The sequence below is a fragment of the Emydura macquarii genome, unplaced genomic scaffold, assembly GCF_026122565.2.
Source record: "Emydura macquarii macquarii isolate MOO-44397 ecotype Brisbane River unplaced genomic scaffold, CSIRO-AGI_Emac_v2 contig_2890, whole genome shotgun sequence".
NCBI classification, from domain to species: Eukaryota; Metazoa; Chordata; order Testudines; family Chelidae; genus Emydura; species Emydura macquarii.
This window is the reverse complement of record NW_027133027.1, coordinates 762,510-834,598: the sequence shown is the minus strand read 5'-3', so window position 1 is coordinate 834,598 and position 72,089 is coordinate 762,510. Positions and strand designations below refer to the sequence as shown.

The window sequence follows — 72,089 nt, the reverse complement described above, 5'->3', positions numbered from 1 at the left end:
TCCAACCCTAATTTTCTGTGATTCTATGACAGCTCCAAGTGTGGCAGTACTACAAAGGCAGAGGGGCAGTGTCTCATTAGGTCTTGAGCCATCTAGAGCTGTATGGACCTGAAGAGGTAGTCAGATTGTGGAGCACTGGCCTCAAATGCTGTCTGCAGGAGACACTACTTAAAAAAAACCATCCACCACTTTTTGCACTAATTTCAATAACCAAATCATCTCAGGGTATAGCTCCATGAAATGCTCATTACAATAATGTAATCTCTAGTATTTATATGCTCAATATATCAAAATCTCATAGGGATCAGACCCACTTAGAGTCTTAACTAAAACTAGCCATTTTATTTAATTAATGTTTAGAATTCATCTGGCTTTGCAGTTCTCAAATTGGGCTCTGGTGCAGCTTGCTAGAGCCTTGGTTAATAATTATACCCTAGAGTTTACCAGCAGTGCTGTTCCACCAGATTCTGCAGTTGGTATGCAAGGGAAGTGAGAGTAAAACTGACAAGATCAGTTTCATAGTCTCTTCCCATCAGCTACACCTATACTGCTGTGCTGTTTGCACATACAGAAGCGTGAAGCTTGGGGAGAGAAGAAGGGGACAGGAGATGAAGGTCCTCATGGTGACAGATGCCAATGCAGTTATACCTTTCTATACCAATGGGTGAGTTTAGCTCATGAATTTCAAACCCATTGCAGTTGTGTCTTTATGAAATATATATATAATATAGATAAGCCCCAATTATTTGAAGGTCTTGGGGAGCATGTGAAGTCTTTAGATGATATGGGGTTGTTGTAAGTGGGAGCTCTGCAACTGTGATGCTTAAAAGCTCCATAGGAGCTTAGATTCAAGCCTTGTAGATTTCCTAAACTTTGCAGTAGTTGAGCTTTATGCTTAGGACACAAGGATGCTAGAAGGAGGGCTGCAGTTTATGGAGATGGCTGTTTCAGCTGGCTCTGGGAGACGATCTGCACAGCTCTCTCATGGATTTCACCTCCCTCCCTGTATTACACCCTCCATTCTTATTACCCTACTTATCATCCTTCTTTCTTGGCTTCTAAATAGTTCCTAAAGAGTTTAGTAACATCAGGTAACCCCAGGTGGCATAATAGACCTTTGATTGACCCAGAATTTGGGGGCTTGGGTAATTAGAGTTTATTATATGTAATGCTTTATTTCTCAGAATCATATGAAAGTGTAAAATGAATAAATAAACTATATTCACCGAGCAATAACATGAGAACAAAGACATTTAAGGTGTGCAAAAACAGCCAAATTGGGAAAAGGAAAATGTCATTGTAACAGATTGGGGTAATTTCTCGGCATTTGCCTCAGAGGGAGGCCACACCTCTTCATAATCCACAGTATGGAAAGTCCTCAGAGAAAAAGGCGGGGGGAGGGGCTCACATCAATCTAGGTGCCTGGCCCTTCAGGAAGGGTGGGACAACCAACAATTAAAGGGCTGGTGTGTAACCAAGCAGCCCCTCTGAAGTCTATAAAGTCCAGGCACTTCGGTAGAGTGGGTCAGCAAACAGTCTATAGCCCAGGCCCTCAGGCAGGGTGGAACAGGCAAGCAGCACAGTCCAGGGATCGCAGGCAAAGGGGTTGAGTACCAGTGAGGCTTCACAGACCAGGGTGAGGCTGCCATCCCACGGGTGGGGTGGCAAGAGGAGAGGAGGCCAAAGGCCCTCCCAACTCCACCATATCCCAACCCAGGACCCTAAAAGTGACAGAGTGCTCTACCAGTGGGTCAGTGGGGCTCCAGTCGAAACTTGCTGACTGCAAGCAAGAGCACAGCTGTACTGTGGTTGGCTACCCCTGGGCTACTTCCTCCACCCCCTTTACAATGTACCTACCTTCAAGGGTTATCATCTGCCTCCTTGGGGTACGTTGCCAATGGCAGTCCCAGTAGCTCCAGCATCAGGGTTGTCAAGCAGCTCCGGCGGGTCAGATGAGTCCTCGGTGCTGCCAGAGTCCTCGCCAGGCCCCCAGCAATGAGCAAGAGCTGTCCTTCTCCTCTAGCGGCTCTCTTCCACTGAGCTACAGGGCCTAGCTTTTATATTTCCACTTCCTGTCCTGTCCCGCACTTCCAGAAGGTGGGTTGTGCCATACTCGGGTCTGTCCATCAGGTGGCATGGGTCGGCTCCTTGGCAGCGGCCTCAGAGGGAGGCCACAGTGTTTCATTACAGTCATCTATATAAACTTAAGCGAAACAAAGTCGGTGAAGTAATATCTTTTATTGGATCAATTTCTGTTGGAGAGATAGACAAGCTTTTGAGTTTACAGAGATGAAGAAGAGCTTACACAGACCCGAAGTTGGTTCAATAAAAGGTATTACATCACCCACCTTATCTTTCTAATATCCTAGCTACAAGAACACTTCATATAGCCATATAAATATGCTTTATTGAAACACGACGTACAATTTAAAGATAAATTCCAAATGTTTGACGTCCATTTCTTCCACAATATAAATTTTAATTTTCCTAAAGCTTTGAAAACTTTCTTAAACCTCTGCATTCTCCATTCTTCAGGGAGTTAATTTATTTTTCCTTGTTGTTTTTAGGGAAGGAGGGATATAAGTACTGGGGCGTCCACTACAGTCAATACACAACCAAAACCAGGATATTCTTCTCACTATATTCTATCTGATGCAGAAAAAAATACTTGCGCACTGCAAGGTAAAAAATATTAAGCTCAGGGAGAGGTGTTTCCTTAGAGAATACTAATTTCTCAAGGGACAAGCAACATAGAATCATAGAAATGTTGGTCTGGAAAGGACGTTGAGAGGTCGTATTTGGTGGCAGAGGAAATTTGACAACTCTCTCTATCAAGCCAAGCAAGTCTACATTAGGGCTAAGCATTTCTGAACTGTCAAACTAAAACATGGACTTACAAATAATAAATTTTACTCTACTCTGAACTATCTGCCAGAAAGTACAAAAAAAAGAGGACTTCCAAACCATAAATAATATTTTTCAGTCATGCTTGCATCCTTATTCCTGAAACCAATTTAGAAAACAATTGGACAAGGCACCCTGGGAATAAAGAATCATTTGCCATTAGACTTTAATGTGTGATTACTTAGTAACATAATTGAAAGCATGATTGCAGCACATTGCCAGTTTTCTATTGCCAGGAGATTACATCATAAATGATACAGAGTATTTCAAATCATATTTTTTTAATTTCATATTTGTTGTTACAAGAAGTTTTACTTAATATTTGCATTAATTTTTCATTTTCAAATGCTGTACAACTGTGGGGAAACTCTCAATGTCAGATTTTCTGGTGACAATCATAAAACAAGTAATCACAATGATTCTCATATGAGGAATGCACTGGAGGCTGGTGACATCTGAATGTGGGTAGATGGAATTGACACAAAGGTGCACTCAGAGCCAATTTATAACAGTGGGTAAAGCTTGTAATGAATTTGATTCAAAACAGAGTGCTAGATCCTCAGTTGGTGTAACGGAGTGGCTCCTACGAGTCATAAAATCATGGATTAGAAGGAACCACCAGGGTCATTTAGTCTAGCCCCTACTCCCTCACCAAGATGCAGGATTTGTTGTGTCTAACCCACCCAAGACAGCTGGCTATCCAGCCTCTTTTGGAAAACCTCCAGTGAAGGTGTTTCCATGCCCTCCCTTGGCAGTTTAATCCATTGTCCTACTGTTCTTATATTTAGGAAGTTTTCCCTGAGATTTAATCTAAATCTGCTATGCTGTAGTTTGAACCCATTGCCTCTTGTCCTGCCCTCTGTGGCAAGAGAGAACAATTTTTCTCCATCTCTTTTATGGCAGTCTTTCAAGAATTTGAAGGCCACTATCATGTCCCCCCTTAACCTCCTCTTTTCCAAACTAAACAGACCCAATTCCTTCAGCCTTTGTTCATCTGCGTTGCATTCCATCCTTTTGATCATCTTTGTCCCTCACCTCAGGATCCTTTCCAGTTTCTCTACATCCAGTTTCTACACAGCGATGACCAAAATTAGACACAGTACTCCAGCTGAGACCTAACCAGTGCTGAGTAGAGCAGTACTATCATCTCCTGTTACTTGCACGCGATGACTCTGTTAATGCAACTCAAAATTGCATTTGCTTTTTTTGCAACAGCATCACATTGTTGACTTATGATCCACCAAAACTCTCAGATCTTTCTCAGCAGTGCTGCTGTCAAGCCAGTTATTCTCCATTCTGCATTTGGTTTTTCTTCCCTAAGGGTAGCATGTTATACTTGTCTTTGTTGAATTTCGTTTGGTTGTCTATAATCTAGTTCTTCAATTTATCAAGATCCCTTTGAATTTTAGCTCTATCCTTCGAAGTGTTTGCAACCCTCTGCCCCAGTTTTGTGTCATCTGCAAATTTGATTAGTATGCTCCCTATTCGTCCATCCAGGTCATTAATAAAGATGTTCAATAACACCGGACCCAGAACAGATCTGCCGTGGAATCCCACTTGATATCTCCTTCCAACCTGACATTATTCCATTAATAGTTACTCTTTGTTTGAGGTTGTTCACCCAATTATATATCCACATATTATATCCACTGCATTCCCCTTATCCAGCAAACCAGTTACCTTGTCAAAGAAGAAAATCAAGCTTGTTTGGCATGATTTGTTCTCAGTAAATCTATGCTTGCTGCTAGAGATCACCCCTTCATCATCATATCGAATGTTTTATACATTGCTCTAGTTGCTTCCCAAGTATCAAGAATAAGCTAAGTAGTCTATAGTTTCCTGGTTCCACTTTTTCCCCCTTTAAAAGATGGGCACTACGTTAGCCTTTCTCCAGTCTTCCAGGAACTCTCCTGCCATCCATGAGTTTGCAAATATTAGTGCCAGTGGCTCTGAGAGTTCTTCAGCTAATTCCTTCAGCACCATGGGGTGAATAGCATCAGGCCCTGCTAACTTGAATTCATTCAATTTAACAAGATCTCTGATGTGTTCTTTACTTATCCTGATCTGCATCCCTTCCTCTTTATTGTCTATGATAACATCGCTAGTCATCTGGTCACGTTATTTTTTGTGTGAAGACTGAAGCAAAGTAGGTATTGAGCAGCTCTGCCTTCCTATCTTCTTCCATTACCACCTGCTTCATTGAACAGCGGTCCCACACCAACCCTGAGCTTTCTTTTTTGTCTGATATATTTGTATAACTCCTTCTTCTTGTCACTAACATTTCATGGCAGCTGTAACTCATTCTTTGCCTTGGCTTTCCTGATTTTGTTCCTACGCCCTCATGCTATTCCCATGTGTACTTCCTCGGTGACATGCCCCTTTTTCCATTTCCTGTATGTAACCCTTTTGGTTTTTAGAGAACTAAAAAGCTTCTTGTGCAACCATATTGGTTTCCTGTGGCTCTTTTTATCTTTCATCTGTATCAGAATAGCTTCATGTTGAGCCTCTAGTATTACAATTTTAGGAACTGCCAGCCCCCTTCACCTGCTTTGCTTCCTAGTTGGTCTTTCCATGGTACCTTGCCTACTATTTCTCTGAGCGGGTTGAAATCTGTCAATGGAGCTATGCTGATTTACATCATCAAAGGATGTGGGCCAGGGAGTATAGTAGTTTTTCGCGTAGCTTGCGTAACTCCGGTCGGCTGCCGCTGAATCTCGGAGGTAAGTGTAGACAAAGCCCATAGTTTCCTAAGCTGTTTCACAGTATAGAATGATTGGAACAAACCAGATTACCTCCTTCTAATTTGTCATGGTGACCTACTGTGTACATGAATAAAGGAATACTTTCTGCCTTTAGCTCTGTTTTCACTGTAGAAAACTATGTCAGGCTCATTAAAATACCTTTAACCTGCTTGGTTCATGATAGTGGAAGTACCTGAGCCTTCTGGGCTTTGTAATATAATAGCACCCCTTTATCACATTGAATGGTTTATTGGAACCAGCTTGCACAGACTATTTAGTTTACCATAGTGAGGACGCTACTGCAGGGCTATCATCTCTGCTTGGGGACCCTTCCGTCATTTCTAATATTTGGGAGTTTGGAGTAATGGGACTGGAGTTGTTTGTTTGTTTTTGCTTGCTTTTTTCTAAATGAGCTGTCCTTTGATTTCACCAGTGTTTGCATTATTTATTATTTTTATATAGCTTTGAGAGCAGAGCTGGGGGCAGAGATGCAGAAAGGCAGAATGCACTGTATTTGTGAATGGTTGTTGTTCAGTCATTTCTTTGGCATGAATAATAGGACACAATGCAGGCTGGTCCTTTTGCTGACACCCTCATAAATAGGAAACATTTACATATCACTTTACATGGTTATCATCTTCTTAACAAAATACTAATATGCCCAGAGGAATTTCACTGTTAGAGTCACTTTCTATAAAAAAATTAAAAAAGATCAGTCGGGTACTGGGCAAGTAAATTCACACAGCCCCAGTTCACCCACAGAACACTATGGCTTTGGAGGAACAGAGCAGCTCCTCTGTAGTGGTTCATGGGATTTTATCATGTGATCATCTACTGCCAGTGTCATCATGGGATTCTGCACTCAGCCACATGTTCAGCAATTTAGACAAAATTGTCTCTCTTTGCGAGTGCCTCATACTAGGTGCGCTATTTGCAATTTTATCATGACCATGTTTAAAATACGTTAAAATTATATTATGTTTATTGAGACTCACAATACCTACATAAAAGAGCACCCAGCCCAGGCTCTGAGTGATCATAACAGACTCTTAAAAAATAGAATTCATACACAACATACTCTAACAATCGAGCCACTGAGCATGCGACCCCAGCATCAAGATGAATCAACTGGAATTTAATAATCAGCTCCACCAAAAGAACCCCCATGAGATACCACACTTTCATCCTTCTCCCATCTCCCTGCAGAGTAAGGAGAAAAGATAACCCATGCAACATGCTCTGAAAGGTGACAAAAAGAGTTGTGTGAAACTTTCATAATGAAACTTCAATTCAGGCATTATTCACCTAAGTTCAATTTCTTTATAAAAGTCAAAGTCCTCTCAATGACTTTCATGAATTTTGGCAGGAGATTTGTATGGCCTCTAAGAGGACTCCAGCCCCAGATTCCCTCTTCTTCCTCCAACACGTGGAAGCTTTCTCCTTTACCTTGAGTTGTCTTGCAGTTATGGTGTTTTCGGAAACCTTATCTTCCTCCAACATCTTCTGAGAACAGCTGACCAGCTCACTCCCGTCTTTCTGAAAATTTTTGGTGAGCAGGAGGTACAACACAGAGTCATTCACTGGGTCATTTTTTTTTATCTAAAGACATCCAATTTTACTGCAGTCATAATCTGTTACCTCTCTTTCAGGCATATTCTGAGGCAAAAAAATTTGGGAGTAGCTAAGTCTCAAGGCAAAGCTAAAGAATCAGAAAAGGATAGCAGTACTCGGAGGTGCTAAGCACCTTTCAGGATTGGATCCCAAAGGAATTATATCAATATTGGAGCTAGGCAAATAATTAATAATGAATCATTTATTAATTTAATTTTGCCTTTTCCCTCTGATTGTGAACTGTCCATGTAATCATTTTTTAAAAATTATTCACCTAATAATTTCTGCCAATAAGTATGGCTTGCAGGTTGTCTGTGAGGAGCGCGTGGCAGCGATGCAAGATATTTTGAATATATACATATGAATTAACTACATAAATTTAACATTTAGAATCACGTTTCTGGTGTGAATGCTCATGTTTATATGTTCAAAATCCGCTTTCTGTGAATACTTTCCAGTATTCTCTTAAAAATGAACTAACAAAATTCCTGCTGGCAAACTTATTCTCAAAAAATAGTCAATGGCAAGCAAATAAAAAAGGGTGTGAACACAGTCAAAGTGAATTCATTTAAAAATTCAAACAGATATTTCCTGATTTTTTTTCAATTTCCACCCCTTTCTCTTTGACACTTCGTGTGTTTTGTGTTTTTAATCATCTGTTGTAAAATAAACATGTCATTCCACAAAACAAAATGAGAAGTGGAGTTTACCTCTTACACATAGGACAATGTTGACTATGGCAGTTCTGTTATCTGTAAAATGAGGATAATCTTACTTCCTTTTCCCCAGCTTGTGTGTGTCATGTCGATTTAGATTGTCAGCTCTTCAGGGCAGCAACTGTCTTTTATTATGTGTATGTAGAGCACTTAGCACAATGGGACCTTTATCTTGTCTGAGGCCTGTAAGGTGCCACTGGAATCATCATCATCATATTTGGAACAGAGGAGCGACTGAGAGGAAAGTTAGTTGTGTCTGTGCAGACACAACTAATGAAACAATTAATTAAAAGGAAAAGATTACAGTGTTCTAGTCTTGAGCTTTCTTGGACTGGTTGAACTTTCTAGTGATGGTGTCAAAATTCTGATATTGTCTTTTCCACTCCTCAAAAGTTCTGATCTTGTTCATCCTATTCACTCTTAGGCAATGATTCAAGGGACACATGCTCGATTGTCACATGGCAAAATGAAGAAAATCAGTCTCAGTGGCCAAATGAAAGACTTTCAATCTCCGACAGTCAGTCACTTCTACTAGTTGCTGTATTGCTTTGATATCTTGAAGCGGTCACCAGAAAAACCTACACTGGCCTGGAACAGGATACTGCTGTGTAAATGCCTTAAAAACCCATATAAAAGCGGCAGCAGCAGTAGCAGAGATGGATTGCTCATGAACCTAAAAGATTAAAAAGAACCCACATGTCATTTATATTCAAGTAAAGCATTTCAACAACTGTTCATTCTTATGAAAATATTAGCCTTGCAGTGCTGCCAAGGTCAATAAGAGCTTACGTTGTCTGTCATATAAATACTAGTTGTGAACATTATATGCCTGGGGGCTGGGCTGGGCTGGTTTGAACATATGACCTTTCCGAATATTTTCTTCCAGTATTTGATCTCTCCTCATCTGAGGTTGCAAATTGGCCTGGACTTTGTCAAAATTAAGTCGTTGGTGTAATGTGGACAAATTTCTACTGGTGACATTCTGGTAACTGAGACCATCAAATACATTATAGTAGTGAACTCCAACCACATGTGAATCCAGGTTCACAGAGGTAAAAGGCAAGGACATAATTCCACTTGACCATGTTGCCTCCAGTATGTAAATTTGATTTGGATAATCTTGCACAACAGAGCTATTGGATGAACTGCTGAAACATACCCTAAGAAACCAGATACAAGAGTCTGAAGTAGATTACAGTTAGCTTGCCAAACTTTATAAGCAGAGTTCTGTTGATGTCAAAAAAATTATCCTTGCAAGTTAATCCAATTTTGGCGAATTACAGAATTTCCCAAAATTGTGAGCTAACTTGTGGCTCACATAAGAAATGGATACAGTTTTGTCACAATTACAGCATATGGAACATATTAAATAAATATTCCAAAATACTTGTGGGGTTGTTTTTTGTACTACAAACCACAACAGGTTTTATATTTTTCTTCCTTATATCTCTTCTGTTTGTTACCATCCACGTCATGTATCAGTGCAGCAACAGGTAGGGGCAATCATAGCCCTTTCCTCTAATCCATAATCCCAAGAAAAGCATATATTTTTCCAGTAAAAAAACCTGTATAACCCAGCAAAACCTGCAGCTATACCACCTTTGTGCTGTGATCCCACCAGATCTCAGTACTTGTGTGAATCAGTACTTAGACAGGAGCCATCTAAGGACCATCCACCTGCTGCAGAAAGTGCTGGCAATTCAGTAAGAAATACTCACCATTACCTTTGAATAATTACTGAAGCTATTCTCCTTCATGGTGTTAGACAGGCAGATGCTGTTCTGTTGGATGTGGTGGGCCAAATCCTCAGCTGGTGTAAATCAACATAGCTCCATTGACTTCAAGAGCATCTAATGACTTCAGTGTTATTTGAGGATATGCCCCAGTGACTTCTGGATTAAATCAAGATCCTGGCTATTTACAATCATCAATGATCCCATGGCATTTTTTTAAATAAAAGTACTTGTGTTCATTTCAGCACCCTTGCCAAGTTCCAGAATGGGCAATTACATTCCATGCACCTAAAATTCCCTCTGCAGTTTCAAAAGTGTTGGCATTTCTATCCAGGGCTATTGTGCAGCGTTGCTGTGCGCTGTTGAACAGCTGCTGAATTTTGCCCCAAAGACAGGATGCATTTCAGTCATGTATGAAGTAATCCCTGCGTATAGCATGTAGTTAAGTTTGCAAATCTCTCTGGAATCCTTCAAGATGAAATAGTGACATATAAATGAAATCTATGACATTAGAAAAGCTTCTTTTTCTTTACTATTCACCAGGGCTCAGCTTTACAAGTGTGGAAAAGCTTTCTCTACACAAGGCTATTTTGGATAAATCTCCCACCATTTTACCACCCCAGTGCAGCTCTAGCAGCGGTAGAAATAGCTGAAGTGCTAGTATAGACATGGCTTCAATATTCACCAGTGTTTTATCCTCCTATTCTGAATACTGTTAGACTGTGGTAATAAATAAATAACTAAAAAGCCGCTGTCCTGTCTACATTAGCATTCCCATCATTATACTGATAAGACCACAGAGGAAGATTTCCCAAAAGAGGCTAGTGTAACTACAAGGCTAAGGAAGAAACTGCTCCAAAGCACTGGTGAGCCTGCAAAATGTTGCAGAAAGAAACTAGTAACAATTCATAATTTTTCTAGCATTTGGTTTAGTTGTATTAACCACAGTAAGGCCCCTTGATCACCTCTCCGAATTTACTTTCCTGGGTGGCATAGTCTGAGTAATAGCTGGAGGAGCCTTTTCGGATGCTAATTAACTTCTATTGTAGGTATGGGGGTGTCACCATGTCTGGAGTGGGTCGTGACTATGAGTGCCAATCTTAGGGCAGACTGTCAAGAAGCAGGGCAAAACCTCCAAACTGACGATGTTCTCTAAATAGATTTCCCCAGCCCAGTAACAAGTGTGAAGTCCTAAAGCATTATAACAGTCTTACCATGGAATCACAGACAGTCCCCTTGAGTACTGCAATCTATCTTGCCACACAGGCAAGCTGGACATTGTGATAGATGATCCCTTATGCCAAAAATCACAACCGTATTCAGATTTCTCTCAGTCCCAAAGGACCAGTTACTTACCCCAGGTCAATTGTACTCTGATCTGAAGCCAAAGACAATGATTGTAGCCAATCCTGTAACAAACTAACTAAATATTTATTAACTAGAAAAAAGAAATAAAATAATTATTTACAAGGTAAACACACACACACACACAAATGAGGTAGAATCTGAAGTTCAAATGGTAATAAAAGCTTCTATAATAAGCAAGCTTATGTCCTTTATGGCTAACCCAAGCCAAGCAGCTTGGGGATCTTTTGTTTGTGTTTAAGAATTTTTGCCCCTGAGAGTCCAGATAGCATAAAGAGACCACTTTCTCCTTAACAGGCATTTTTATTCCCCTCCCCCGGCATTCAAACTGTGATGGGTTGCAGGCTTGTACACATACCCTCTTCAGAGGCGTGGGGTAACGATTAACAGAGGTCTGCTTGGCACTGATGCTGGCGGTCGATGGAAGATACACAAGCTACATATAGTAACTTGCATATCTCCCGTCAACGTACTTATGTTGTGTCATAAGTGACTCCGCTGCGTCAATGGGAGACACCCTCTAGTCAATGCAGCTTTATTCTTTTTGGAGGGGAGGGGATGGATTAATGGCATTGACCGGAGAGCACTTCCAGGATCAAGTAAGCGGGTCACCACAGTCCGCTCAGTCGATCCCCTTGCATCAATCCGTGTGCAGGCCGGGAAGTGTAAACATACCCAGAGACTTTTGTACACAATGACTTGTCTGATGTCTGTAGACCTTGTTTTCTTAGTGAGTAGATAACACCTCTTGTGGTAAAGTAGCATTTCACACTTAGTAATGCTTCTCCCCTGACTGTGGGAAATTTACAGCCTTAGCAAGCATTTTTATAGTTACAGAGCAAACATTTAAAAATTACCTTATAACATGGGACACAGATGTTATAAGTAAGATTAATACATGCAGCATTCTACAAATATTTCTAAACACTAAAGACATTCCTATAGCTCCAATATCCACTTTAATAAAACTAACACACAGGTGAGCCAGACTTGTTTCCAGCTAAGCATTTGTCAGTGTTCAGTGAGCCCAGTGTTACCCAAATAACAAATATTACAGGATCTTATTAGGGGATAAGGCAACAAGCCGCATTTATTGTGAACACAGAAACTTCTGTAGATAGTATCCAAGAAAAGAAAAGTATCAACACTGTAATAACATTAATATTGTGCTCTCCTTAGTGAAATAGCATTAATAATAATGTAAACACTAGGAAAACAGTATTAACATTATATCAATACTACAAATTACAGAGACACATGTTTCAATTGATGCTTTCATTCACATTCACACACACTGACAGGCACACACAGATAGAGACAGATATACATACATAGGGATCTTCCAGATGTCATAGTTACCAGCTTCTTGGTGCTCATGATAGTCACTGGCCAGATGACTAGAGCATGAGGATGAGGAGCAAGGTTCTGCCGATGCGCATCGGTACTCCTGGCTGATGTGATGTTGTAGACCCGAACCTCCAGCCTTCATCTTCTTGTCCCATTTTATAGGGAAAGGACCCCATGTAAGTCTATGGGTTTTGCATTGTCATGCTGCAACTGCATTCTTGGTGTGATCCTCAATCACCCACATTGTTGCAAGCCTGATCAGATTTTGTCCTTTGAAATGGGCTGGCTCCAAAGTTATCAGGGTGGCTCCTCTTCGGCCATTTGATCATCTTTGCTTCTTTCTTCTTCCCTCAAGCGTTTCAGGTGAGGCTGGTGTTTTCTTCATGTCTGTTTCGATATCCCTTACTCAGACCAATTGTTCAATCACTCTTTTTGTCTACACCCAACTCAATTGCTCGGCCATTCACACTTCAATCACTCAGGGCCAACTCCTAGCTGAAGAACTTACATATTATTTTTAGAGCAAACCTTATTTCATTTTTGACAGTGTCTTTCACAATTAGATAGATACATTACATTGCACAGTGCGGCTTTTGTACTTAGAATAGGATTTTTACAAATATATTGGAAGCAGGTAAAATTAACAGATAAACTGGCCAGTGGACATAGTACAGACATTTACAAACAATCTTAAAATTATACAAAGTGCAGACAAACTTGAATTAACATGGAAAAGGGTAGAACAGCAAGAGTCAGTTTGAGGTTTTAGCTTTTGATTCAGACTGATGTGCCTTTTGGTAGGAAGGGGGGTGTTTGTGGCTCTGTCAAAAACAAGATTTTGGCCAACACCAGGACCTTGGCATGAGCTGACCCCTGGTCTGCCAGCATCATAGGGGGTCTCTAAGTAAACTCCATTTATAAGCCTTGAAGTCGAATCTCAGGGCTTGTCTACTTGGGAAAGTTATACTGGTATAAAACAGGGGCGTGAATTTAAACCAATATAGTTATGCCAATATATCCTCCTGTGTGGCCACACTTACTCCAGCATAAGAGTGCCTTTTTTCAGTTTTGCTGATACCACTTGAGAAGAGGTTCAAGCTAAACAGGAAAAAAAAAACTGAACCCAAAACTTTTATACCAGAATAAAAGTGTTGACACAGGTGGTTATTTTGGTATAAATATACTAGTATAACTTTCCCATCTAGACAAGGCATTACCCACAGGTGCTTCTGAAGTGCTGATTATGATGCTTTGGGCGTTCACACAGACCAGTAAAGGATTGTGACACTGCCTGCCCCGAAATCTTAAATGATTTTGCGCTGTGCAGCTTTGGCTCAGAGCCCTGATACCAGCAGCCTGCTTACAGCTCACATTAACCTCACCCTGGCTTCACCATCCTGGTTATTCCTTACAAGTGACACCAACAGACCCTCCAAGCCCCAAGTCTCCCCAAAACCATCTCCCCTGCAGTGTCCAGTCCCTCTCACCAGGCCCTCACAGAAGTTATCAAGTTCACTGCCCGCAAAGAGACAGAGCACACACCAGCCTGTTGGGTTAGCTGAGGATTTTACCCATCAGAGTGATACACAGCACTGAGGTGGATCTGTAATAAAACAAAGAATGAATTTATTAACAAAGAACGGAGATGGAAGTGTTAATAAATAAGAATAGAAGAAACAGGTATGGATACAAATAAAACAAAACCAAACAAAGCACATTTTCTAGTGACTACAACTTAATTTCATCAAGTTACACTCTTTGTCTAAGCAGGTTTCTCACCTATAGTCAGTTTTCAGCTACTCTTGCCTCCCGGACTAAGGGAATCCACTTTCATTAATTCAAAGGGTGCTGCTCCTGTTTGTTCCCTCATGATAGACACCCCCAAAGTCTCTCTCTAGTTCTTTATATCCTCAAAGTTTATTTTTGTTTTCAAAGTCAGGAATCTCTCCTGGGGGGGGGAAGGGGAGGCAGATTTTGTGCCTATCAGGAAGCCAAGACAAGTTAATTTTTGCAGTATCCTGTGATTTTACCATGCAAATGAACTTTCTGAGATCCCTGATGCAAATGAATATACCATTGTCCTTGGCTATGATTTGCAGTTGAGCCAAAAAGGTGTTGGCCATTCTCTTTTGTCTGAAAAAAAACCCTGTTTTGCCTTCTTGGTCCATTTACAGACCCCAAAACTTAATATCCGAGATTATCCATAACTTCACATACAGCATCATTGCACACACTTCACAGGGATATTAATGACCAGTGGGTTATTATTTTTCGAGTGATATATTACAAGAAACTTTTAAATAAATACCATGGCAACAGCGTGTGAGGTGTACTGAGCTGGCCAGGCCAGCTGAGATTTACTGTTACATACCAGGCAGCTCCTTGCCATCTGGCACTGGGGTGCTTTTAGGGTCACGGGGATGAACACAGTTTAGCTCAAACGTAGTCCAGAACAAACTGTGTCCTTCACTGTTTTAGAAAACAGGGTTAAAACCTGCAGGTTCACCCAAAAGATTGGACGGATTTGCCAAAAATGACTAATTTTTTCCAAATGTAAGCAAAGCTTTACAGTAAGCACTGCTATTATGTTAATAGCTTTTTCATCTCAGGAGGACTTAGTGTGTTTCCTGATTAATTTTTTCAATCAGCATAATCTTTTATATAGCAAGTTTAAACTCACAGTAATTTACATAAGAAATACAAGTCAGAGCAAATGGCTAGGCTTCCAGTGCCACCCAATAAACCTTCTATCTAAGATTCTTTTATGCCCCCCATTACCATAATATCTGACCACCTTACAGTCATTTATATATTTATAAATATGTCCTGTGAGAGACAGAAGTGCTATCATTTGCATTTTGCAGATGTCAAAGTGATATCATTTAACATCAGGTAGAGGAGGGAGGACTAAACTGCTCTGGATGACACTTTTTTTTTTTTTTGGCTAGACCAAGGTACACAGATCGACCTCCACAAATAGCGTTGAACTCCAGATGCTAGAAGTGGATGGACTGAAAATACCCCATTTTCTGTGACCATATGATTAATCACTGCAATCAATCACTGCAACATATCTGCCTACCAAGTCTTACAACTTTGTGGATTAGCCAAACCAAACCAATTTGAGATCTGCTGATTTTAGGAGGCACAGGTTCTTAGGTGGTTTTTAAGCAAAAGATGGTAATACTATGGCTGTTAATTGCTGGGTATCTATTTGTAGTCATGGTAGGGGGTGGCAGAGTTATGGCCAGGTTTTATCATTCGCAGGGTAAATTGCTAGGTCATCCATGAAAAAGCATCCTCCAAACTGTTCAGGAATCATTTTTGTTATAACCTGTTTTCCCAGTAACTGAAATGTTATTACATTAGCTGGAGTACTAAAACGGAATGTCTTGCATCCCTCTTCTCATGACCTTAGGAAAACAGAGGCAAGGAAAGGAGCTCACTCTTAAAGAAAAAAGAATTGGAGGAAAGTGCTACAATCTACATGCTTTGGGGCTGAACCTTCCTGTTGTGTGGAATTATGTAAATACTATCCCAAGGGTGCAGAAAGCAGCATGTAAAACTGGGGTGAGGACATTTCCAGACATTCTCCTTTCTCTGTACATAGCATCTTCCTATGAAGAATTTGATGGAATGAGTGCAGATCCTCAAAGGCAAGTCTTATACAAGACATAATTCCATCCACGTTTAAATCAAAGTTGCTGCTGTTGCATGAAGTCAATTGAGCTGTGCCAGTCTGCATCACCTGGGGAAGTTGGACATAGTATCAGATGAGCTTTTTGAGTCACTGGGCACTGGTGTTGCCATGATTAACAGCACTGACGCATGACACCTGGGCACACTTCTCATCTTGTGCGTATATCAAGCAACCTAGAAACAAAGGCTATAAAATATGTCTGATGTGCAAGTCATAGTGACCAAGGCAATTTGCAATGTGGCAACAGAGTCATGAGGTAGTCCCATTGATTGTATTCCATGTTATCCCCACAAAGCAGAAAAGAGGCTCAGACTCATGTATATGTCTAACTGCTGTTCAGTTGCTCCAGGGGTGGCTTGTTGTTACATATGCTCCTTTTTTTCTGGCCACACCCTGCCCATATCATACAGTAGAATGCAGCATTTGGGCAGGGGAGGCTGTGATCAGGATCTCTTCTTTTTGCTAACCATACCCTCTTTTCAGTCCCTCATTCAAAGACGTAGCTTACTGGAGGTGTGGAGATAATGCCGCACTTCTCTAACCTGAGCTCCTGACCCTGAAGAGTGATCACCATATACATTATGCCAGTTCAGATTTGTTAATATGGTACAAGTGCAGAAGAGGCTGTTAAATTAGAGCTGGGTGAGGAACTCTTTTCCTGCCCCATGAGAATTTTCAAGATTTTGAATATATTGCCCATCAAGAGCTGGGATAGAAATTAAAAATCTTGAAATTTTTTGCAAATGAAAAATCTGAAAAAAACCAACTGAGGACAGGTCAATCTAAATGTTTTCTTTTGATAATTCTGAAACATGAATCAATTTGATTTCTACCCTTATTTCTTTTTGTTTGCTTTCATATATATTATATGCACGCGCACACACACACAATACATTAATTTAAATTTCAATTAAAAAAAGTCATTTTGACTTGAAAAGTAGAAATGTTTCAATCTGAAAATGACAAAATTGTATATTTAGATAATGTTGAAATTTTTTTTTCAAAATTTTCAAAGAGGAAATAGTTTCAGTTTCAATGAATTGGCATTTTCTGGTGTAAAAATGTTTTGCCAGAAAATTCCCAACCAGCTCTAGTTAAAATCCTAGTCCCCTTTACATCACACCTTTATGACCTAAAATAATCATGTCAATGTACCCATTTAAATAAGTTCTTTCCCAATGATTCACCATGGCACCATTGGATCAGTAGCTTGCTTCATTCTGCTGTGGCTCATCAGCTAGTGAAGTCAAGGATATTGTGATTTTGTTTTAATTACAAGTGTAAAAATCCATGATCATCTGCCCAGTCCCCGCAAATCTCTCAGCGATATGTCTGCTCAAAACTGCATTCTATTCTCACATATGCAATTTAATAGATGTTTCTGTAATGTGAATGGATGTTTGATTTGACAATGACTCTGATTTTGGCACAATAGAAATATGGGTGAGTTTCTTTTTAAAAAAAAAACAATTTCTCAATTTACAATGTAACCTTTTGTTTTTTTATGATTCTTCATGACATTAATATCACTGTTTTTGTCACTAAAATCTATATCAAATACATTAGCAGCCACAAATTGAGGCAGTTTTTCAAAAAGGTTACTAACCGTACTTGCTGCTATGAACTAAGTGTGGCAAACCAAGCATCTCCTGTAACAAAGCTTCTTTAAAATCTAGCCTTTCCTGCCCAATGTTCCTTATGAAAAAGATGACGTTTACTGAGAGTTATCACACAGCAGTATTCAAGGCACCACACTTTATCCTTATACTCAGGAATGGGAAATGACAGTCATCATTGTCAGCTGACTAGAGCTAAGCAAATAATACTTGTGTGACACAGAAGCCCATTGGTGATTCAGCAACTCGTCAGGCTTGACATACTCACTACACCTAACACACGGTTGTCATAATCTGTATCTAAAAGGAGTCATGTAAGGTATCATATGCAAACTGATAACACACTGGTCCCAAAAATCATTGTGTGGTATATGTACAGGGTGTGTACAAAGGTTTATAAATATGTGCTAGACTTTGTTCTTACAATGTATTTGGCAAGCAGTGCTTAAGCCACACCTGTTCCACACAAAGAAATGTGGTTCCGCTTGCTTGAATGGGTCTCAAAGATAAAAATCGAGAGACATTGGAAATACATTTACATAAAAGGTAAACAAAGTCATCAAGCTAACAAGGGGAGGAGGTAACCACTCAACATCACTGCAAGAATGAGAAGTTTCGTCTGGGCTTACTTTTCAAAGAATGCATGTCAAAAGTTTTATGGGATTATAAAGAGAAAGGGGAGAGAACCCCAAAATATTGAAAGTTTTGCCCTTCAACCAAGGGGGCTGAAGTCCTGGAGAACCGAATATAGATGAGAAACCTGCTTAGGCCATGGTTGTAACTTGCTGTAACTTATTAAGTTTTAGTCCTAGAAGTATATTTTTACTTTTTGTTTTGTTTGTAACCATTTCTATCTTACTCCTTGTACTAAGTATGACTTTCTTTAATACTTTTGTTTTGTTTTTACTATAAACCAGTTAAATGCTGTGACTGAAATAACTGTTTGTTAAACACCAGTTACATTAATGAGCTGCAGTGCTCATTAATAAGTGCTCTTTAAAAGAGAACCAAACTTAATAACTTCTATGAATGTTCCAGGAAAGCACAACACTAAAGAGACAGATGTTTTAGATCAACCTTTGAGAGAGGAGAGAACAGGTGAAGAAGAAAAATAAATACATTTTTGAAAACCCATAGAGTACCCAGGTGCTTCATGGGAAACAGGAAAGATAATTAGACCACTGGCTTTTTTGTGTTTCTGTGTGTGTTATAAAAACCTTATTAGAGAGATGAATGACAGACAATATTTAGACAATATTAGATGATAACCACTTAGACAATCTTTTTCCTTTGAGGCAGCAATTTAAGACCACATCACATTTCCCTCATATCTGCCTTTTACCAGCCCTATCAATTTAAATATCAACAGCTGATGAGAAATGACATATCCATACTTTTTGTTGTTGTCAAAACCCTTCCACCTTTACTCACTGATTTCAATGGAGTTCTGCCTAGCTGTGAACTGACTGAGAATTACAGGGTTTGTCCCAGGTGTTATCCATAACTATTGTTACCATACTTAAATAATATAACAGTATCCCTGAAGTAAGTGAGACACCAGCCTCCACAGACTGATCCAAAGACAACGATAGTCTTTGGGAGTCTCTGTAGATTTCAGTGGGCTTTGAAGCAAACTCTAAATTCTTTAAACTATTTTAAAGTGGATTTTGGCAGCTGGCCAAGGAAAAAAAAGACTAAAAAAGAGCAGAGGGGTTTCTGGAGATTGTCTGATGACACGGATGTACTTAAGGTTTGCCTGATTTCCAGTGGCAAGATACTCACTTTACAGTATAATTGTATCAACTCTGGCATTCAATCAAAAAAGGAAAATGTCGTTCATTATAAGAATCTATTTGTTTTAGCACAGCTATTGTGCCATAGCCTGTTAAAGTGTTTGGGTATTTATCTTAAGGGGGAAGAAAGCTTTATGGCTAGTTAAATATACTGCTAATGCAGGTTAAAATGCCTTCTCTTTAATGTTTTTGAGGTTTAACTTTAATGTATGGCATTACTACTTTGTGGAAGGGAAATGAAATGTAATGTAGAAGAATCTAATGACACATGATGTATCAAATCAAGGCTTATAGAGAGAATAATAATTTACGGATAAAAGCTGCCACTCAAATTACAGCTTTTTGTATTCATTTAAATGAATAGATGTTAAGAAGATAATTATCATTCCACTTCTGATATAAACACACATACTCAGACAGGTTACAATTTGGGATCTGTTTTTAGATTTTTTGAATTTTTGATATATGCAAAATTTCATAAGTGGAAAAATATCTTTTTCTTTAAATTGCTTGCACTACCTCCTCCTAATACTTTTAAATACCACAGATACACTGATTTTCATCATTTAACTTATCTAATTAATTTAATCTGATCAGTTTATGAATATTGGGTATGATTTCCCTCTCACTGAAACCATTATAACTCCATTGATTCCTCATTTATTCAGTGACTTCTTTGATGTTAGTGTGGTATAAACAACTGAGAATGTTCCCTCCATACATGCTTTAAGTAATAAAATTGTGTATTTCCCAAATATTTACTATTTTCTACTGTAACCTTAAAAGTTTTATTTTCAAAAAAGACAAAATAGATAAACTCTTCTAAAGAAATATTGTTTGCTGAAAAGGAGCTAATGGCTGCTGTCAAGTAGATTTTTGATCTCTAGGCATTTTCAGATCTTCTTAAAGTTGATGGGTGTACTAAGGTAAAATTAGGGATAAATTAAATACCCCTTTAGTGATAGCAGGGAACAATAGAAAGACACCACCCAACGTAGCGGTCTAAATTGTGTTAACCCAGGGATTTTCCTGGGACCAATTGTAAAATTCCAGGGTTAGGAGATTGTTTGCTTGCAGTTGTGTGCATCTGTGGCAGTGAGAGGAAGAAAGCCAGCAGAAAGTGAGAAAAGCAGTCATGAGTGTGGCCCATGGAGAGAGCAGAAAGACAGATCTCCCTGGGTCACACAACTCACTAGAAAGGCAAACTTGAAGACAGAGTCAGAAAATTGTCTGCTGTTATTTGTTTCTGCTGCATTCAGGGAAACAAGACTTCGTGCATATTTTTTACAAACAAACAGAATTCCACCAAATAAATACCTGCCTCATATCACCAATTTCTCCTTCTCATAGAAACAGTACAGCAAAACTCCAGAATATTGGCTAACTGCTCCAGCTAACAACATGAAGCAACTTCAGCAATTTTAGTCACTTATTAGCAATTATTTAAAAAATAGTATTTCTCATCCATGCTCATTCTATTCCTGCACTAGGTTTATTCTGTTAGGTGAGTGCACATTTGATCACAGTATAAATAGAATTTATGCAATGTAAATATGCATAAGTGGAATGAATACTTTTCCCCAGTATGAATTTCCATATATAAATGAAAGATGGAGGGACAATTTTAAGAAAATGTACATTTTCCCATAAGGAGATTTAAATAGTTCCAGACATCTAGTCATTCCACCACTAACTTCACTCACTATGGATGCTGCAGATCAGTAGTCTTTGATCACTCAAGGGGTCCCATTGAAGCCAATGGGACTAATCAGGTGATCAAGGACTATTTGTATACATTGGGGTTGCAGGATCAAGCCCATAGAGAACAAAAATATGAGATGAATGTGGATTAGGTGAATGAAAGGGCTGAGACAGATCACAGTTTTCTGGCAACGTAGCAGAATGCTGACAGCAGAACTCCCAAGCTGTTTCTCCTCTTTAGCTTTATCAGTTTATGAGAGGTTGAAACACTGAGGCTTCTAGCCAAAGGAACTCCTGTTTTTTGTAAAACAGCTCTCACTTGAGATCTGAGAAACTCACTACACCAAACACATGTCTTACAGGATATTTATCCATAAAGAATAACATGTAAGCTATCTACAGAAAACTCCTAACTTGTCAAGGTTCATAATCATTGTGAGATGATATGCAGGTAATATTTAAGGAATAATATATTGATATTGATAGTGTGCTTTATGGACTTGGAGCAGAAATTAGTCACAAGGAGATACTGTGTCTCAGAGATGGCCTATTCTGGCAAGGGGGAGTTGTAACCCCTCTCTGGTGGATGGGTGAAGTTTGTAATCCCTCTCTATTTGGTGGGTTTGGTTAATTATTTAGCCTTGCACAATACTGACTTTGAATGGGAAACCATGAGAGGCAATGACAAACCATCAAAATCACTTAAAGTTAAAAAAGAAACTTCACAACAAAACAGTGGTTCACCCTCTCTGTGAATAGAAACAAAAGGTTGCTTTCAGTATGACACAGAAAAGGGAGAAGCACTCTGTATCCATTCACTGAGGAAACCCTTTAAGGAGTGAGAGGACGGGGTTTTCATGAACATTTGGATCCTGGCACTTGTGAAACCATTAGCTCTGCAATGGACTGAACTTTGGAGGGAAACCTACTTTATTATACAGGAAAGGTAACTATTGGTAAGCGTAGACTCAACAGTTCATGTTTTACAATTTTGTTTTGTGTTGTAACCAGTTGTTTCCATCACTTTCTCTCACCTCTAGTTAAACCTTTATTAAATAAATTTACTTTTGTTTCATTATAAGTGCTCATGAGTGCTGCATGATTATCAGCAGTGGTGGTTTAAGGTAAAACTGATAAATTGTGGTACACTGCACCTTTGGATGCAGAGAATTTGGAATTTCTGTGATTAGCCAGTGCCAGGGGCTGGGTGTTACAGAAGAATGATTCAAGGGGACAAAGGGAGTTGGTGCACCTTTTTCTTAACCTCCATGGCAATGTTATGGCTGGTATAAACAGACTGGAGTGCTTGAGGGGCTGACAGACTGATGACAGTAGGGAGCTAGCATCCAGCTACCACAAGAAAGACTCCCTCTCGCTTGAGCCAAAAAAGCAGAGAGGTGCCTCACAATCCTGGGTATCGCAAAGGCCATCACAGAGATGTCATATTTTGAGGTCAGCATCTTAAATTTCAGATCAAAGAGAACAGGTTAAAACAAAAACCCTATATGCTAAAAATAAAAATTTTATCCTATCAAGTTCTGAAGCCTGCTGGTTTCAAAAGTTACTTATAGGAACAAAAGAGGTTCTAAATCTAAGACTTCATGCATACTCTTTCCTTGGTGTGCTATGTTAGGGCTCCCGTGCACCTTCTCTCTCAGTTCCCAGACATGTTCCCACACAGAAAGCAGCAGGCCAGAGTCCAAACTGTCGGCAATACAATGTTTTTTATGGCTAAACAAGCAAGCATAAAACCAAAGTCCTTCATACCAGTCAGGCTTCCTTTCCCATAACCATAGCTCTAGCTCTATATGCTGATAGAGCTTCCTTCCCGCCAGCCATAGCTCTATTGCCCAAACAGTTCCCTCTTTCCTTAACTCTAGCTCCATACACCGACAGAGCTCCCTCCTCCCCCTTCGTCTTGGTAGGCTTAATTCTACCATAAATTATATTTATGGTCATGTTCTGTTTTGGAGGGTCTTGAGTATGGGAGCTTTGGTACCGCCTCCTTTGTATACCATAGGAGGGGTAAGGAGTGAGGTTATAGTTTTGGCCATGGTCACTTTATGGTTCTTTAGTATTTCTTTCTCACTCCTCCCTTTACCCACCTTGCTCCTCCCAACTGGTTGCTTGACCTTGCTCTGTCATCTGTCTTGAAGAGGAGTCAGAATTTTCCTTCATTTGAACAGTCACATATCAAACCCTTCCTACACCTTGAAACATTTTAACTTAATCTCTTAGCTCTTCTCACAGTAATGAAGAAAACATCTGGTTGTGGGTAGGCAAGAGTAACACACAATGCTTTTGTTCTTTGTTTACATGCGTATCTTGAAGACCTTAGCATTCAAGTAGGCAAGCAGGTCCAAAATACTATACACAGGCCTTAATATTTATACAAACCTAAATTTTATACTACCAATCCTAGTGCACCCTCTTTTTTCTCTTTTTCTTCTGGGATCTTCCTGCCCAGGTATTCTGGGAAAAGCATAGGACATGTGGTGGCACATTTTCTGATAGGGCCAGGCCTCAAGATGGAATGTCTTGGTGCTCCCTTTGTACAACTGCTCCTTGTGCAGTATAGTGCCCTGCACCTTCCCTCTTACGGGCATACCACACATGTTCTAAATTGTGTTTCAGACTCCCCATAGCAATGGGCCAGAGGAAGTTGGGTCCAGGTTATCTGTTAGACTTCAGTGGACAGTCTATCATGTTACTTATGTGTTATAATTAATGGTTGTGCTTTGTGGATTCATGTTCCCCTTAACCATTGCCATAAGCATTGCAGGATTAGTATACTTAATAATAGGCCAGCTGCCATAATGATCCACAGCAACATTGAGAAACCTGACCCTTGTAATATGATCCAACATCCTGGCCACCACCAGAAACACGGCTTCTCGTCTTTTGACAGGGTTAAGATTCTTTCAACACCATTTTGGAGTGTATTTTTTAAATGTGTCCAATCGTTGGCAGTTGCAACAAGCTCTTCCTGCAGTCTTTGTGTGCTTTTGTCCATATTATGAGTTCATTGAACGTCCACAGAGAAATGGGGTATTGTCCATACCAGCTTGACCACTTGGTATGGAAGGGGGTAGTATGTACTGGTTTGATTGTCCACAACAAATAGTTCCATTGATCCATTTGTGCAGCATAGTTCTGATAGCAGTATATAGATGTGTGCAATTTGGTTATATGCTGGTGCAGTTCTGCTCCCTAGTGTTATATTACAGGATTGTATACATTCCCAGCAAAACACTCCATATCCTATATACATTACACCTAAATGCCCCGCTTTTGCAAAAGGCCATTGTCTCCGTTCCTCCATCGCCATTGTGGAGGGACACATCCAGATCTCTCTCCTGGATAGACAATTGTTTAGCTCAATTATTGTCCAGTTTACACCATTCCACCCTCCCAATCTGTCTCCCAACAGTTCCCAGTGAACTCCTCCCTTTCTTATTATTCCCAAAGGGACTCATGAGGACTACCTTAGTTGCCTTCCCTTTCCATGGTATCAGGGTAATTATTACACAAGACCTGACCCCACAAGTTGGGAATATTATTTTCCATGTGGACAGGTATGTTTTTGCAAGTGTAGATAGATATGAGCCAGCTTCGCAATTCAAAGCTGAAGGCCACCATCCCGACCATGCATCCCTCATGACATTCATCAGCATTGCTAGCTGAGCATTTTTTATTCCTGTACACACCTCCCCCCAGTTAACCTTCTGAAGCGATTACCCACCCATGTCAGAGGTCTCCTGTCCATTGAGTTAATCGCAGGTTCGCCTCTACTGCCCTTTTCCATTCTGTTGCAATTGTGGATAGCTGTTGTGCCATTATTTCTTTGATTTGCTGTTATAGTTTCACATTTTGGCTTATCAGTCACTTGGTTACCAAATTTTCCCCCAGGTTCCATGCATCCAATCCTGTGTTTTCTGCTGCCCACAAATCCCTTCTCCATCAACAATCCCATGTGTGTCACCTCACCCCCCAATCAAATTGTCGCTTCAACCCTTCTGTGTATGTGCTGCAATTGGGGTCTACATGGTACAACCACCATTCTTTGGGGTATACCACCCGTGTAATAGACTGAAAAAACACATTGAAAAGTGCTCATTGCACCTGCTCCCATTGTGGCTCCCACATGTTTGCTCATCGGGGAATATTCTCAGTTCCAGGCAGTGGCCAACTTAAATTTGGATTCTTCCAGTTTGTCATGCATATTAACCGTAGGGTTACATTCTGTAAAACAATTAAATTGCCATATACCCAACGTCCCAAGTGGGACTTTTTGCCCAATTTAATATGTGCATAACAACTGCACATCCAGGGATCTTCCTCTATGGAAGTAACATTATGATCAAACATAGTGAAATCATACCCTAATTGTGGGATCCCATAACCCAAAGATCATTCACACACCCCAGGATACCAGAGGGTTAGATTTTTTGGGGCCCTCCATAGCAAACCACATGGTTGGATAACTGTGTTTCCCACTGTCATTAACCATGACAAATACCATGCAATTTCTTGATAAATTTGATATTCTCCACTGGGTTGGGATCCCTCCTCCTCTGATCTGTACACCACATTCTGATACTGCCAAATTCCCATGGGAGGATTGCTGGTACAATATTTTCTGGGTAGATCCTTAAAGTCCTCATTTACCTCTTCACCACAACTTGGGGGTGTAGCAGTGCACGTTTCCTCCTTTTGCTACCTCACATCATGGGATCTGGGTAGGAATTGCAACAGCGACAATTGTGCCATGCCATTCCTGAGCCAGGTGGTCCTTGTTTTCCCTTTGTGGCTTCACCTGTAAAAAACATGAGATATAATTTATGCTTCCTCCTTCTTAACCCTCTTTTTGAACCTTTTTATTTGTGTGCAATAAACTGATTCCTCTCCTCCATTCTCTATTCCCCGTTGCAGCAGGCTGGGCCCTAATCAGTCAAGGACTAGGTAAGGCTCTGGCATTTAGGAGCTGGGAATGGATGGTGTCATCCTGGAATCCGGTACATCATTCAATCTCCCACCACAGGTTAATCATGCTTTTCGGACAGGTTATACCGTGGTTTGACCCTTGCTGCTCCTTGTTTATCTTGCCAGGCCACTGCCTGCTGTACTTGTACTTCTTGTGTTAAGCCGTGTCTAGCTGACTTCCCCAGGTACTGGAGTAAGTAATTTTTCCCACTGTTCCATGGGCCTTCCCATAACAGCCTCAGGGGAGCTTTTGATTTCCAGGCTCTCATTTTCATTAAGACAAAGGGCAATAATTCTGATCAGTTTTTTTCTTTCCATTTTCACCAGACTTCTGATTACTTTCCACTTTTACTTTCTCCGTTCAGAACACACAGCAATCTGAAAAAGAAAATATAACCTATTGTGGCTCCTTTTGGAGCTCTAGTAGCATTTTAATTAAGTAGCATATTTGTTTACATTTCTTTTACCCCTTCTACAATATGCATTGCATCTTTCTTGGGAAAATGCACATTTCTTCCACATTAAATGCACATTTCTTCTACAACATTATATTAGTCATAATAATTTTTATATAAAGTGTAACTGTTTATTTTGTACTTAGAGTTTTTACCCTTAACAAAGTGATAGCTTGATTACTCAGAGCCACCTTAAGGCTTGGTGGTTTTAACATTGCTTTCCTTGTGCACTATTCTTTTAACTTTTGGGGGTTTTGTTTTGGTTTTTTTTTCCTGCAGCACTTAGCTGCTCTTTATTACCAAATAATAAAAAAAAAAAAAAGATCCAGAATATTTTTTTACTATACTGTTCCAGCTGCCTCTGCCACAGCCATGACCGTGTCCTCTTGTTTTTAAACAGAGATTGAACTTTATAAATCATTGAGGTACCCAAAAGGCTAAATACTTAATAATAAAGCCAAACAACACTAGCTGTCTGTGGCACAAAGTGTTTATAATTTTTGCAATTTCAAATGAAAAATTCAAATAGGCATGTAGTGGAATATATAATGAGCCAATCCATTTTAAACATACAAAATAGGGTTCCACAAACCAGAAATGTTGGTTTTGGTCCTTAAACGTTTACATAATTACACAAAAATATGTACAATATATTTTAAAAAAAAATTTTTTGTTTAACATCCCTTGCACTGCTCCAATTGTTTTTACACATCCGTACCCAGATTACATTCCCATTTTGTACACTCAGAGACAGCCAAGTTCCAATGAAAACCCCTTATTTCCTTTTTGTGATTTTGACTAAATTGTCCAGTAGTCAAATGATTCAAATTAGATTGTCTCTCTGACTGCTGCCTGCAGTAGTCATTTACAATGGATTATTTACAGACCATTTCTTTGGGAAAAGAGCCCATTTTCCTTCAGAATAGCTATAAAGGCTCACAAGGACAAAACATAGTGGTGGTAGTAGCCACTACCCGAACCCTTTGTATAATTTGTTTAACTATCAGGGTTCAACCCAATATGACTGTACCAAGTTACACATATATTTACATTACTGGGTTTTATTAAACCAAGAATTCTTTTTTCTTTTTATAACAGTCACCCTTTCAACATTTCCACAACTGTTACCTTTTAACTTTTCCACAATTCCCAACTGTTTAATTTCCTTCAACCCCTGTAGTATTAATTTCTACAAAAGCTACTTTTAACTCTTTACTTTTCCTTTAAATCACTTACTTCTGCATTCAATTTACTGTATCTTAGCTTTATTATATCATTCTTTGCTGCCGTAGCTTTTAACATTTCACTGGCAAAATAGTTCTGTGATCTAAAACCCTCCATTCTCTTTTTCAGACTGCTGTGTTTATCAGCCGCTGTTTTTACAGCTTTACTGAGCTGATTCTTATGCATTTTATTCATTTCTTAAGGTGGTGCATTTTGGTTGTAAAACCTGAGCCATCAACTACAATCTCTGCAACACAGCTGCCTTTGTCTGTGCTTTGTCACAAAAGCTTTTTACATGGGTATCCAAAGTTCCCACCATTAAGATTTTAGAGAAGTGTGGGACATGGGAGGGTGGGGAGGTGGAAAGCAACTGACTAACCCTGTGAGATAATTTTAAAGTACTGGCTAACAGCAACAACATTCCTCAGCATCCCAACTGTGGCTTTAACCCTTAACTTTTAAAACGTAAAGCACACACAAAAGGAAAAAAGCAGTGGCGAATGGGGGTCCGAATGGGGGTCGGAGGAAGAAGAAGCAGAGAGAAGGAGTGGGAGGGAAGAAGCGGAGTTGGAAGAAAGGAAAACCTAAGCCAAGAAAAGTACAGACAGTAACAACAAATAGGCCAAAGCATCTGGAAACCTGCACTCCTAACCCCTATCCTGGCTCTGAGAGGAGAGTGGGAGTTGCTGCCATATCCACCGGCGGGGAGTGCCAGCTGTCCTTGCCAGATATTCGAAGGTTGTACTCTGAGTTAACAGGACAGCCCCGTTCCCTACAGCCCTAACCTGGTCAGGGTAAAGAGCCTGACCTCTACCTGTTTTCCCCCTCCCCTATGCCCAAGTCGCAGCTCGTGTCTCTTAAGGTGGTCTGTTAACTCTGCTTTTGATTTCAAATCCTGGAGTGTCAGATTATCTTTAGGCACCCTTACCTCCACTGCTGGTACAGATTTCTCTGTTCATGGAAAGGGTAGGAAGCAAGGTTGTATTTTGGCCATGGTCACTTTATGGCTCTTTAATCTTTCTCCCTCACACCTCTCTTTAACCCTCTTGCTCCTCCCAATCAGTTCCTTGATCTTGCTCTGGAGTCTGTCCTTACCTTCATTTGTACATTCATACAGCAGATCCACACTACACCTTGAAACATTTTAACTACATCCCTTAGCTCTTCTCATAGTAACAAAGAAAACCCATCTGGTAAGAAGGATGTTGGAACTCAGGATGATTGAAGAGTCCCACAGCCAGTGGTCCAGCCTGATCGTCCTAGTCCCCAAGCCTGATGGCACCCTACACTTCTGTAATGACTTCAGGAAGCTGAACAAGATATCCAAATTCGATGCCTACCCAATCCCACGTATCAATGAGCTAGTGGACCAGTTGGGCAAGGCCCGCTACCTGACCAACCTAGACCTGACAAAAGGCTACTGGCAGATCCCCCTAGACAAAGACACCAGGGAGAAAGCCGCCTTCTCCACTCCCGATGGCCTGTTTCAATATACTGTCCTCCCCTTCGGACTCCATGGGGGCCCTGCAACCTTTCAGAGGTTGGACGGACCACCTGCTGAGACCCCACACCAAGTATGCAGCTGCCTATCTGGATGACATGGTCATCCATAGCCCTGACTGGGAAACGCACCTGGGGAAAGTGGAGGCGGTGCTCGACTCCCTCCGGAAAGCTGGCCTCACCGCAAACCCGTCTAAGTGTGCAATAGGACTTGGGTAGGCAAGAGTAACAAATAATGTCTTTGTTCTTGTTTACATGTGTATCTTGAAGACCTTAGCTTTCAGGCAGGCAAGCAGGCCCAAAATTCTATACACAGGCCTTAATACTTACACAAACCTAAATTTTATACTACTAATCCTAACATGCTAATTTTAGCATGTTATCTAGGACTGGAATAAAAGCAGAGTGAAAAGAAAGTTTCTAATTCTATCTCATTAGGCAATCCTTTTATTGGGCTGCCAACCAAATGCAGTTGATACACCTTGCAGTTCAATCCCTTGGACCTCATGACATGACAATCTTTTTAGCAGCTTGATCTTACCTAAGAAACAGCCATCTGAGAGAGACAAATTATGTGATTATGGTCTAAGCATCAGGTGTTATCGTATGGATTCTGGAGAAATGGTGTAAAGTTTCCATCTCACTCTCAAGTCTGCATGCAGCTGGAATGAACATTGAACAAAGATCCAGCACCTTGGCAATGTAATCTTTCTGCCAAGTGCCACTGGCAACAACAAGCGCTGGGTTTAATTGGCCTAGAGTCCCTTTTCTAACAACAAATAACACAATAGCTGGAGCCCGCACCCAGAGCTGGCTCTGAGAAATTAAAATAAAACAGTCTGGTCACCTTTGCAGATGGTTCTTCTGCATTCGTGAGCACTCAGCTGTCTTTTAGGAACATGGACCCACAAGTATCTTTATTTGGGGAAAATGGAAAAACAATTAAAAAAAACATGAACATGATGTGTAGTCACGTACAATAAATTGAGCTACCCAATTCAGGGCACCAGGAATTTGATCAACCCCAGAGTTCCAAATTATAATTGTCCAACTTGTGAAGGGGCAGACTCTGAGTCTCACCCCAAAACCCACCCACCTAAAACCCCATTCATGAGTCCACTGGGACTCAACGGTAGTCAAATGGTGTCAAGGAGTGGCTGTCTTCCACTGGTCTGTGCCTGTCCAGAGAGATCCAGTCCTTGCCAGGTCCTGCTCTAATGTGCAGCTACTTGATCTAGTTCTGTGATACCTGCTCTGCTTCCGAGGGCTTGGTGGGCCAGTGTATTGCTATGTCAGCTCTGTACTGCTGCTGGCCTTGCTGCAAAGTCAGCTCCACACTGCCACTGCCCTCAGTCTGGTCCGGGCCTTCAGATTTCCTCCATACAAAGTGCAAAATTTGCAGGTGGGGAACCCAGAGCAAAACAAGACCCTGGAGTTCCTGGTCTCTAGAACAGAGCCCATTTCCTCCCATCCCTTCTCTTAAGCTTGATTTTCATTTCAAAAACAAAGTCCCATACCCATAAACTCAAGGTGATCCATTCACTCCAGGGCATATCCTGCACCATTCCTATACTGGTTCAGGAATACAGTTGTAATAATAATCATCATCTCTGATTTATAGAATCAAATCATAAACCAATTTCAACCAAAGCTGTAAAACACAGTAGGTGGAATTATGAGCAAGTAAGATTATAATTCACGTAAATGAAGCTGGGCAGATCTGGCTTTTCCCCTTCTTCCCTACAGAAGGAGCAGAGAGTTCCACCCCTCTAACTCTTCTCACCGTAGGGCTCACATTAAGATTTTAGATCCTTCCACTGAAGTATCTCAAAACACTTTCATGTTAAAGTAATCTTCACAATGACCCCTGGGAAGTAAGTTATTATTTTAGCCATTTTACCAATGGGCTCTCATAATAAAGCCCAACTTCCACTGAAGCCAATGGTAGTTTGGTTCAATTAAGGACCACAGAACTTGGCCCAAAGAAATTAAAGAACTTTGTCCATTATCACTTAGCATGTCAGTGGCAGAGATGGTAATGCTTGTTCTCTCTTCCAATTGTTAGGCTTAACTGTTTCTTTTAGGGAATCCTGCTCTCCAGAAAGAGCAGAAAGTAGGAAAATGATAGCAAATTTACAGAACTGTGGAGCTTTCATAGCCTTCCTTACTGAGTTGCAGTGCACCATTCAAAGTTCTTAAATCGTCAGCAATGCCAGTTTTACTGCAGAAGGCATGACCTGTGATCATTTGACTCCTTAAGGTTTCTACCTTCTCTGTTGACTTGCCCTAATGATCCAAGGCAGCTAGAACACTGCTGCAAGATGGGTGTTCCACTGTATTTCTAAAGGGGAGTAAAGTGATTCTTAAATATTGCGAGAAACCTGTCTCAGGTTCTAAAATGGGAGGAAGAAGATAGGTATTGCACCAGTGTTTTAATAATGGAAGTATGAACACATGAATTTACTTTTGTTAAAAGGATATAAAATTGCCAATGCAAAAAAAAAAAAAAATGCTTAAGGCATCTTAGTACTTAGCATTTATTACTAATTTAGCCAATTTTTGTGAAATGATCCTGATTTGATTCACATATATGTTTACTTGAAAGAATCCACCAAATAGTTTGCATGAACAATTTTCAGATTATGCGTTGTTTGAAATGTCAAAGGAAACAGTTTGCATTATTTGTTATTCATGTTGTCTGTGCTCACCTGGTCGTATGATATTTCCTTCTGTTCTCTGATCAGACAATAAACCTTTTAAACTGGAGATAACAAAAGATACATTTCTGGTACAAATTTTCAGACAAATAAGCATTTGTCCTAAAATTCATAAAGCTTTTGGAATTCTCACATAATGTCTAAATATTACAAAAATTGCACATAATACGATCTCATAAATCACAACAAACTAAATTTGGAGTTTTTATTCCCATATTTATTATTATCCCATACGATGTCTGAACAAACACTGACAGATTGGCACTCAGTTGGTTCCTCCCCACGTATCATTTTTTAAAATTATTAGGATAGAGAGAGGACCAGCAACTGATTTAGTGACAAAGGAGGATGTTATCATACCAGTGGCTAAAGAATAAACCTCCAAATTAGATACATCACAGAACTCAGAATGTTTTACTCCTATCCTGTAGCTGTTAGGAACTGGGACAAAGGAGGTCAGAGCAGGAGTTGAACCAAGGCTCAAAGCCAGAGTCAGAAGTCAAGCCGAAGGTCAAAACCAGAGTTGATGGTCAGGCATGAGGCATAGGGGTAGGAACCAGAGACAAGGCAAGGATCAGGCACAGAGCAGGAGTAAGGCAGGAACCGGGGGCAGGGGCAGGAGTGAGGCAGGAACAGGGTTGGATGCAGATCACAGGAGAGACGAAAGGAGTGGAGTGCAATGCAACAGCAATAAGGAGTCTCCACAGTTATTCAGACAGCCCACCCAGTTCACTTCCTAGCTTAAGTAGTAGATGTGAGTCAATCATGCACGTCAGGCTTTGAGCATCCCAGTAGGACTTCCTGTGAGGCCTGACTTTCCAAGATTTGTGAGGTGCTACTTTGTCTCTTTCACTCAGTGACAATGCAGGCATGTCAGAGACTTAGGACCCCTATAACCACTGCTGAAACCAAGGACCTTCAACTTTGGATCCTGACAGTAGCTGCAACAAGGGTAAAGAAATTATTATTTTCCTTGTCAGACTTTCTTTTCTTTATCATCCCACACCCTCGGTTGCATAGGGCATCCATCAATGTCCACCTTTTATTTAAGGCTTTTGCTGGTCTGTTCAGGTTTTTGAATGTCATGTTGATGGATTTAGCTTCTTTCTTAGTTGTTCTGCATAATGTTTCTGTGACCAGATATTCTACTCACTGGCGCCTCCTCCTGGGGGTTCTAGGGATTAGCTCTGCCAGGCTGATGCCCCTTCCTGTGGTTGCACTCCATCTCTCTGTTTCACTCCAGAAACCGCTGCTTCTTTTTCATGACTCGACCCTCCAGCCAGCCCACTCAGCAGTTTCCCCTTCCGGAATGGTCTTTCAAGGTCGTTCTCCACAAGTAGCATCAGGCAGTCCTCACATCCACTGCCCTGACTATGTCACTCCAGCAGTCTTCATATTCACTGCCCTTAGCAATACCTCTCTGAAGTAGTTGGTAGGAGAACTCAGGCCCACCCTCTACTCTGAGTTCCAGTCCAGGGCCATGTCATGAACAGTTAATGTCTGTGGCTACACCACCTTACTGCTATCACCCCTGGACTCCTTCCTTCTGTGCTTCTTCTCCCTTACCTCAGAGAGAAGGACTGCAGGCTTCCTCCCTGCTGCTCACCCTACACTATTTCCAGCTTCCTGTTCTCTCACAGGTAAGCTTCCTTCTAATTAGCTCCTTCCTCACAATTTAAATCTCTCCTGTTTGCAGGTTAATTGGCTGATTGGGCCCACTTGGCTCTTCCTGGGCCTATATGGCCCCATCACAGTTTCTCTAGGTCACCCTCATTTTCCCTTTCTAGGTGGTGTCTACATTATCACTTGACATGAAAGTCATTTTGGTGGCATCCTTAGAGCATGTCCAAAATATGTCCATTATTTTGTTCTTATCATATTTGATGCTTTAAGCTGGTTTTCCCTACTTCAAATTTTTGATGTTGCAACTCTTTCCAATGGACTCCCTGCAGCTGTCATTATCTTCTGGAGCTGGCTGACATCTGTAGTAGAAATCCCCAACACCAACAATAAGGTGGGCTCAGTCACTTGCTCCCTCTGACACGCTACTAGACCTCATGTTTCTCAAGCCTAAGGGCATAGCACAAGACCTATGTATTAGAATAAGATTAACAGCAGATCTGTGCAGCAGATGAAAGCCATGAAATTTAACAGGTGAAGAATTCAATTCCTGCCTCATTTAAAATTTTAATTACAATTCATTTAAACAACAACGGATTTTTGTTTGTTTTTTGTTAGGTCCCAGGGAAGAGGAGCAATATCAAGTTGCATAGGGAAATGGAAGGGGAGAGAAGAGAGACTGAGGACTGGTTCACACTTACCGTGCGATTCGGCAGCAGTCGACGGGACTTACGCAAACTACGCAGAGTAGTTTGCTAAACTGACATCGACTGCTCTGCTTCCCTTCTGCGCCCTGTTCTCACTGCGCTGAGCCGCTGTTCCCGTCGGCTCAGCACTACGCTACTTGAAGGGGTGGACTTACTCAGTCGACTTCCTGATCGATTGAGCAGGTCTCACTGATCAAGAAAGATCGATCTGGCAGCGGCGATTTTGCTGCCGTCAGTCTGAACATAGTTGAGAAAAATGGCAAGTGGGGTGATCTGTTGGAGAGATCTGCTACTTGCAGAGGCCTAAGGTGCAATGCCAGATGAGAAAGATTCTTTCCAAGTAATGTTCTCTCCACTACCATCCAATTTTGGTGCAAGATAACCTTAAAAGGACACTAGTTGTGGGGAGACATGAAAGTTGGTTAAACAGGGCTTGGGGCTTCCCACGAAATGCAGATCCAGTCAAGGAGCAGCTGTCAGCTCAGGCACTTTAGGGACTGTGATGCTATCACTGAGGACAGAGTCCATTTTGCGGCAATAGACATAGCCATAAAATTAACAGATTAAGAGTAAAGTGAGATACTTTTTCTCCCAGGGGCTTTCTAGTCTCTGCCAGCCTGGAGAAGGCAGCACTAAGCATAAAACCCATACAATGATCCCCCATTGAACAGCACTCTCCATTATTATTAGACAGCTAGGCCAGCCTATTGGTGGTGTGCTAAAGCTCTGTAGCTTTAGTTTTCCTTGGTATCATTGTTTTGGAACAATATTCCCAGTTACTTTGTCACCTCACATGGAACAGAAGCGCTCTCAGTCTGTTATTTTAAAGTTAGCCCAGTGAAATCTTGAAGAAAATAAAATAGATGAAAACACAGAGACCTTGCTGCCCATAAAAAGAGAGAATGGATCCAGTGTTTCTGATCCAGATTGTTGTATGTAGACAGCAAGTAGAATCATTTGCAAATACTAGGGGTGAAATTTTGACCCTGTTGAAATCAAGGGGAGCTTTGCTATTGACTTCAGTGGGGCCAGGATTTCACACTAAGTATTTCCCCACCATCTGCAGGTAACACAGTCTGGAAATATGGTACAGCTTTAATTATTTCAGCATTTAAAAAGGCAAACCCCGCACAATTCCTGCCCATTCAAGGCAGTCATAATTGGGTTAACGTAACAGAAAGCCAAGGTGTAGCTAGGTTATCATCCAAAACAGGTTTAACACAGAGCCTACAATCAGCAGGATACTTGGAAAAACAAATAGCCTTGAAGGGATAATCGCTGTTTGGAAGTCAAGTTATGTAAAACATATTTCCCCCTGTGTTATTGCTTCAAGTTGTTTGATTGCACCTAGTATGTGTAAAGAGTGAAAATTACAGAATCTTCACCCTTACTGGTTTAGGCTCTGTTTGTTGTAATAGCTACTTAAGTTTTAAAGGGTTTTCTTGCCTTCTTCCTTTGGTCTTTCTTCATGCAGGTAAAAGCTGATAGGAGTAAAGTAATGAGACGGGATGAAAAAATAAGCAGTCAAGGAAACACTGCCAATTTTCTAAATCAGACGCCAAAGCTTTTGGCACCTTTTTGTAGTTTACTAAACACTGAGTCCAAATTTATCATCAAAGAACTAGCTAGGCATGCAGATTGCACACATGGTCCATATCTCTCTCAAAGGAAAAGCTTACAAACCTAGAGTACTTCACAGTGTCACTTTCTTTTAAAACATAGATCAAATAAAAAAAATCCCCAACACTACATTGTATAATATACTACAGTCTATAAAAATATACAATTGTATTTCTCCTTTTCCCCTTCTGTATTAATCCATATAAAATATATATAATGTACCACACACAAATGCACACTAAAACTAGATTCAGAATAAGTTTTCAGATAATATAATACATCAACACACACAAGTGGATTGTGAGTGCTCATATTTATTTCATGTAAATATCCTTGGTATGCAAACTGAGCTATCAGAAGCATATATTAATAGATCAGTACAGAATCCCCTATTTTAATCTCTGGATTCTGATAACATATACAAGTCACTTCTTTTGTGGTTTCACGTTGTCAGTAAGCAGACTAAATTCTGGCTCCATGGCCCTTATCCAGCAAAGCACTTCATTATATGTGTAACTTAAGTAACTAATAAAATTTATATTAATATTATAACTAAAATAGTACTACTGACTACTCGCATGCTTAAAATTATTCATGTGCTTAATTGGCTTGCTGGATCAGACCCTTAAATAGTAATCAAAAACACTAACATTTATGGTTGCCGATGTTTGAAAGGGGACATCAAGAGACACATCTTGCATAAATTTGAGGACGAAAGGAAGGGTCGTTATTGTGTACACTTCAGCTCATTCTCATCTTTCTTTCTCCCTTTTTCCTATTTTAGTTCCTTTTTGTTACCCATTAGTAGGGACAAGCAGGGATATCAGATAAACACCTGCGCTTTCCAAACTGAACACTGTATAGTATCACCACGGGTTTACAATATACTAAAAGAGCTTTCTTGGAGGAACAGTTGAAATATGGTAGATATTTTGCTGAGCAGAAACTTTTTTTTCTAATAAAGTAGATAATTTAGACTTGTAAGTATATGTGAAATGGGTGACTTAAAGATGCTATGAGAACCTTAATTTTTTATTTCCTGCTTATGAGGACTTCAGTGGGGTGAGGATTTCATTCCAAGTCATTGATGTCTAACTATCACATTCTATTAATGTGCTCTTTTTTACATTTTAAATATTACATATTACAGATCTTCAGCTGCTGTAAATTGTCATAGCTCCATTGATTTTAGCTGAAGACCTGACCATACACATATGGATATATACCCACACAAATATCCACCTTGCAAAATTCTACGTACCTTTTTGATCATGGTTAAGTAATTTTTTTATGGGCAAATATTATTTATTTTTTCATTATAATCACCATTGTTGTAAAGGGCTGGAAAGCAGATTTTTGCCTAGGCTGTTCAACTTTCACTCCAATTTTACAAGGTGAAGATTATATTTTACACCGATAAAGGCAGATAATAGAATCTAAACAGGAGAGGACAGATGAATAAATACATTTTGCCAGTTTGCTAGAATGTTACTAACTTCAGAGATGAAGATTATGCTTTGTGTCATCTCAAAAATAGTTTTATCTGTATTTCTAAAATCACCATCTAATTTTGAGATATATGTTGTGCCTTAACCCTAGATAGCTATTTTAATAAATTATACATTTTCAGCATAATTCTTAATGTACCACACACGCACTATCATCTGAAGAATATGTTCTGCACTCCACCATGCATTCAAAATAAGCAATGAATCATTAATGATACAAACCCACATGGGGAGGTCCGAATAAAACTTGCAGTCTGCGTCTTATATTAGAATTCAGACTTCATATATCATTAGATGTGTAACTTTATATTTATTTACCATAGTAAAAAGTAATTTAGGGAAAAACTAGCTATTTATATTGCCTTTTTGGCTTCTTCTTTAATTTGGCTGTTAGTGCAATTTACCACATTTATTTGGAAATGATTGGTTGATTTACTATTTTCTGCCAGCCATGTTGCCTTCATGTATTGCAGTAAAAGCTGGCTGATAATTTGAAAAAATCCGACTAACATTTTCTGCAAAAACTTCAGAAATATTTTTAAAACAGATTTGCTGTCCTTTAACCAGCTTATGCAGTGGTAAAGGTTTTTCAAAATTTGAAATTTAAAAAAAAAAAAAAAAACCTGAACATTTTCAAAAAATGTTGACATATTGAGCTGCTCTAACTGCAGTGTTGCTAATTATTATTTCTGTTACTGTGCCAAGAGGCCTTTTTCAGTGTTTGTGCCTATGCAGTCACATTTATTTGGGGCCAGACTATGACTGGCCTCAACACAGCTGTGCAGTAGATTTAGGCCCCTTGAACTCTCTCCTTAACCACATTACGATTCTGTTCATCAAGGGTGCAGCTGTCAGGGGAAAAGCAGGGGCAGCATTCCTGCTCCTTCTCACCCCATAAGTAGCTGGGCAGGAAGGGGATTGGAAATGGGTGAGGAAAGAATGACAACTCTTTACACACACACTAGGTATGAAACCTGCACAAAGTTTGGTAAAATTCAGGTTCAGATCTGGGTCCAGACTTTGTGACTTGGGTTGCTCTCTAACAAGGATGGCTGCTCTCTAACAAGGATGGCAAATATTTCACAACATCCACTCACATTTTCAGTGCAAATGCTCATTTAAAACACATAGGACTTTATGCAGGAAGTAACTGTTACAACATTCAGCAAATCAGTATTAAAACTGCATTATTTGAAGAGGATGAGGAGAATAGTTTGTGAGAGGAAAGCTATGAGTGCTTTTGTCAGGAGAATTATTTTTTAAACAAATACACATCTTTTGGTGTAGTCTCATGCATTCGAAGAAAGAAAAATTGCTCTTCCTTAGTATCACTATAAACTTGAGATTAAAAAAAAAAGTCTTAAATGGCTGAGAGAGATTAAAAGTATCAAAAGAGTGGGATGAATACCACAACAGGAAGGTAAATCCCTCCCTTCTGCCCATGCTCCAATTCAAATAAAATTTACCTTGCTTGTTTCATTATAGGTGAAACTAAAAAGGCAAGAAGGAAAAGTACTCATGACACAGCACCAGCATGGCTTCCAGATGTTTTCTGAGTAATAAAGAACCCAGAGGATTGAGAAGCAAATCCTAATCCCGGTTGTCTCCATACAAAGAGACTGTACTACTGAGAGATTAACAGATTTTACACAGAGAAATACTTTGGGACAAAACTCCTAACTGATTCCACCTGGTAGGACCCTCCTGAGCTGACTCATCTGCTATCAAACTTGAATCAGCTGACAGGTTTTTAAATGATGGACTCCTTTGGGTCACATTACTTAATTATACAGTACATCCAGGAATACGCACATGGGTCTTTTATGGTAAATGCTATGACTGTCTTAAAAACTCATTAATATGTCATTAACCAAGCAGACATTTACTAATTAAACAATTAGATCCTCTCTTCAATTCCTTTGTTCCACCCAGAGATACTCAGCTACTCAGATCCTCACTTTAGATTTTGAAAAATTTCTTTTCCAGGAAAAATGTATGCCTATAAAACAAACCCTAGGACTAAGACATTTCCTTAGCTTTTGGCCCAACAATCAAATAGGAAACTAAGAACAAGCAACAGATCCCCAGCTGGTGCAAATCAACATTGCTAAACTGAAGTCAAAAGAGTTATGACAATTTACAACCCATGAGGACCTGGCCCCAGGCTTTCTGAATGCAAATGATTTAGTGATTTCAAATGTTAGTCCTCAATCAAAATGTTGACTTTTCTTGCCCAACCTAATTGTGATTTCAGGAATGTGTTGAAGTGAATTCAGCTTCCACTTTAACCTGCATAATTATTAAACCCACACACAAACTCCAACACCAACAAAACAAATATAAATATGCAAAGATTAAGGACTGGAAACAGATCATTCTGAACTACCATATGAAGTTAAACACCAAACGAACACGCTGTATTCTTGTCTTTGAAACTCAAAGGATTTTTAATAATTTTACTCGCACTGCTTTCTGCTGATAAATGTAGCTTGATCGTATTTGATGTGCTTTAACTGTGTTAAACTGTGATACAAAGAAGGATTATCAAATGTATTGAACTAGAATACAGCAAATGTCTTTTTAGAGAGAACCCGCCCTTTGTGATCAAAAGGTAAACAAACAAAATTGTAGTCCTATTTAGATCATTAATTGGTACTATATGTACAGTAGTTCTACTGATACATTATACATCTCTCTCTCTTTCTAGTTTCTTCTATGTGTTCGATCATTATAAGTATACTGCCTCCTAATGGTTCCTTTTCCTGTTACTTGTTGTGAAACAGTCTTCAAGAAGCATTGGATAATCTGAAAAAGAGGATGGGACAAGTTCATCCTGGCACTGGTGAAGGGACAGAAGAGAGGCAGCTTGCATTTCACTTGTTCAGGACTTTACAGGTGCTGATGTATGCTTCACTTTCTGCATCCCTGAGCAGGCTACAGCTGCCCTAACTTGCACCCCAGCTTCAATAAGCCCTATGAGGCTTTCCAGGGGCACAGAATTGTGAGGACACAAATTCTCTCCTTACCCTGTCTCTGTCCCATTCCATACCACTTCCTGAACTGGGGGGGAAGAAGGGGTCACTGTTGTGAAGGCAGCACAGAGTTAGTGGAGCCATCTCTACCATTGTAAGCAGAGAGATCCCCTGTCTTGGGGGCAGTTCACTGGAGAGATTACACCTTTCTTGTGGCTCCTTTTCATCTGGTGAACTAAAGCTGAAGGGCAAAAATGAATCAGGTCTCATATACCTAGTAGACTTTTGTATACTTGAAGTAGATTGAATTTTCCCACAGGCGTAGCTCCTCTGAGTTCAGAATGAGGGGTCTGGTATACTTAGGAGCTGCTGCAGCCTCTGGCACAAGTTACTAGAGGTGAGGCAGTGGCCTAGGAGTTGTTACAGCAATTCACAGTCACGTGGTCATTCCCCAACACAGGAATTCTATAGTGGCCAGTTACGCCAATTTAAGGCTGCTGGAGTGATGTAAAGCAACCTTACTACACTGGTAGATCTGACCCAGAAGGTGCAAGGCTCATTTTTCCCCTGCGTTTAATGACTAATCTATGTTTGTGGTCATGAGAAGGGGCCTGACTGACACCTACAGAGCCTGAGATCCTCTTTATTTCCACAGAACAGGTACAGCATGGGCAGCAGCTGTGCATGCTTCTCCCAAACTTGCTCTGCCTGATCTGAACAGAACACACCAACAGGCTTATGGGAGATTAGTCTCTATGACCCACATTCTTGGGTCCAGCCAAGCTACACTTGACTCACAGAGGATGGTGAAGGTAACTTTATATGACTTTGGCTGCACAGATTCCAGGGCCAATCAGGGATCAGTTCAACCCTCAACGCATGTGACAGCAGCCTCAGGGCTGCCTCTCCTACACTTATTTGCCTATGGCCCCAAGGGATCATTCTGGCTTCCACGAATAGCTACAGTTCAGTGGTGTTCCAGCAAACTCCCATTGCCCCAGCCACACCATCTGTGCTGGCTAAAAGGTAGTTAGCATAAAGATGCTACACTGATTTTGCATCACCCAGAGATTCCCTCTACACAAAGGGAATTCCCAGGTGGCAGGCAACATGCACTGGCTTGGCAGCCTTGTGTGTCATCAGAGGGCACAAAGGGGCTGTAGTGCAATGGAAAATTGAACTCTGTCCATATAATCCCTGACCTCTATGCTCTGTTTCTTAAGGAGCCAGTTCTTGGCAAGGCATTGGTAGTTTTGGGGATGGAGGCATTTGTCCCCTGGGAAGTGTACTGAAACCACAAACTCATGTCACACAGAACACAGAGAAGCCATGAGATGGCAAGACATGGAATTAGTGACCAGGGCTGCAATTAAGCCAATGGTCTAGATGTGAAAAGCTCCTTTAACCATTTGCAACTACCCAAGCCAAAGTATTTAATATTTTAGGGTTACTCCATATTAACACATTGGGTCCTCATTTTCATAACCATCTCACAGGTATGACCACGTACGCAAGGAAGCTGAGGGTCTGATTTTTAATACCTGTTGTACAGAACAACAATGTTCCACCTTTACAGAACTGGAAATGCAGAAGAGCAAAGTGGTATTTGTGTGAGAAAGATTTTCATAAAGGAAAGATCAATCCCCCCTCCACTGACTGAAGAGAAAATTAATTACTGCAGTTGGCAGAGGATAAATTATTCCAATTTACAGAGTTGTGTAATTAGAGCAGCTGCAGAGTCGAAAACTGGCTGCTAACTTTGAACCTCAACCTCAACATGACATTTCTACTTGTGTTTAGTTCTGCCACTTGTGAGCATGCTGAAAGTTCTCTGACTGCATCTTAATAATTATATGTTGGTTCAAAAATAATCATTGGCTCCATTGCATAGATGAAACCTTATCATCTGATTAGCAAAAGGTATGTTGTATTGTCTTTGAAGTGCTGAAATCCCCACAGTGGAAAATTTATTAGGGGAAAGTGATGTTATGGCAACACAATTAATTCTGCCACAACATGTAGAATTAACTGCACTGTTAAGGATTAATGATTCAAGAAAGAGTTCAAAGAAAGAAAAATACCGTATGTCAAACCATGAAGTACATCTTTGCATAAGGTCTAACTAGACCATATTTAAAGACCCTTCTCACCAGGACATTAAATTACAAAAAAGTGGAAAATAAATGGTTAAGAAAAAGGGGAAATTTCTTTAAGCTTTCCTCCCCCCAATCTGCAAAGGCGGATGTCAGTTATGCTTGTACAGAGAATTTTGTTCTCTTTTTGAAGCCAAGAGAAAAGTTTTTAATCTCATCTTTAACTTTAATCCTTTAAAATATGTAAGAGATTTAGAAGTGAACAGGGTAAATTTGGCAGAAGATCCTAGTTATGGAAGTAAGGTAATTTCTTTCAACTACTGATTGCCAAGTGAGTTCAAAGCTTGCCACCTAAACTATCTATCAATTCCAGCTACAAGCTGCAATCTACTGATTTTTTACATTTCTTTCTATTGATCAAAATATTTAGAAAAGTCAGGCACAAGCTACAAATGAGTGAGACAATGTAATTATTACAAAAAGGAATGAGAGTTGCTGGAGGTTTTTTATTTTATTTTTTCAGCACAAATGAGAATGAAAGAATATTTTTTTCTCAAGCAATATACTTAATAGTATTTCTCGTGATTTTAAAGTATTGGGTTTTTTCATGTACCCTCCTCCCCACAAAAAAGGCCATGAAATTAGTCTTAGAAAGACATAGAAAACTTGGTAAGTGGGCAGGCCACCCCTCAGATTTTACCACACCAGAAACTACTGCAGGACATTTCTCAATGAGTTTACAGGCATTTCGTACTTTAAGAATCCAGTTCATATCATCAACAGGTCAAATCCAGGTTGATCAGGGCTCCACTGTGTTAAGCACTGGATATATAATAATAAGAGACAGTCCCTGACCAAAAAAGTTTGCAACCAGGCACAGGTTGGGAGATGTTACTCTCTGCATATCACAGATGGGGAATTGAAGCACAGAGAAACAAAGTGACTTGATGAAGGACACACAAGAACTCTGTAGCAGAGCTGAGAAGACAATTCAGTGCCTTAACCACAAGACCAGCCTCTTTATCTCAAGACCACATTATGCCCTCAGTTACTCTGGTATAAATCCACTAGTTGAACTCAACAGAATTACTTTGGATTTGCACTGGGGCAACTAAGGGCACAATTTGGCCCTCCATTTTTACTCAGCCTTCCTTTCTCAGGAAAACTTAAATTGTTTTTAATGGCATCATGGAAACAGACCATGAAGACAGTGGGAGGACTGAGAAAAAATGAGTAAGAACCTCAGAATCTGGCTCAGTGTTGTTTGAGTCCAAAAAGACAAAGCAACTCAGCAGCACAATAAACTTGGTTTTCTCTGTCCTTTGATTTATTTAAGATGTGCCAAGCTTGTGCTGTGAGGGTGGGAAATCTTTGAAACAGGAGCTAGCGGGCCAGATCTGCTCTCAATCACATCTATTCAAACACAGAGCAACTCAGGTGAAGTCAGTGGATTTACACCAGTGTAAAATGAGATTAGAAGTTAACCTCTTATCTCTCCGAATAAAGCACAGTACTAGCAAGCTATTATTAAAAATCAGTAAGAAGGTAAATAAATATATGATGGAATATTTCCATATTTTTAAAATATGTTATATATTGCAGATATTTTATACAGATGTAACCTTACATAACATTTTACAAAATTATCAACACATTTGAGTTATTTTGTGCCATATTTATTTTCAACCTACTTCATTCTCCTATTCAGGAAAATCAGTTATTGCTGAAACATTTTAAGGGCAAGATTTTCAAAAGTGACTAGTGATTTTGATTGCCTTAAATTTGGGGTTCTGAATATGAAACATCTTAGAGGCACCTGATTTTTAGAAAGTGTTTAGGACTCTCTCTGAAAATCAGACCCTGTTAAGGTTTCTCTGGTTGGGCACCCAAAAATGGAGGCATCCAAAATAATTAGTCACTTTTGAAAATGATGGCCTAATAATGTAATTTTCATGACCACACAAATATTTTAACCTATTTTCATAATATGTTTTACTAAATACTTTGCAAATGTTGAGAAAATGTTTTCCTACCTGTCTAGTAAGTTTCTATACAGCACTCTCAATTCAAGCAAAATTCCCACTGAATTCTAAAATTTTGCCAGAGTAAGGAGTGTAGAATCTCCCCTCCTGTATGGTAGGAACACTTTTATCAGATGTTCTATCAGGGCCTGATCCAAAGCCCAGTGAGGTCTATGGATGACTTCAATGGGCTTGGGATCAGGCCCTTAGAAAGAAAAGGGCACACTTGAGCAAACATGAAAAAAGAAAACATTTAAACAAAATGCATTTTACTATGCCTGTAATTTTCTGTTAGCCCTGTTATTATTTAAGGATTTTTTCATTCTTAAATCCTTTCATCCTTACCATAGACCTTCTGATATGGTGGGGTCATACAGCAGAGCCACAGTCTTGTGTATATGACTTTATAATCTGTTGCCATGGAAGTTATTACTATTCAGTATTCTGACTTTGTATGGACTTTCAATGGAAAACAGATGATGGGCTAAAATGGAGAAAACCCTTTTATAAGCACAAATATATTCAGTAATTAAGAAAAAACAAGAAACTTTTCTGTTAAAGCTTACCCTAATGTTAAAGACCTGACGCAACAAGACACTTAAGTATCTGGGCAACTTTAAGCCTGTAAGTAGTTCTTTGGGAGTGCTTATCTGTGCATAATTATACGCATGCTAAAATGTTTGCTGGATATGGGCCAAAGTCCTCTCTGAAAAATATACTAATATTTTTCCTTCTGACATGTTAACAAAAAATAATTTTAAATGAGTTAAATAAAAGAAAGAGAATTGTTGTACTCTTCAGGTCAAATTCTGGCCTGCTCTCATTGGCTCCAATCAGAGTTACAACCATTTATGTAACAAGCTTGAATTGGCCTTTACATTGGTTTCTCTGTCTTTTTATTTCTTATTACTGTACATGCTGTCACTGCTCTGTATGAATGTTGTTGAGGCATGTTATAGATGTATATACAGTGGCAACAAATAGTCATTTTGAATAGTTATGGGTATAGTATGCTTTTTAATCCTTTGTGGTAATGGGAAGATGTTTGTGCAATCTCTAAAATCTTGCTGGATGCAGGATAAAATGTGTGTCATGTGTTTATGGAGAGGAAAAAAAGCATAAATTGCTATATGGCAAAGCGGAAATGAAACAAAAGAGATTTCAGCAAGTCCTAATTCTACTGTGCTTTTCAGAGGTAAATAAAACTTTCATAACAAATGCAACACTGTGCAAACTTTAAAAGTTGTGGGATGTTGCATTTTCTTACAAACGCTAAAATTAGCCAGTTACTGCAAAAAGTGCTAAGATATGCCAATTTTTTAAATTAAAATCTGCCCCCTTTTTTGAGCACCAAGAGGCCTGTTTGTAAGCACAGATGGCTTAGCATTAAAAAAAAAAAAAAAAAGACATTTTCCAATGCAAACATAACCACTTCCTGGACTTTTCATAGGAAGTGAAATATGGAAAGCTAAATGGCATAAAATGGCACCAAAAATCACAATAAATTCCACAAAACACTTTTCTCAAATGTTGCATTTGTATTATTCTCCATATTTATGGTCTTACATATCTAAATACAGAAGGAACTTACCTCAAAGGAATGGGAACTTGAGTTTACTTTTCTTCCATTGACTGTTCTGAATGTTCACTTTGTACTGCTAAAGGAATTTGGACAGGGCAGTTATGGCTATGAGAAAAGTAAAACCTCAGATGAACAAGGACATCTACAAATACAATACTTGATAACATGGTTTTCCAAGACAAAATCGTTAAAGCTAAACAAGCAATCCAAGTCCTACAAAAGGGGTTACAAGAAGGGAAAAGGAGCCAGGCTTATCTCAGCCTGCCGGACAGCACTAGGGTTTTACTCCATTATAGGGCTTTCAGCCTAGGAACATCCTTTTCACTTCCCCCCTGAGCCCATCTCACTGCTCTTTTTTTGAAGGAGCATGGAGTCATTGATCCTATCCTACTACCTTGTAGGTCCTTGAATTAAGAACCAACAGCTATGGTCTTTTTGTTGAAAATTAGTTTAACCTTTTCCTCACTTCTCCAGGAAGCAGAGAAAAAGCATAGAGTACTTTTGAAAAGTAGAACTGGTCAAAAAATGGTAAGGATATTTCATGAACAACCTGGATATTTTCCCATTGTTGGGGTGTGTGTGTTTTGTTTGTTGTTGTTTTGTTTTGTTTTGTTTTGTTTTTTAAACCCTCCCAAAACCAGAATAGTTTTCAGTTTCCAGTTTTTCAGGTTTAGGTTTAATTAGTTTGTTCCCCTTATTCTCTCTCCCATCTCCCTCCACCCTTTTCAGTGACGAAATGGAAACAAGAAAAACAGAGAAAGCAGGGACAGCAAGGAGGGGAAATGAATTTAAGTTCCACCATTCATTAGAGAAAGAAAGAAAAGATTTTGAGGGTAATAAAAATTATGCATATTATGGAAGCTACCTAAATGTGTTAATGTTCTATACTAAATCAGCAAGATACAGAACATTAAATGAAGCAAAAACAACCCCAAAACCCTATAACAGGTTAATGCAACACAATGCTTTGCTTAAAGCTGGATGAAGATAGCAAATAAAAACCCCCCAAGAATCTTGTAAATAAATCTCTCTGATTTATTTTATTGATAGTGGGTTTGATTGGTTTGTTTGTTGTTATTGGTTGGTTTTGGGTTTTGTTTTTGTTTTCACTTATCCATGAACATTTGGTTAAGCAAGATTTTGCTCGCAAAAATAGTTGCAGAAATCATAATGGAGTGAACACTAACCCGAATAAATAGTCATGAAGGCATTCTAACCAGACATATTCTCGTGGCATTGCTGAAGAGATCTTTTTATTATTCACACAATTAAGGAGCTGAGCAACCATAAATGTTTGTGGATAATTTGCAAAGGAAAAAGGACTCCTACTGTTTGCAAATTTTATGTCACCTAGGCAAGGAATCAAGCAACACCATATGATTTAGATGACCCAATCATATGAGTGAACAACAAATTGTGTTCAAGAGTGAACAACAAATTGTAAATATTCATGGCAGCCGCTTAGCAAACAATCCACAAGCCAAAATTTGTTGAACAAACCACCACATAAACAAAAATATAAAAAGCACAATCTGTTCACAAATAATTAACAAATCTGAAAAAGAGTTAAAATTAACTCCTAGTGTTTCCTAGCCCTTGCATTGGCTTTTGCCACATAGAGAATGGTGAGGCCTATACTGGGGGGAGAAAAGGTTGTTAACCTGTCTTATTTTTAAACATACACACACACACATTCAATCTGCTAAGGACCGTTGCACCAGCTAAAGTGATCACACTTGATGGCATAACACCAGGCATCATGTAACAAAGTTCCCAGATCTGGCCAACCCTATGTATCTCTGAATCTCTGGCAACTTTGGCAGCACTAAGTGTGACCAGGAGTGCACCTCTTCACACACCAAGGGAGAGTTTGAGACAGTGGTGTGCTGGGGGTATTTTTGTCCATCCTAGAGACATGGCTGAAGAGCATGCAATCTTGCTGTGGGATATAATGAGCAACTAAAGGGAGCCCAGATCTCTGTGAGATTGTGACATTTTACACAAAGTCAAACCATTTTAATACTCAGGATTTGGCAATGACTACACATATGGAATGCCTGTAGCTGCTCCAAGTCTGCTATATGGGTGCAGGTTTCTGGTCCAAAGAGCAATACAGGCAGTACACAGGTTTGATAGATCCTGAACTTTGTCTCAGCACAAAGACATTTTTGTATCTGTTAGCAAGACATTATTTTTAAAATGGTATTGAAATTAGAGCTGAGAGAAATTTGGAAATTCCAATATTTCAATGTTTGTTTTCATCCTGAATCAGGATGACAAGTTGAAATATTAAATTTTTTTGTGGAATGAAAAGTTCCAAAAAATTTCTATTTGGAAATGATGAAACATTTCATTTCAGCATCTTTGATCGAAACTAAATATGTTGGTATTTCCAAATTTAAATGTTTCATTTAGATTTGTAGGCCTGGCCTGAAACATTTTGTTTCAAGTCAGTTCAACATTAAACTGTATTTCCATATGCATAACCTCATGGGAATTGTAATTCACATGGCCTGATGCCCACATTCTCCCTTATGGGTTACACTATATCTCCTATGTTGCATCCACAGACATGTAATTCCCATGATGTACCATGCTACTCCATCAGAGAAGATTGTATTGCATCATGAGAGATGTAGCAGAGACAGGGAAATCAGCCCATAGGAGACAATACGAGACCGAACTACAGCTCCCAGGAGGCAATGAGTTATAATAGGCAAATACAGTTAATGCTGAATAGACTCAAAATAAAGTGTTTCTATCAGTTGAACAATCCAAAATATCTCAGTTTGGGTCCAACTGTTCTGAAATAAAATATTTGGTTTTGATTTTCCCAATGCAAATTAGAAAAAATGTGTCAAAATTAAAATTTCAAACAGAGAAGATTCCTCAGAAATATTAAGAGGAGGAGAAAGAGGGAGGGATTACTATCCAAGGTTCAGAGTCATGAGAATGAGTATCTGTTTGTTGACATACAGACTGCATACTTGTTTTGTGATCCTTTAAAGAGGAAGATTTGGGAATCATCTACAGAGGGTGGTACTGTAGTCGAAACAGTGGCATGAGAAGTGGTCACCTAAGAAGAATGCAAAGGAAGAGAAGAGGACTGGACTAACAGATTCCTAAAGGATACAAACAAATAGTGGGGATAGGAGGCTGAGATACTGAAAGAGTGGTCAGCAACACAGGAGAACAGATCATAAAGGCATGAAAGCATAGATTGGAGAGGAAGTAGAGGAATACAGAGTAATCAGCTGTGTCAAAGTCTCCAGATAGGTAAAGAAGAGTAAACCCCTTTGACTCAGTTAGGAGGAGGTAATATGTGAACTTGGTGAGTGTATTTTTGATAGACTGGAGAAGGGTGAAGGGAAAAAGCTGAAAAAAAAGAAATCCAGGGAATCAAATTTAACTGATGGATTTTGGACAGTGGCCCCCAACCTTTCCAGACCACAGTACCCTTTTCAGGAGTCTGATTTGTCTTGTGTACCCCCAAATTTCACCTCATTTAAAACTACTTGCTTACAAAATCAGACATAAAATACAAAAGTGTCACAGCACGCTGTTACTGAAAAATGGCTTACTTTCTCATTTTTACCATATAATTATAAATCAATTGGAATATAAATATTATATATACATATATACATATATAATATATATACATTTCAGTGTATATTATATAGAGCAGCATAAACAAGGCATTGTCTGTATAAAATTTTAGTTTGTACTGACTTCGTTAGTGCTTTTTATGTAGTCTGTTGTAAAATTAGGCCAATATCTAGAGTTGATGTACCCCCAGAAGACCTCTGTGTACCCCCATGGGCATGCGTACCCCTGGTTCAGAACCACTGATTTAGGAGGAAAAGAGGAGGAGGAGAATAAGTTGGCAATTTGAGAGGCTGGAAGGATTGAGCAAAGGTTTTCGGGATGCAAGACACAAAAGCATGTTTATGAACTAATGGAAAAGAAAAGGGTGCATCTACTGAGAGCACCAGGACTTTGCTCAACTACCATACCAATGTATTCTCCAGGCAACATCACATGAAAACATTACCTGCCCTTTTATAGAGAGTTGTGCTTGCAACTGCTGTGCTTAAAAATAACCACTTATTCTAGTATGGGACAATATGCTAGAGACTGAAGAACTGTTGTTAATCATGAGATCTAGAGCAGAGCCACAGATACATACATTCACGAGAGCTGGTCAGAAGGCTTTTTGGGCAAAAAATGAAAACATTTGTGAAACTACTTTGGTCCATAGCACTGTTTTTGTTTTGTTAGTTACTTATCATAAATAACTCCTACTTGAAGAGCCTTGTTCAGTTTTATGTTGTATTTCCTGGCCTGGGCATCCTGCATAGTAGTTTTGGTGGTGATGAATGTCTGTGAAGCACAAAAAGCTGTTATAGTCGCTTCTGTGTTAAACAATATTGTTTCTCCTAAAAGTTAAACAAAATCCTTGGGTTTTTAAAAAATACATGCAAATATATCAGCACAATTCATTAACAGGTGTATAGATTTAAATGTACAATACCAGATACTGAACATATGTCTTAAAATAGGAGAAAAGCAGTTTTTCTTTTAAGACCCATCCTCATCAAAATCGATGGCAAGACTCTCATTGACATCAAAATCAAACCCCATCCTGCCCAAAATTAAGGCTCTATTATTTGCCTGAAATCCAAATCTTGCAATCCTTACTTACACAACTAATCCTTATTCATGTAGGTAGTCCATTTAACTTCAATAGAACTACTGCCATGAGCAAGAGTTGCCCTTGGAATGTACCTCCAGGTTAAAAATTGCTGAGTTTTTCATTAGAGCTGGTCTGGATTTTTCTGCAAAGACAAAAATTTACTCAGAAAAATTTCTATCTTGCCAAAATTTTCTGATTTTCCATCAGGAAAATCTAAATGAAATACTTCCTTTCATGTTGGTTTGACCCTAATTGAAACATTTTGGATAGTTGAACTAAAATGAAACAATTTATTTTGAGTCAAAAAGTACAACATTAAACTACATCTGCCTAAAATGCTGTCATGCTTTATGGGAGTTGAAGTTCAGGTGATTCATGCCCAGACTCCATTATGGGTTGGACTCCTTAACCAGACTACATTTCCCATCATGCACAGTGACCTTTAGTCTGTCCAAGCCACATGGTGCACAATGAGAGTCACAGGACTGTTGGTGCATCATGGGAGATGTAGTCCAACCATAGAAAACAATGAGGACATAAAGCACTCAAACTACAACTCCAATGAGGAGATATGGATTCATAGGCAGATGCAGTTCAATGTCAAACTGAGTCTAAATTAAATGTTTATCCATTTTCAAGTCATAATGTTTTGGAATCTTTCATTCCACAAAAAATGCCAATATTTAAATTCTTTGTTCCAATTTAGGATGAAAACACATGCAGAAATATTGGAATTTCCCATGAAAAGGAAATTCTAATTTTCACTAATTTTCCTCTATTTGAACAGATGAACAAATCTTTCAGTTCATCTTTGAAATGTATTGTCCTCTTGAAGCATGGCATTCTGCTAAGAGAACTCCCATTGTCTGGCATCCATTTACTTCACCAACGCCTGAGTAAAGACTTCAGGACTGGGACTTACTAGCTCTCCCTTAATGTTCATTACAATTACACGACATACAGTTTGGACATGTTACAGTGAAAGTGTTGACTTGGGTATTTTCCTTTTATTGCTAACAAAAGGCTCATTTGATGTTCAATACCCTTATTGTCTCTTAGCACTCAAAGGTGTACTAGGCCCCTCACAGAAGATATAGCCAGAAATTAATGAGTTTCTGAAGGTGAACTGTAGACTGTAGGCCATTATATATTTTAGGAGGTCAATTAAACAGATGCAAATTCCAGATTAGATATAATTTTACACCTACATTTCATTACAAATATAATGTGATCATCCTGAAGATATTTAAATACCAACCTTATAAAACAGTATTTTGCTTTTCAATTTAGTTTATCAGATTACATGAAGCTAAACATAACCAGCCCTAGAATTTAGCAGTTCTTAAAGGCTGGAGCAATTACTATGGATTAATGTTTTCAATACTCAAGCAGGCATTTTTTAAAAAAATGGAGAAAACAGTCATTGAATGCTCCAAACTTATGCTCACACATTTTCAGAAACTACCATTATTGAGTCTGATATACTGTCATTTATGTAAATATGACCCAGAAGGCCTCCAGTGATAGGATTAGTGTAGAATCCTTATAACCAGGAATATAAATATTAAATTTTAAATTCCCTAACTAAAAAAGTTTATAAGAGTTATTTTGACAGCAGAGTGCTTTGTTTGCTGATGTCTTGAATAAATTTGTTTTGGGGTTGGTGAGTTTCATAGAATCCAAGGCCAGAAGGGACCATGGTGATCATCTAGTCTGACTTCCTGTGTAACACAGGCCATAACAATACCTATGTAGCACTTTTCTTTTCAGGTCTCCTTTACAAAGGAGGCCAGTATCATTATCCCCATTTTACAGATGGGGAAATTGTGGAACAGAGAGGAGAAATGACTACCCAAAGTCAGCCATTGGCAGAGCTGAGAAATGAACCCAAGTTTCCAGACTCCCACTAGGGCACAATGCCTTTTTATGATGCTGCTCCTTCAGGGATATGCAGGGGAGTAAAAGGGAGCCAGGATTCCCCACTCGCCATTGTATGATTGCTTAGGACTGGCTACTTGCACAGGAGCCTGGGTACTTCAGGGACCGTAGGGGTCCCTCTCAACTTTCCAGTGCACAGGTCAATAAATAATAATGCCTCACTCTAATATATTGCTTTTCACCATAGATCTCAAATCACTTTACAAGGTGGTCAGTATCAGCAACCCCATTTTACAGATGGGGAAACTGAGGCACAAGAAGATTAATGGTCTGCACAAGGTCACCTAGCATGCCAGTGGCATAGCTGGAAATAAAAGCCACCTTTCATGAGTCCCTGTCCAGTCATCTATCCACTAGACTACACGGCCTCCCAAGAAATGTTGCAAATTCCTCCACCTCCCCAACATAGCAGGGGAGACATTTCTGATGTACCAGGCCTCCTGGTACTACCACTTGGGTGGTATGTACAAGCATCACCTCTTGCCAGGCAACGGCTTGATCTAGCCCTGAGTCATTATTAATAGAAATTTTATATCCCATACAAATTGAAGCTGATACAATTCCCATTGAATTCAGTGGCAAAACTTCCACTGATTTTACCAGGAGCAGGCACTTACTGTTTATTTTTGTCCACCAGTTCTGCCCTTCAGTTGTAATGGGGAAAAAGAAGACATTGCTTCAGAAAATATAAATATATGAGAAATCCACGTAGGCAGCCCCAGCCTTGACATTATTACCTTCTATCACCAAACTCATCCTTGAAATAATCTATTTTCAAGCCCTTCTGGAGCCTTTCACCCATCCTTTATCCACATTCGTACAATAAACAGCCTTAAACTTTAGTGGACTGTAGGCACTTGTTTCCTGCTCTTTCACTGAATTTTTCAGCACAAAAGTTGCTACATTTTATAGTGTAACACAAAGGTGTTTGGAGAAGTGATTTTGCCTGGAAGATTGGAAAATGTTTACATATAAGCCATATTATATGCACATGAGGATCTAATACTATTTAGATAACAGTTAAAACCACAGCCTTCAAATACAAAGCCAGCTATTAAAATATTGCCGGAGGCAACATGGCAAGGTTTAGACTAGCTTTATGCAAGATACAGGAAGGGGAGTGAAGGTTGGGTCACTCGAATGACTGCACTGTATTCCTCTCTCTCTATTTTTAATTATCACAGATTTAATCAACTTGTCCTGGTTGTATATTTTTCAATAACCTCTCCTGTCCTCCCCTTTTTTGGAGGGGGAGGGAATTTATATAACAGAGCCAGTTTAAAAAAATAGAAGCTACATGGAAGACAGAACAGCAACTAAGATATTGTGATTAATTTGATAGACTTCTGGTAGGAAGTATTTAGTTTATCGGCACATAGTAAATGAATATTAAAATATGCATACCCCAAGGCTACAAGCGAAAGTAGATAACAGCTGTTGGTCTAAAATGTGGCTTCATAATGCAAAGAGATTGGAATAAGCTTGTAATTATGAATTAAAGCTAGAACAGTAAAAAAATATATACCAACATTTTGAGTAGGCTCGCTGTAGCCCATACCATTTAAAACCAGTTCTCTGTATTAAAGATATATAGATATATATTGTTCACATCAGCTTCTGAATTAGTGTTGGAGCAACATCAGCAACAACAGGCATCCTTTGGCTCATGTTTTAGAAAACAAATGAAAATCTCATTGTGTGATCGACAGTTCCATAACATGAAGGGGAAAAAATATCAACTGTGGAGAGGGATTTAGCCCTGCATGGCAAACAGTTAATTTTAACACACTTTTAAAATGTAATATTACATAGATGGTAGAGCAGGAAATATTCAGAGCCAAACTATCATATGAATCATCATGTTAAGTATACCGTATACGAGTCTGCTATATTTTCATTTTGCATGGTTACTATACATGGAGGATATGAGTCAGTATAAAAGAGGCAGCTCTGTCCCACATTGAAAAATAATGCTTTTTCTCTGTTGGGATTATATATACTCCATATTTTTCTCATGTATCTACTGGAGCTGTATTATTTATCATCTCCATTAAATAAACTTTACCAATCCAAAAATCATATGCCTCTCTAACCTTACCTAAAGTCATTAACCACGGAAGCTTATTTAAGTCTTGGCATTCAAAACAGTGCTCTTGGGAAACAAACATACAGAAAGATCTTTAAAAACTAGGCAAGAGATTCACTGTTAATTTACACAAAAAGGCCTAATTTAAGTTCTGTGGAAGTTAATGGGAAAAACTCCCATTGACTTCAGTGGGTTTTGAATCAGGCTCATACCGCTGGAGATGGGTTATGCTGCTCATGAAGATCCGCTAGAAAAAGCTGCAAATTATGACTTGTTGAACCAGTATGTCAGTCCACAGAAATATAAAGCATGATGGAGTTAGATTACCCTGAAAAGAGCAAAAGGTGATTGGAGAGAACAGCAGATGGTCTCAACTGTTCCAACAAAAAACTGTTTTAATCTGTTGGATGGGAGTCAAGATCTGGATGGTGTCTGGGCATATACTTTTAAGGAAAACCAAAACCTTGTATATCCATATATTCTGAAAGAGGACGGTGCATGGATTTTCACCAAAAACAATCTACATATTGCTCGATTCTTTCTTAAGGAGCAGAGAATCTCTAAAAAGCAGAATGTACCACTATGAAATTAACACAAGAAATGATTCTACTACTATAATATTCACATATATATATGGATTTTACTACATGGTGATATCGCAGGAAATGAAAGTCCCAAACTGGTGTTTGATCATCAAGTCTCAGTCATAGCGCTCAGGTGTAGGTTTGTGCAATTCCTTACAAGAGGATGACTTTTGTTCACAGGCTTTGCTTCAGGAATACTTTCTACAGCTATGGTGCAATTTTTCATGTAAAAAATTTTCCTGAAAAAAAATACAGCTTAATCTAAAGTTTTTGTGGAAAAATGTCAGTTCAATGAAAAAGTTTGATTTTCCAGCAAATATCAAACAAAACCATTTTTCCCCAATTGACATTTTATTTTTGTTTTGTTGCACCCTAAAATGATGTTTTGCTTCAGTTTTTTGCTTTAAAACAAAATTACATTTTATGTTAAATTATCAACCTGAAATTACAATTTTTGTTTTGATTAACATTGTTAAAAAGTTTTGCTTCAGCATTCCTGATTCAAAACTTCAGAACATTCACTCTGCTAAATATTTTGATATTTTCACTCACCATACCAATTAGAAAAAGACACTGATTTTAAACAGTCAGAATATCCCCTGGCACAAAAATTCCATTTTCCAAACAGCTCTAATAATTTCCTACTAGAGTAAAGAAGAGAGGGAAGTGGCTGCATCAAATACTGAAAGTAAATATTTTCCCAGGAGATATGGGGATATATAATTTTAAAAGGTATGTATTTCCTTTCACACTGCTTAGACCACTTCAATACCCTGTGAATCTCTTAACCAGCCAGCCACTGTTTTCCACATTAAGTTCACGTTCCTGGACAAATCAGTTTCTGCTTTTATTTCCTTCCACTCTCCCTCCTGAACATTTCACTCTGTCCTAACCTCCTTTCATTTCCTTCTCCCACTCTCAACTATGTTTTTTTTTATGCTGCACCTTGTGCTTGGAAAACATCTCTTCTATGCCAAATATCACCTTCTCCTCATTCTAACTTCTTATAAAAACTTCTTCCACAAAGCCCATAAAACTCTGGTTCTTCCACTGAAAGATAGTTCACTTCTTTGTTTTTTGACTGTTAGGTTATTAATAGGGCTAATCAAACATTTTCCATCTAATATTTTTATGGGAAATTTATTTTTCAGCCAAACAAAAATTCTCATGGAAAGCATCAGCCTTCCTTGGAAATCTTCAATTTTTCATTGGAGAACCAAAAAATTGAAATATTTCTTTGGAAAAAATAATTTCTGACCAAATCTCCTCATTGGCATTATTATTTGCATTACAAAAACACCTCACAGGGCCCACCAAGATCAGGGTTCTGGTGCACTTGGTGCTGTCCAAACAGCTAGTGTGCTACAGTCCCTGTCCTGAAGAATTTATAATCTAGAAAAGCAAAACAAAGGGCAGGAGAAAGAAGGTTTATTATCCCCATTTTATGGATCGGGGACTGAAACACAGAAATTAAACAATTTACCAAAAGTGACACCAGAAGCCTGTGGTAGAGTAAGGTTCTGTATCCCAGTCAACTGCCTTCACCACACAACCATCTTCCTCTCAGTTAGCTAAATATTTAGATATCTTTGTATTCTGAGTACTTAGATAATACCATACTGTACATTAACATGAATTTCACAAACCAATCCCCAACATGAACAGAAACATTTTAAACAAATCATTGTAATAAGAATTTATTTAACTGAGTGTATTTGAACTGTGAAAATAAAGTTTAAACACACACTGAAATAGCTTCATTCCTTTCTCAGGAAGAGTAACTAATACTGTGCACATAGACAATGCAAATGTTCATTAAGCTAGATTTTAACAATACCCAGCTTTTCTGAATGATACATTTCTCCAGTAACTCAGGGTTGCCTCCTGCAAGCTACTTTTAGAGCAACCGCACATTGAGCCATTTCTTTTCTGGTCTATGTGTTACAGTGCTGTTCATTTACCAGGTATCCCTTTGTATATCCTTTGCTCCAAGTCATGCTTCTCTGAATTTAACTAAAATATTTGCACCTGTTATGCCAGATGCAGAAATTAGTTTTAAACTAAAAATGAAGCAGGGGACTGATCATTTATCTCCTTTTTTCAATTTAACAGACTTAAAAATCTTGGGTTCAATTTCATTGTAGAAGTACATTGCAAGTAATAAAATCCACTGAAGTTCCAGGGTGAAATCATGGCCCTCTTTGATGTGAATAGGAGTTTTGCCACTAACTTCAGCAGAATCAAGATTTCACACATGAAATGGGACCATCCTTCCCTAAGCTAGGATAGTTGCCCCTTTTTACCAGATAAGAAAATGTTTGTTTTGAAAACCTTGGTTTTTTGGCCCTTAGTTTTCAATCCAGTCACATAACTTTGAAAATATTCTTGGTTCATCACTTAAGTATATATTTCAAGGTTAGAACAGGTTGGCATCATGGTAGCATGAGATTCCCCCATAACCAGGTCACCAACTTTCAAGAGACTTACAAACCAAATGATTAGTGCACTCCTGAAATTAAGAAAAGTGGAAAGGACTTTAGGGATATCATGGGGCTACTATAGTAACTGGGTTTTTTTTAAATGTGTGCTATGTCATGAGTGTTATATTTTGAAAGTTTCCAGTACCCGGCTAAGTCCCTACATCACAATTTTGTCATCATCACAAGGCCATTCTTTATGTCAGAAGTTGTCTTCATTATGACATCAATTCATTGGGAGAAAGGGGTGATGCTTTAATCTTTTGCCTATCTGTATTTGTCTGTTTGTTATTTCAACTAAGTACATAGTTTGTAGGGTACTCTTAAATTCAGTATCTCCTTTACAGAGGAATTCTAGTGATAACAAATGTAATTTTAAACCCTTATCGATTATGACAGAGCTACTATAAATGAATGAATTTTATATGAAGCGGACAATGTGCAGCCAGTTGATTTGTATTGATAAACAAAATCAATTAGCCACTTGTTCTTTTGGACTAGAAGGTTTACTCTATTGGATTGTTCTTTCCAAATGATTGTTTGATTAAGTTTTCTACAAAGGAAAAAATTACAGTGACAGGAATTATATTACAGAAATTTAGTAAATCTTCACAAGTATTTTACACAATACCATTCTTTACTTAATAAAGGGCAAGTAACATATTTTATGATTTCCCATTCATTCGACAAAGCTATGGTGTTTGTAATTGTGTATATAAAGCCATCAGTCTTCTAGAGCCATCCTTAGCTGAGCAAGCCCCAAAGCATCGTCCATTCTGCTCAGATCTGATCACCATCTTTATAGTTTATCAGCCTTGGGGTTCAATTTTGTTTTGGATGCTTTTATAAATGAGCACAATCACTGGTGAATCTGTTCTTCCAGATTGCAAAGAGAAAAATCGAGAGAAGAACTTTAGTAGATTACTGTGTCAATGAGGATAAAGTACAAGCACAAATGCACCTCAAGTAGTCTCAGAGATGATTTTGTTGGGTGTACATTTTCAGTTTTATTTCAGTAAAATTAGATGATTGTCTTAGTTATTATTGTTTTTGAAGCTATATTCTGTCCCCAGGCGAGGTGCATGATCAATGCACTATCTAACAAAATCAATTTGTTTCAAAGAACTATTTATTTTTAAAAAATGAAAGGGAGAGAGAAAAGAGGAATAATGCATAGTAAATTCAAAAACAATTATAAGACTTTCTTCTAGTCAGATTTAAGATGTGTTATATCGTCAAAGCATGGAAGTTAAGAAATAATATAGCTGAATTTACAATCCAGTAGAGAATTTGTTTAAATATATTTAAACTTTTAAGAACCAATGAAAAGCATGCACTCATTTGTTTTATTTTTTACTATAAATATAAGGGCTAAATTTCTAATACAGAATTAATGGAGGATGTGCACCTATAGGTATTTCCTCCTACACTGCGCTGTACTTACGTGAATCCATTAAGCAGACAAGGAAATGATTTCTACTAAAATAAAAAAGAGGTATGGCTTCTTCTGTACAGCCATGTAAATTCCACATTTGTTATGCGGTAATTCAAGAGATAACGAAGTTCACTGAATATCTGATGGGTCAAAATGAACAGGATTTTCCAATTGATAATAATCCACGAGAGTTGCAATTTCATGATATATGGAACCATTTTCACTATCAGAAACTGTTGGGACCCAAGAGGTATCTCTGTCTTTGTCATTGTACCATATGAAAAGGATAATGGCAATCAAATGTCACTGATCTGAGTAAAAATATTTGTCACACTGAATACTGATGGACAACTTCAATTTCCAGTCAATCAAAAAGTTAGTGGTCAGATGTTTAATAGGTGAAATATTCCAGCAAACATGGCTGACTAAAGTTGGACTAAGTATTTTCTCCTTGATATTCAGCAGCAATGCCAGAGAGTAAAGATGAAGGGAGGAATCTAGAAATATGTGAAGTAATAATAATGAAAGGAGATCAGTGGAAAGAAAAATGTTGTTTCTCCTTAACTGCACTGTGGTTCTGTACTTTCTCTAACCTTCCCTCAGCCACCAGAAGTAAAGCAACTAGCAATTATGTTTTGTAGATGGAACAGTAGTGACACACAGAGTTTTGGATATCTGGCATATGGTTGCTTAATTTTGTAATTCAGACAAGTAGATCATTGGAGTCAGGGAAAAGAGATAAACTGTTTGAGTGATGGTGGACAGGAGCACTGACTGACCCACAGTCACAGGTTTTATTACTTAAAACAGTGGTTGCACGACTTGATTCTGACTTAGAATCTTTACTCAGTCCACAGTTGAGTAGAAAAATATTATAACTAGAATTAAACAATTATATACAACAGCACACATTTCACTTACTCTTGCTGTCCACATCTCTTGTCCCTTGTTGGCTGGAGGGAAGAGGAAAAGAGTCTGTATTCTTGTTCAATAACATGAGAAATTCCTCAGTTTGACATTCATCACTAACTACATGCATTTGTTCAAGCAGTAGTGCCCAAAATATATGCCCATTGCCACCTCATTGCTTCCACATTACCAAAGGGCAGGTAGCATAATATAGGTGGTCTCCCTTGAGGTTGTGAGTTGAAAGAATTAGTTTTAAATTGTTTGACATCAAGTAATTTTGTCTTAAAAATTACTAAAAATATTTAGTTTAGGAGACATGGAGCAGGGCAGCCAACTCTTCGTAATTTTCTCTTTTATTGCTATCTCCGGGGGTCGCTCTTGATATTTTAGTCACAGGTGTTTTTTTCCACTTACCTTAGGGGTCATCATGATCAAGACCAAGCAAAATAATCAGTTATTAACCATGGCTACTTTATTATTAATGAAAAGAAAAGAAAACATTAAACAACACAATAACCGACCACAAATTGTAAGTGGATTACTTCTGTTACAATCCCTTCCATATGTCTCTCTGTGGAGAGTTTTTAACAGAGATTACACCCTTCACAGTGAACATCTCTGAGGTGTACTTTCCTGGTAAGTTAAAACCAAACTATATTGTTTCCCAAAATTATTGTGAATTCATTCTTTCATATATCCTTAGGTAACTAAGAATGTTTATAAATGGGGAAAATAACTTTGCTTCAGGGCAGATAGACCTTGTCATGACCTAGGTGTAGGTGTTCTGACCTAGTGATCAGAGCAGGAGTTGGGAGTCAGGCTGAGTCGGGTACCAGATGGTCAGAATCTGAGACAAACCAGAAGGCAAACCAAGAGTCAGGCGTAAGTAGGCAGGCAGGGTCAGGTTACCAGGTCAGAGTCTGAGATAGGCTGGAGGGTAAACCAAAAGTCAGGATTCAGAAGGCTGAAAGGGTCAGAAGCTGGAGTCTGGGATCTCTCACATACAGGATCCGAAGCAAGACAAGCAGACAGTCTGTACTGTTGCTTAGACAACTCTCTGTCATGGCTTCCTGGCTTAAGTACTGGTGCCAGCCATTCAGTGGGTTGCAAGGAGCTACCACTCAAGTCCTGCTGGGTGGTACTTCCTGTTGAGCCCAACCTCCTGTGGGAGCCCAGCCTAAGCTTCCTGCGGTGATGTGGAGGTACAGGCGGCCAAGACCCCCTATGGTCCCAGGTTTTAGCTCTGCAGGTTCTTACATCCCTGTTGGTTATTAATAGATAACCAGCTAGTTCGTAGTTAGCAAAGTAATCAATCTTAACTATATCCTATGAAACTGAAGAAAATGTTTAGATAAATTACTTGGTAGAAGCCATTTAAGGAGCTGTCTTGAGACCAGCCAATTAACCAATATAAATAATATTAAATCCAGTTAAATCCCACTATTTCTCTATTTACCAATGTTTAGTCCCAACTTCTGTCCAGGAATACCTGGTCTAACCTCTTGGTAATTAACATGAGAAACTGTTAGTCTTTTAAGTCACAACATTTCACTATCCCAACAAAATCATCACAAGAGTTTGAAATCTAATCCCATGACATGTTTTAGTTAACTTCCTCTCATCAATCCATGCTGATGTCTTGAGGAGGTTTCATTGAGTTGGTTTTATTTTGAGTCTTTTCTGTTTTTCTTATCTGTCTGTGGCACCCTGCTTATACAGATAGACAGGATGAGTTGCAGAGTTATTGCTGTCTAAGCACAGTACCAGAGGCTGTGCATGTGGGAAGCTCACCTCAGTATCTTTATACCCTTCTCTTTATTTTCATGAAATTATAGAAAAAATACATCTCTTTCATGCTTGTTTAGATTCAAGTTGGTTGCTATTACTCTTTCATTGGCTCCAAGCCTTCAGATTTGGCTTATATGACACTTTCAGCTCCTGAATATGCAGTTTGTATAAAGAATATGAAACATTTCTTTAATTGACTTTGGTCTTCTTGTGGCAAGAAAGATCTAAATAACTTTTAAAGTTCGTTTTGACTCATTCTTTTTATTTGGTCCATTTTTCTGAGGGTTTTTTGTTTTTGTTTTTCAGGGTTTTTTTGTATTTTTATTAGTGTTTGACAGGAAATGAAATTTGATTTTTAAAAAATGCAATCACTTCTATATTTATCTCAGACTTTTTAGTTCTCAGAATAGTATTTTTTAATTAAACAACTTATAGAAAGTCTCTAACCTAAGATTTTGACTCTACATGACAATTTTTGGAATAAAGATTTTCTTGTCTTCCTGCCTTGGGTGAGGGTTTGCTTGCACACTTCCAGTAACTGTTTAATTAATTCCTCATTAATACAAATATTCTATACTTAAATAGCTTCTTATAGTAAAATGTTTAATATATATGTGTTTGATTCCAGACTAACACTCTTACATTAGTATTAATCTAGAATCAAATGACCTGGCTATATTTGTACATAAAACATTTTACTATTCATATAACAATGATATCTGGCAGTTATTATATGAAGGCTTGCATTTAGATACAGAATATTTGCAAATACACATATTAAGAGATGCTTATGCCATTTTAAGCATTTGGGAAACAAAGGTTTTCACCTTTAAGTGGAAACATGAGTTAGAAGTAAACAGAATTGTCTGAAAGACATTTCCCACAATAAATGTTCTCCAGGTCTAAAGAATGAAAACTTTAGTCTGTTTACAAAAAAATCTGTTTAAATAAAGATATTTCTAGGGTTTGGTCTACCCTAGCAATTTATGTTAGTATAACTATGTCGCTCAGGGGTGTCGAAAATCCACACTCCTGATCAATGCAGTTATACCAACCTAACCACTGGTGTCAACAGCACTTCTCAGGGAGGTAGAGTACCTATGCTGGATAGGTAGCGTCTTCACTAAGCCACTTCACTAGTGTAAGTGTAGACAAGTCCTAGAATTCTTTTTGTGTTTAAACTCAGGTTTTCCTTTGAAAAGAAGATATAGGCCCACTTTACCTTTAGATTTATTACTCCAATAACACTGCCCTGTGTTCCTTTCACAATCAGGTTTCTTCCTAAAGGTGTTTACATCGTTTGTCTGCTTGATATTTGCTTGTCCTTGGGAGATCAAAGCAGAAACCTTCTGGAATTTCTTTGATTAACGTCAACATTTTGTAACCTAATTACCTAAATATTTGTATTTTTATATTTCCAAGCATCATGGCTATAACATTCTTGTATATCTTAATAATCCGTAAAGATGCAAATAAAGTGGTAATGACTTCAAAATAAGTTATAATAATTTATTAATATTATTTTTGCATCAATATTAAGAACTCTCTTCCCCAAAGTTATGATGGTGTGAGATATGAATGATCCTTTTTCACACGGTAGCTTCATTGTCAGATTTTCAACACCATGTGTGACAGTTACAGCTCCTTTCCGAAGTAATGCTAACAGTGTTGCCCCCAGGTTATCACTTAAAGCTTGGTTCCAACAGCTCTGATATCTCATGGCTGGAGAAGTTACAAGAGTTGGTACTTAGTGATGGACATATGCTGAAGGAACTTTGACCTTAGCCCAATGGGCAGATCCTGGAAAAATCATTTCTGTTTTGACCTACAAAGTAATGCACATGTTGCATTTTCTTAGATTATTTTATTCCTGGAGTAAATTTGAGAAACTACACTAAAATGTGAATGATTGGATTGGTCAAAATCTATCATTTTCTGGGTTTGTCTGACGCACAATTTTTCACAAATCTCTAGTCAGCGGCTTGTTGGTTTATTACATTAAAGATTTTTTCATTAACAATCAAGAGTTAAGATATAAAGTGAAAGGTCAATCCCAGTTACAATAGTTAGGATTAAAAAACAAAATGAAACAACCACAACCAAAATAAATCTGGAAGAAATACAAATCCTCATGTTTCAGGGAATAAACCAACTTGTACCTGAAAGCGGTTAGAAAGAAACTTCCCCAAAGGACCAGTTATTTCATAATTGCCTACTTGGGGTCTCTTGCATTTTCCTCGGAATCATCTGGTACCAGTCACTGTCAATGACACAGTGCTAGACCAGATGAGCCACTGGTCTCAGGCAGTTTGGCAATTCCTGTGTTCCTATTGCTATTAATCACCATTTCAGGCAAATCCGTTCAATTACCTGAAATCCTGTTTTAGAATGGAACGTCTGTGACATATCAGATTCAAGAATCCACAAAGAGTGGAAAACACAAACTGTCAGGGAGGGGCCCCATCTACATTCTGCTTGCTACTGTACATAAAGGAAAGAACTGATAGTTCACATTCTAATGCAGATGATAATATCATCTTGACCTGACAGTTTTAAGTCAAGCAAGGACAGAGAAGTCAGAATGTAAAATATAATAGGGTGAATTTTTTCTTTAAACTGCTACAAAGGCAATATCAGAAGCTGAGACTGTGAACAAGAAAGCATCTTCCATTATAATACCCAGTGTGGGGTCCTCAGCAATCTGCAAATCACTTTCTTGGTAGACTGGTGAAAAACTCAGTGATTTCAGTTGAGGGCTTTGTGCAAATATTTAAAAGAAAAAAAATTTTTTTAAACTTTCTATCCACATGCATTTTCCTCTCCATCAAGCTTCACCTTGAGCTTTGGGTTTAAACAAACACAAAATTTTGAACAAAACTCAGTCAAAACTGCTACATTTTTAATGAGTTTTGCATCACACCTATGGAAAACTGCAAATTTCATATGATTGCTATGTAAAATCATAAACTAGCCCACGATTGAAACAAGGGGTTTGATCCAATTCCAATTAAAGTCAGAGACTTCACGGGAGTTGTATCAGGTCCAAAGAGCAACCATGCTTTACTAGCTAGGTCTTAACGTTAGACAGCTTCCAGACTGAAAATTCAATGTTGCCAGCACTTGTGATATTATCACAACTTTCATGATATTTGGTATTTTTGCATAAGAAACCGAATCTCCATTTAAAAAAAAATTTTGCCCTCATGTTTGCAGAGAAAAGCTTGGAAACCTGAAGCAAGTGCATCCTAAAAAGCTTTTAACCCAGAAGGCATGTAAAAAGACAAAATGCATTCTTTTGTAAAAAATAAAACTCATGATTTTTAAGCCAATCCCATGAGTTTTAGAGGCCTGAGGCTTACTGTTGGAATGCTTGGGATTGGCAGTACTGAAAGTTATGTAGGATGGATAAAGTGGTACAAGAATCACCACACATATGCAACCTAATTTTCAACAGTGGTAACCAATTTGGGGTCTCTCCACATTTGGGCGCCCACCCTGAAACACCTTGGGTATCCAAATAATGGAGGTATCCAAATAAGTGGCCACTATTGAAAAATTTGGCCCTACTCTTTTATATACACACACACACACACACACACACGGCTCAGATGATCTAAAATATGGAAATGTCCCGTAAATTAAAATTTCATTTTCCTGGAACTCCAGTTTTTTAAATGTTGGGAACGTTTCATGGTTCAAGGTTTAAGTCGGTGTGCTTATACGTGTACATAAACTGCACACAGCACAGGCTGGGGTGCAGGAAGGGGACGCAAATACATCATAAAGCTCACCTTTGCACTCTCTGATCATGAAGCTGATGAGCATGTGGCGGGTCCACCTGTACATGGTTAAGCCGCCAGAATGCTTCTGTAACTTATAATGGATGCTTAAGGCCCTAAGGAGCCAAACTGCTGCCAGAGATCAATGCAGGGAAGGGGAGTCCTGACCACATGCACTTTTCTCAAGCACTGGCAGCAGGGAAGCAGAGCATAGGAGCCTCTGCACTGACTTTCCTACATGAGGATGCCCTGGCCCAGTGTGATTGTTCCAAGGCCACACATGCCACGCGTATGGCCAGTTGGTGCAGGTAGTGCTACACAATGTGTATATACCATATTGGAGAATCTGACCCATTGACTTTAATAGAGTCTCCTTTTGCATATTGAAACTGATCATATATTGTAAGTCACATCTGTCCCAGCCTTAAGTCTGTGCAGAACTGTTCAGGGTGGTACAAAAGGCTATCACTCATAACCAAGCGACAAGGAGCAAAGAGAAAATGTAAGCTGAGTATCAGAGGGGGAAAAAATCTAATTGTGAGATCTAACCTATTAAATTGCAAAATGGTCTCTTCAGGGAAATGATGGAAGTCAGATTGCTTGGGTCATCCAGAACAAACTGAACAAAGACAATATACTGTAGAGAACAATACTACACTTATTGAAAGGGGGTGATCCCTAAATGGCTGTTAGATTGATCTTCTCCACCCCTAATTTTCATGATAGCTCATCTGTACTGGTTAGTGCTTGGAGTTTTGAATCACTGACAAATATTACCTTACTGCATTTTCCTTCAGTCAGGTCATGATGCACTGTATGCTGTAAAACTTTGAAAACTGTAACCTTCATAGAAACCCTTGTATAAGAATTTTCATAGTGCATTAAGTTGTGAAAAAGGCGGAAAGGTTACAGAATATGGGGAGGTCTGGACAATTTGTGAAAACTCCATATATACATCAAGGGAATTACCTACCAAGTGACTTAGGTTCTCAAGAGCTGGAATTGTGAAGTCTTTAGGTGGAAGGTAGTTAGTATTCCCTCTTCTGCTTCTCCTGTAATCTCAAAAAGAGAAATGTTGAGCTGGGAGACAGAAGATACAGAATACCTGACTTAACAAGCATGGTGTAGCTTGTATGCAATAGTCCACACTTTCATTACTCTATATTGCCACTTTATATTTCTAATGAATCTGCCTGCCTGTGGAGACAAGCTGCCATTTTGTGAAGCAAAGATGATGCAACACATTACAGAAGGGATATATTCTGTGCTTTCCCATGCTGACTCTACTTTTGTTTAGAAGTTTCCCTTAATCTAAAATAAAATCACATTCACGCAAAACGTGTGGTTTTTTGTGTACAAAAAAAGCAAAACAGGAGAATTTAAAAAGTCCTCTTGTAATATAGGGGGAATGAGGCAGGCAGAAGGGAATTACCAACTGGAATTTAGCCAGGACAATAAAGATAATTCTAACCATATGCTCCATGGGTTCTTTAATGATGATGAGTTCAGAACGTCAGCTTTCCATCTGAAAAATGGCCCCTCCACCAGCATTGTGAACCCACAACATGCTATTAAGAACTCAGTTCCATCCGACAGGTAGATGCAGATACTGAGTTAACTCGATCCATTTATCTGATGTAAAATCGGCACATTACCAGCTCCACCACTAGACAAAACCACTCAAGATGAAAGGTATTATATAAATGCAATATAGCACATTTATTAATATCGTCATCTGAGTAGCTCATTTGGAAGTCCACACACTGCACCGTAAGTTGACTTAGATCCAAAGAAACTTTAGGACTAATGAGCTCATAGTAATAAAAAAGGGATACTGGCTAGTCAAGTTACCAAAAATGCAGGTGGCAGAATTATTATATATACACACACACACACACACACAGAGAGACACACATGCACACACATACATGTTACCTTTTAAATGAAATGTCATAAGCAGATACAGATATATCCTAAATTCCTTGCTCAGTTTACTCCATTAACCACCAAAGAATTCAATTCTACCCTACTGAAAGCAATGGGATGGCAGCCCCACTGCACTCCACTGAGATATTAAATAGTCCTGTCAATCCCTTAAACCCTTAATTCTATCATACTACAGGCAGAATAACAGAAAAGTGTTAATGTTTGAATATGCAAGGTCTTGATCAAGATAAGCTTTGATTTTCTATTGAGGTAATATTAGCTGAAATTTGCAGCTATAGCCCCTCAGTCCATCCTGCAACGACTTGTGCACCTGCTTAACTTTACTGGCAGGAATAGTGCTGCTGAAGTCAATGGAACTACTCACTGTGCATAAGTCTTTGTAAAGTCAAGGCCTAAGGTACCTAAATGAGGGGTCTTATTATCAGAGCCCCCAGAAGCTCTCAATCACTTCAAATATCAGTCTGATATTTGGGGCATAATGTGTTTTATTTTAAACGGTTTAAATGGTCTTCAGTGGGGGAAATTATCATTAAAAATTACAATAAAAATATTTTTAAATTCTTTTAATAAAATTAAAGTTGTCAGTGTAAGCCCAGCACTGACTGCAGCTTATTTTGGTAGGGATCCCTTGGTGACATTTTTAATTTTCTTTCCTTCATTTGCCCATGGGAACTTATTGCTTTTCAAAGAACCAATTTTTACCTTTTACTTGGGTGAGCAGGGGAGGAGTGGCAAGGCAATAAATCTACCTAATTTATAATGAGGTTCTCCTCAAAATCAAAATCCAGTCATATAAAAAGAAAACCCATTTGCACTCCTAAGAGCTATCTACAGACAGATTTTGTACCACATTAAGACCTGGTCTACCCACAGTTTGTGTACCAGCATAACTATGTCAGTTAGGGATGTTATTTGTCATCAGTATAGTTCTACCCATACAATCCCTAATGTAGATGCAATTATACCAGTAAAAAAGGTGCCTTATACTGGTATAGCTCATTCCCCTTTTCATATGAGGATAAGTTATACGGATATGAGCCCCTTTATACCATTTAACTGCATCCACACTTGTATATTTACTGCTTTAACTACATGGATGTAGTTCAAGCAGTACAACTTGTGTGTATAGACAAGCCCTTATATCATTTTTAAAATGGCATAATTAAAATGGTATCACCTCCTAGAGTGGTGATACCAGTACATGGGACCTAGATACCAACATAGCTGTGTCCACACTAGGAATTGCACCACTTTAACTATTTTGGTATAATAAACCCAACAAAATCCACCTCTAGCCAAAATAGTTAAATTGGTACCAAAAAAAAAAATGTGCGTAGACTAGGCCTAAGATGACTTGTTTTTAAGTGCATTGTAGGAAAATTGTTCTGAATACTCTAATGAACTGTGATAGTTTGTTTGAGATTAACTAGGAAAGAGAGAGAAGATAAATAACAAGAGGCTAAAATAGATAATCGCCAACATAAAGTAAAACTTGTTTCTAGCAAATGTTGATCCCTTTCCATTCTCCCCGTCCCTCACTCTCACCCCTGGAAAAGAAGCTCAGGAGGGAATGTATGGTTTTCCAGAACAAAGTTATGTTGAAACCAAAAAAGAAGTGCCACTGAAACTGTACACTTTAATTACTGCATAGTATTTAGTTGAAGAAAAGCTTCAAAGAAATACTGAAACATTTTGGCAGACAGTCAAAACTATCTAACATTTACAAGAGCCAGCTGAGTCTTGCTGAGGTACCTCTTTCTCCCACACAACCCCCTTTAAAGAATTCTGCACCCCTCAGAGTCCTTGCAAGCTGATATATGCACAACATTATTGCCATATTTCCCCCTTTTTCATACACAAAGGAAACACCCAGAAGTAGCGATGCCCACAATATCCTGATTTAGGAAGAGTCAGGAAGTGAAACTTTGCAGAGGGTTCCATTTTAATTGGATACGGTCACGCTATCCAAATGGGAAGAAATCTGCTACAAATTAGCCATTTTCCTCCTGCATTAATAGTCAGAAAAATTAATTACATTTTGTAATCATTTCCACTATTGTTTTTCTCTCCAGTTTAGAGACTTGTCTCAAAGAATTATGCCCAGACATCAGCATTTAAAGTCAATTACTATGGAGGAAAAAAGCAGAGGAGCACATGGCCCTCCGCCTCCATCCCACTAGGAGGTCTTTTCTGCTCATGCCATTGCAGGAGGTCATGTACCACAGGGAGTTCAGAGAATGAGTTTGGTAATTTAGTCTTGGATGATGGTCTATTTCAAACTGAAGAAGGGTAGGGAGGCTGGAAGGAGGGATGATGGCATACGGGTTCCCTGCCTCTGATACAAACTAAATCATTCCTGACAGAAGTATCTTATCCTAGGCTCATAAAGCTATTTCTGAAGAACAGTTTCTTTGCTTTTGGAATTTGCTACTTGAATCAGGTGGCAGGTATTTTTGACAAGTATGTCCTAGGGATGTTGTGTCTGCAGCTCCACCACCAAAAATGGCTTTGTGCACCACCATTCTTGGGGAGGAAGAGAGGGGGTTAGCAAATTGCTCATATCAAACACTAGCAAAGGGCCACACACCAGAGTTTCAAGCAGCGTGTTTTAGTTCACACTTTGATAGGCAGTACTTCACAGCAGTCCACTGGCTGTCCTTGCGTCCGTCCTTTGCTACTTCACCTTGAAATTGTCCCAGCCCTCTCACGATGGGAGCTAATATTAAATGAAAGCAGGGAGCCCTGATTCCAATAGCAAGATGGAATTCATATACTGTAGTGGTAGACACAGTTTAAAACCCAACACAGACAGAAACAGTTGCATAGGCTGTTATAATTGGAGCTATCGAACTTCAATTTATTTATTCCACATTTAGGCCATGTTTACACTAAAACTATACTTGAGTCAAAGGACCCATTACAACACCATTGTCTCCTGACTTGGTTTTAACAAAGTTAGACGGGTTAAAGCCTTACAAGTGACATTATGTGGACAGATTGCAGGGTCTATGTGGAGCCCCACTCACATCAGTGGGAATATATGCAGATGCAGCAATCTAGTCACACATCTTCATTACAGGAGCAGGACCTTAGTCTGTCCAGGGTTTTATTCCCAATATACCAAAAAATTTCCATCCATACTATGATTTAACTGGGTTGGAGACAACTATCTTGTGACTAGGTTCCCTGATTTGTTTACAGATATAATGTAGACAAGGGTCTTATATAATACATAGGAAGGTTTTACAGAAGGGCATGCACTGATACCACCCAGCCCACCAAGAGATCCTTTTAGACATACACAATGGAGCATTCATTGCAGAGAGAGATTATGCTTTCACCACTCCTGTAAGACCAAGGACCATTGTTGGTTCATAAAGAATGATTAAAACACCATTTATTTTGACTAAACATGTATATGAAACCCTCAGGACATGGACATTAACCCATCAATTCATTGCTTAGCCGTCAGCATGAAAACCTGTCCAAGGCTTACAGTTTTAACACCCTTGCAAACATTTGAAATTTCAGACAGTTACAATTTTATTTATTAGATCATGTAGCTTACCTTTTGCACAAACATTGTCTGCAATGTGTCTTGTAACCCTTCTTTCTTTTGTTGAACAAAACCTCATAACATTTTGAATTTAAACAATAGAAAACTCAGAGGGGAGGAAAAGGCCCCTTCAACAATTTCTAGGAAACCATTTACAAAATCTTCCAGGCTCAGGTGAAACGAGTTGTACTGTGGGATTTGAAAGCTCTGCTGAAGTGTAAGCTGTAAAATCACTTCATCTTGGATGCTTAGAGAGGTGGTTTGGGAAAGAAACTCTACTTTTTCAATGCCTTAGTGATAGATGACACTGACACTAACGGCTATAAAACCTTATTAGGGAGTGCTGTGAAACTCAAATATATGAGTTCCTTATGTGGAAAGATTTGAGTATTCACATTACAGTGTAAGAAAGGACATGTCCATGTTTGTCTCTTGGAACTGGATTGATTTTGGCAATCTATTCAGCTACACACAAATATCATCGTTCTCCAGGACTGGGACAGAGACAAGTAAATGATCAAGCAGTCATTCCTAAAGCATTGGCAAAATTTTCTGATGATTTGATACAAAACTTTACATAAATTCTCAGCATTTTAAAATGAAGTAATGCCACTAATGTAGGCCTCAATCCTGAAAGGGGCTGAGCACCATAACCTAATCCAATG

At 38.8% G+C, this 72,089-nt stretch overlaps 1 long non-coding RNA gene across 2 annotated transcripts; it reads right to left on the bottom strand.

Moving 5' to 3' along the window:
* Nucleotides 1-23,951: 23,951 nt before the first annotated feature.
* Nucleotides 23,952-39,200, bottom strand: LOC137166575 (uncharacterized). Of its 2 annotated transcripts, none has more exons than XR_010923735.1 (3): nt 39,028-39,200; nt 30,237-30,304; nt 23,952-26,588 (listed from the first exon to the last, which is right to left on the bottom strand). It is a non-coding gene; the product is annotated as an uncharacterized lncRNA (long non-coding RNA). The 2 variants fall into 2 exon arrangements; XR_010923734.1 differs by having other exon boundaries at nt 23,952-26,043.
* Between the last annotated feature and the right edge of the window lie 32,889 nt (nt 39,201-72,089).